The 72,089-nt window shown below is 39.8% G+C and overlaps 2 protein-coding genes across 6 annotated transcripts; one reads left to right on the top strand and one right to left on the bottom strand.

The window, feature by feature from the left end:
- Nucleotides 1–12,842: 12,842 nt before the first annotated feature.
- On the bottom strand, nt 12,843–67,565 carry LOC119651230 (calcium uptake protein 1 homolog, mitochondrial). Of its 4 annotated transcripts, none has more exons than XM_038054709.1 (10): nt 67,331–67,564; nt 67,000–67,266; nt 58,478–58,670; nt 58,177–58,339; nt 57,386–57,423; nt 53,721–53,732; nt 52,854–52,968; nt 13,893–14,053; nt 13,356–13,815; nt 12,843–13,292 (listed from the first exon to the last, which is right to left on the bottom strand). In XM_038054709.1, the coding sequence occupies exons 2-10, from the start codon at nt 67,257–67,259 to the stop codon at nt 13,138–13,140; spliced, it is 1,557 nt and encodes a 518-aa protein (XP_037910637.1). In that variant the 5' UTR covers nt 67,260–67,266; nt 67,331–67,564; the 3' UTR covers nt 12,843–13,137. The 4 variants fall into 4 exon arrangements, with proteins under 4 accessions (XP_037910637.1, XP_037910634.1, XP_037910653.1 ...); XM_038054706.1 differs by lacking the exon at nt 58,177–58,339 and adding an exon at nt 57,561–57,726; XM_038054725.1 differs by lacking the exon at nt 53,721–53,732 and having other exon boundaries at nt 67,331–67,563.
- On the top strand, nt 30,596–40,740 carry LOC119651251 (carbohydrate sulfotransferase 11). Of its 2 annotated transcripts, none has more exons than XM_038054739.1 (5): nt 30,596–31,509; nt 37,146–37,571; nt 38,084–38,411; nt 38,487–39,024; nt 39,101–40,740. In XM_038054739.1, exons 2-5 carry the CDS (start codon nt 37,353–37,355, stop codon nt 39,312–39,314), a joined length of 1,299 nt encoding a protein of 432 aa, XP_037910667.1. In that variant the 5' UTR covers nt 30,596–31,509; nt 37,146–37,352; the 3' UTR covers nt 39,315–40,740. The 2 variants fall into 2 exon arrangements, with proteins under 2 accessions (XP_037910667.1, XP_037910675.1); XM_038054747.1 differs by having other exon boundaries at nt 30,678–30,748.
- Nucleotides 67,566–72,089: the final 4,524 nt, after the last annotated feature.

Here is a 72,089-nt window from a genome sequence, read left to right as displayed (position 1 = left end):
AGCTTCCTGTTCTGTCAATCATTTAATTCTAGGAGAAATGGATTTGGTATTATATATACGTTATAATGGGAAATTCTTAAAAATATGGGTTTTTAGTAGATTTCACATGTTTTATCAGGGAAAAGTTGCTTTGATTTTAAAATCCCCCAATCGCTTACCTTGGCGATATTTTTGCATATTGTGGAGCTCTTTCCAGCTCATTTTATAATTTCGGAACTAAAATCTGCTTGAGAAGGTAATAATTGACACCTTTCACTTGACCCCCTTTTGTATGTATGAGGAGCACCACATGGTAATAGTGAACAATATGCACTTCACAGTTGTTAACCTAAAACAGACACAAACAAGTCGGAATACCGGAAGCTCGCGCTTCGCGTATAAAGGTTTTGTGTTCATCTTATATAAGAAATTTCAACGCACATTTTTCTATTCGCATATAGCTAGAAATCCAACATAATCCTTCATATTTTTCCAAACTACGAGCCATACGTACATATTACAACCATAGATATTATGCTCACCCTAAACAAACAAACTGCCTATTTCCGAATACTGTACACATATATGCACGTATATAAATTGATCGTACCCATATTTTCGAGTTACTTCTTTTATCTATTTGAATTAGACACTACCCGCAAAGTTCATTAGCACGCATATATTATATACCTACATACATACATGTCTGGTTGACAAATAACTAAAAAACTAAAACAAAATAATTCTTTGCGACCCCATCCATAAGAACTCAGTTCGTTGTGCTATTGACGACTTGATATGTGATGATGACGTCATCCAGGTTGTAGAATCACGAAATTCACAAAAAATGGTAAAGTTTCACCCCCTATAACTTTGTTAATAATAATTGGATTTTCTTCAAACTTCACCAAATTATGTACTATGCTCTTCATTACACCCATGCCAAATTATGTACTTTTGGGATGAACATAAGGGAGGGAGGGAGGTGGTCAAAGGGTAGTATAGGACCCAGGGCGAAACGTGGATTGGTACCCACAATGGAGCATAAAACCTGGGAAATGCCTGCTGAACCAACACCAACAGCTCTACTACCAAACCCTATCTCCACCTCCACGTGGTGACCGCTGCGAGCTCTTTCTTAACGAAAAGCTGCAGACGGAGAAGGATGAAGGCGAGTCTCCCGCGCCAAAAAACGGGACAAATTGTGCCAACTGGTCCTCCAGGTTGGGGGTTGGGTAGGGCTGACAACCCTACACGGAAAACAACTTGTTACGAAGCCACAACAGGAGCCTCGGACAGGACGGATTTTAAAACGACGGACCCGGCAACGAACACGGAATAACGATTTGCGCATTTTCTCATGGAACGTGCACTCCCTGTACAGAGATGAAGCTGATGAGCAGCTAGCCGATACCCTGTCCCAATATAGGGCTGATATAACAGCGTTGCAAGAGATGCAATGGACAGGGACCGGTTTCTTGGAGAAGAGCCACTACACAATATATTATAGCGGTCATCCAGTAAACCATGTGCTCGGAGTAGGTTTCTTAGTCAGCCAAAAAATGAAACCTGCTGTTATCGGCTTTGAAAACATAAGTGAACGGCTATGCACTCTGTGCTTGCGAGGCAAGTTTAGAAATATAAGCCTCATCAACGTTCACGCCCCTACAGAGGAGACTGCAGAGTCGGAGAAGGATACCTTCTACGAGGCAGTAGAACGAACCCTCGAAGCCTGTTCCAGATATGATATCAAAATCATACTTGCGGATTTTAACAGCCAAGTAGGGAAGGAGCCCGTATTCAGGCGATACGTTGGCTCCCATAGCTTACACGAAAATACAAATGATAACGGACTGCGGATTATTCAATTAGCAGGGTCACACGAAATGGTTGTTGGAAGTACCTGGTTTGCGCGGAAAGCGGTCCACAAACATACGTGGGCCTCTCCAGACGGGACCACTTTCAACCAAATTGACCACGTGTTGATCGAACGCCGCCACCTCTCAGCCTTGATGAATGTCAGAACATATAGGAGGGCCAATATAGACTCGGATCATTATCTCGTTGGCATGGTGCCCCAAGCTCGAATTACGACACCCTCTGACAATCAGGTGAGAGTGAATACTGAAGACATTCACAACACAGTCTTCCGCGACACCTATAAGAGAGAAATTAATACCGCAATAACCGCAGTCAACAGAGGTCCTGGAGATGAAGCATCAACAAATGATCTTCACAACCACCTGAAGAACGTTATCATTGATACGGCCACAAACATACTTGGCCCCAGCCGCCAAAAAAGTCGAAACGGCTGGTTTGACGATGAATGTAAGCTAGCAACGGAACGGAAGAATGCCGCATACCGAGTAATGTTGCATTCTCAAAGAACGCGGGCACGCGCAGAGACTTATCACGAACTCCGTCGAGCGGAGAAGCGACACAGCCGGAAAAAGGAAGCCTGGGAGAACCAACAAGTCTGTGAACTAGAAAAGTACAGGGAGCAACCGCACCAGGCGCGGAAGTTTTACCAACAAGTCAGCAGGATGAAACCTTATACACCTCGATGCTCATCCTGCCGAGACAAAGAGGGAAATCTGATTTCCGACAGAATGGGCATATTAGAGCGATGGGTTGAGTACTTTGATGAGCTACTGAACAACCAGAACATCGGCGAGTTGGAGGTCCCACCAACTGAAGACGTCGGACAAATGCTGCCACCACCAAGTTTAGGAGAAACAGTCCGTGCAATTCATCGACTAAAAAATCATAAGTCGCCAGGAGCCGATGGAATTACAGCCGAATTAGTTAAATATGGAGGCGACCAGTTACACCAAGTGGTTCATCAACTTGTGCTCAAGGTATAGGACAGCGAATCAATGCCTGACGATTGGCAACGAGGCATTATCTGTCTCATACATAAAAAGGGAGATATAACACAGTGCAGCAATTATAGAGCAATCACGTTGCAGAGTACCATCTATAAGATATTCTCGGCTATCTTGCTAGGCCGGATAGCCCCATACGCCCAGAACATCATTGACCCATACCAAAGAGACTTCACTCCAGGCAAATCAGCAACGGATCAGATTTTCTCTCTGCGGCAAGCGATGGAAAAACTGTTGGAATATGGACAACAGAGAATTCGGTATCCCGACGAAATTAATAAGACTGACTAGGCTGACCCTGACCAATGTGCGAGGCCAGATAAAAGCAGCAGGATCACTCTCAAGACCATTCGACATCAACAACGGTCTACGACAAGGGGATGCCCTATCATGCGTCCTCTTTAATCTGGCCCTCGAGAAAGTGATCCGTGATGCTGAGGTAAATGCAAGAGGTACGATCCTTTTTAAGTCCACCCAACTACTGGCCTATGCTGCCGATATCGACATAATGGGAAGAAACACCCGAAACGTATAAACTGCCTTCATCCAGATCGAGCAGGCGGCTATCAGGGCGAGATCTTGGGCTGCACATCAATGAAAGCACAGAGTATATGGTGGCAACGTCAGCACCGAAAACCAACCAATCAACAACATCAAACCACACTGGTCAAACGGGAAGAATAAGGATAAGAGAATACAACTTTGAGACCGTTGATAATTTCTCTTATCTAGGGTCGAAAATCACAACCGATAACAGTTACGATGATGAAATCCGCGCACGGTTGTTGTCAGCCAACAGAGCCTATTTCAACTTACAAAAACTGTTCCGCTCGAAACGTTTCACTATAGGGTCAAAGCTCTTACTGTACAAGACTATGATCTTGCCAGTCCTCATGTATTCCTTGGAGACTTGGGTTCTTAGCAGAAAAAATTACGAACTCTTGGCCGCGTTCGAGAGAAGAATCCTCAGAAGAATTTTTGGCCCTCTACATGAGGATGGACGATTCGGTAGCCTACACAATGACGAAATCTATGAGCGATACCATGACCGTCCGGTTGTGGATAAAATCCGGCTCAATAGGTTACGGTGGGCTGGTCACTTAATCCGTATGAGGATGATCCCACCCGGAAAGTCTATAAGGGCAATATCTATGGTAGAAAAAGAAGACGAGGCAGACCCTGTCTAAGATGGAGCGATGGCGTGGGTCAGGACGCCAGGCAGCTTTTAGGGATATCGAATTGGTGGACCTCGGCGCAAAACCGAAATGTCTGGAGTTCCTTATTAAGGCAGGCCTAGACCGGATACCGGTTGTTGCGCCGTTGATGGTGATGATAAGGGAGGGTGCCGGGTAAATTTCTAAAATGTGGAAATATACTATTATTAACTTTATTTGTGCAGATATCGGAACCGGATATATTTTGAGGCCTAGATTTCGTAGAAATGCAGCACTGTGATTTTTTTCAGATTTTTCGGTTGGATAGGTTCTGAGAACGAGACCTGTCACACTTTTTGGGGGTCATATTTGGAGCCCTCACTCCCCTATGTTTCACCCAATATCGAATATTGAACTAGTTTCGAAAAGTACTAATTGAGACCTTGCATTTGATATCTCACATGGCTACATTCTGTGAAAAAAAATTTGCACCTTCCATTCGTATGGGGAGCCCCCTCCTTAAACTTAATACAAGATGTCGCCACTTACTGCATGTAAAGGGAACACCAGCAATTTTCGTGACAATCGGTCCAGCCGTTTCCGAATAAATCAGGTGTGACAGACAGGCAGACAGGCGGACAGACAGACACCGTCTGGATTATAATAAGGTTTTGTTTCACACAAAACCTTAAAAAGGGCTGGAGAGTAGAACATTCTTCATGAATGGAGTTTGTGTATTTGAGTCGAATGTCAATTATTTTCGTTAATTATGACGTCAGCATCTTATTTGCATGGCTTTGGAAGCAGTTAATTCGCGCGAAGTTGTTAACTTTGGCGTTAATGGCTAGATTTCCATGCACACATATACGAAATATTGTCCTCTATGCAGGTACAAAATTCGGAAGTCCTAGGATGAATTTAAGGGTAGTTTTTCAGTAAATTTCTAAAAGTTGGTAATATACTATTAATAAGTTTATTTGACCAGATATCATAATGGGACATATTTGGAGGCCTAGATTTCATCGACTATATCCGGCGAAAAAATTTTTTGAATCCCCCCTTTGCCTGTATGGGGAGCCCCCTTTAAACTCCACCTAAATTTATTCCACTCGCTGTATGCGTGGGATTTCACAGTTCCCATCTGTCCACTGAATTTCGTTCGGATCGGTTTAGCCGTTTTGGAGAAAGGTGCGTGTGACAGACAAACAGACAGACATTGAATCAATTTTAATAAGGTTTTGTTTTACACAAAAAATAAACTCTCATTTTTGCTTCAGTTCCTTCGCTGGATCCTTTAACGCATTTTGCAGTGAAAATAATTCGGATAAATGCAACAGAATTGAACCCATATGTTTACATTTGTATCGATTCGAAAAGTTGCCTGCAGGATATGCCGACCTCAGTTGCTGAAATCAGTCGTACATGAATATTAGAGGTTCCCTTTTTAATATGTGAATGGTTATATTCTTTATAGTTTTAATACAAAAATTGCTGCGGCTAGACGGAAACGTAACAAATAAAGCCCTTACAAAACTGTTATTTCTGTTGAAGAAGCGGTAGCTAAATGAATTTCATATTTAAAACACTTACATATACACTTCCAGTTTTGGAAAATAATTGAGAACGCTAGGTGGGGCGGTACTAAATGAAGAAAATTACCACTTTCACGGCCGTTGATAACTCACTAGTGCCAAATTCTTTAATGATCCTCAGACTATTTGCTATTTTGCTATGTTGTTTCTTAAAAAATTTCGGTATTTTTAACTTGAATTTTTTCCGATTATTATCGGTTGAAAAGTTTTCGCGCTATCGTGCACCCCGATTTTGAAAATGTTGTTTTGAGACAACGCGGTTAAAATTTGGACTGACTGACTTCTACAGTGCACAATAGTTTATATTGGAAAGACACTTTGCAAGATTGAATTTTTCTTTTTTTTGCCTAATGTTTGTTTCAAAAGAGCCCCGAACTTAATCCAAAAGTTGAAGGGCCATGTTTACAGAACTGTAACATTAAGAATTTTTTCAATTTCACTTCGAAAATTCGTTGAAGTATTCTTTAAGTATAATACAGTACCGATTGGTTTGTATTCGCCTAAGCGAATGGTTCGGCCTGCCAATTGCCCTCGCCTGTGCTCGGATCGGGCTTTTGCACTGTTGCTAAGTTTACGAACATCGTTATTCACTTGTTTAACCGTGTTTTGTTTAACGGTAAAACAGTGCCATTTAGAGATTTAATACATGTAACTTCTTGATAACAAAGTGAAAACGGTACAAGCTTCGCGCCGCGAGTGAGGAACTCATCCTTACTCGAGGGACACTAAACCACAGCGTGCAAAGGACGCGAACCAGCTTACACTATCGTCGCCCATGGACTGGGCAACTCCTGCATTCGGCTGACAAGACTGTTACGGCCGAAGAAATGATTAGCGATGACTGCCGTGCCATAATCATCGACGACGACCAGAGCTTCCCTCCTGGGGACCTATTCCACTAAGCGAAAACAAACGGATTCGGGCATCTCGGACACCGAGGTCTCTGCAAACAGCCGCTTCCATCTTCTCTCTGACAACGAGCATCGCCTCGAAGCGACGCACACACGACCCGGAACCTCGAAATCTGCTGACACAGCCTACCCAACCTTAGTTAAAGATAAGAATAGAATTAGCTTTCTCCCTCCAATATTTCTGTATGGATTGACTATCAGGGCACTAGGCCTTGTTATCAAGGACTTTGACAAAAATGCCAAATTTAAAATTACCAACCTACCGGCCAACAGGCTCAAACTTGACTCGTTTGCCCCAATATCCGCAAGAAACTACTCCACCTGATCAAGATCACCAAACTAGAAGGTCATTCCTTCACGCTGAAGGAGGAGACGAAGCCAACCGTCAACCTTAGAGGAATCTCCTCTCACGAATTCATTCTCGAAGGTCTGGCTTTGGAAATCCAGGGACTGCCCCCGTTCGAATGTAAAAGACAACGCCGAGAAGGAGTCGGCGACGACCCTCAAATGTGCAAACTGTGGCCAACTTCTCCAAATGCCCCCGCAGGATGGAATCAATCGAGCGCAAAGAGAGAGCCAAAAGCATCCCGCATTCCAGATCTGCTCCGTTCTTTGCCAACCTTGACAGACCTTCGTCTGTTCGTGTCTCTCAGCCTAGCCCTCTGCCTCATGCCAACTGGACCACCCCTCCCTCACTGACCCCGTTTTTCGCTGCAGTGGCCAGGGGCGGGTAAGACCCGAAACCCTTAGCTCCTCATCGTCCCCACATTCTTCATGGAAGCCATGTTCCTATTCAATATGTCATTCTCCTCTCTGTGGAACACAATCTCTGACTTCTACCACAACTATCTCTGTCTTTCCCCTGAAGACAAACCCGAAGTGTACTTAGAATTCCTCTTCAAATTGCTACACAACCAAAATGAAGATGCTCCTACTCAACAATAATTCGCTCGTTTATAACGACAAACGTTTCGCTCTTCACAAGCTCCTCGACGGTTCCGATCCTAACCTCGCTCTCTTAAATGAAACCAGACTGGCCGAAGCCCCAACGTAAAACTATTATATTTGCTCCCGACTACATTGCTTTTCGCAACGACGTGCGCAGAGGCGCAGCCATACTAGTCAGCGGAACTTAGGACAAATAGAATCCCATCGGCTGCACTGGTATCAAACTGCCTCTTAGCAGTAGTTAGACTTCCTGTTAGGGATGGAGGCGTTATCACCTCACTTCCATTCTGTCCGAACTCTGGAAAATCGCGACGAGTTTCGATGCCTTCATCCTCGGCGGTGACCTCAACGTGAGGCACGTACCTTAGGGCGACTCAGTTAAAAACGCAAACGACAAAGTGCTTTTGGATTGGTTTCAGTCAGACCCACTCCTTAGCGCGGACATCATTAACGCTGGACCTCGTGAGTCCTGTTTCGTAGACGGTTTTATAATCTCGTCCAATCTCTCAGCATGTGTCACCAGCTGCTCCTCTTTGGCAGCCCACTCCGACCGTCATGCCTTCATTCTCTCTCTCTCTCTGCATCTACAGAAAATTCTCCCTTCACTCCACCATCCGCATAAATGCTGATCCTTCAATCTGACAAACTGGGACGATTTCCAACACGACTTGTCCAGTGCACTGGATCCTCAACTGGCCAAATCGCGCATCCACTCTAATGTTTAGCTAGATACATTCATCTGGAAAGTCAACTCTGCATTCGAAACTACAATTAACAAACACCCTTAAGTTAAAGAACCTGGTTACTATAAATCAACTACTACCCGATAAAAATAGGTAACCTCCAGTTTCACTCCCCTGAGAAAAAAATATCCGTTTGCGTAGACTACTCCAGCCACTTATTCAGAGCCAAATCGGCAGCAGACCCCATCTGGAACTCGGTGGTGCCACTACTGTCAACGATAAAAGGTTGAGCTTAGAAGGGTCTTAACTTTGCCCCTTTTCACCCAGCTGCCCGGCTGATTTAGTTAGAATAGGTTCGTTCAGTTCCTTCTTTACCTCTCTAGAAGAAGTCGAACTTGCAACCACCCGATCCAACATAAAAAAATCATCGGGCCCAACGGCATCTCTAACTTTGTCCTACGGAAGTGTGCGTCTATCATCAGCGAACGTCTCGCTATCCTCTTCAACAACTGCCTGAACAACGAACACTTTCCGGTATCATGGAAATCAGCTCTCCTTGTACCTAACCCTAAGAAGGGGTGATCGGGCAATCTCAAAGATATGACGCCTATCTCTCTTCTTTCCAATATTGGAAAAATGTTCGAACGTGTCCTACTAAGTCACCTCAATAGACACTACTCCCCAATCATTTGAGGTTATTTGAGTTAGAAACCCCAGCGGGAAGTGCTACTGGCGCACAGTGCCAGAACGTAAGAACCTCCATTTATGCATTGCCAACCACACGCTCAAGCCAAAACCAAACATTAAATATCTAGGAATCTCTCTCAACAACAAACTTAAATACAATTTTCACGTCAGATCTGCTATTGCCAAAGGCCTCAGCTGCCTTAAGAGACCCCTCCATCTCGGGCCCTATTCCCTGCCACCAAAATCCTTTTATACAAAACTCTTATTACATCAAATACAGAAGCCAAAACTAAAATTTCACAAAAATTCTCTCCTGTACGACCTCTTTGGAGTTTGCCCCATAATTCTGCATATGATCAAACTCACAGTTAGATACAAGACAGTCCCCCCACTCCCCCTTGCCCCTTAAGGGGGGAAATCAGTGCGAGTACACACGATTTCAAATTGTTTTGCCCTTGAGCATGAGCGAGATGTACCGAAAACCCGATCAGCTGTGTTTGACATAGCGCCCGGACTTGCCAATGTATTGGTGAGATTGGCAAGTTTTTGCTTATGTATAAGTGAATACGTGAAACTACTTTTTGCTATATGGGTGAGCACGCCGTAATATCAGAATAGCAAAAGCTCACCGATCTCTCTCTTACCAATACGATTTGACGAAGATTATGCCTTTTCCTTGTTTAGCGTCTCTGATGTGTACAGATAAGCTTCTGCAAGCACATTTGCAAGTGGGGTCATTTTTGTAAGGGTACTGCCTATAGTAGATCTACTGTGATCAAACTGTCCCGTGTCAGACTGAAGAAGTGACTGTCCCACCTCAACCCACTGATACGTGTCAGGGGTAATTCTCCTCTCAACCATCACGCCACCCCTCCCAATGTTCCGGTAGTCAATCCCCGCGCAAGTAGATCACCTTTCGTTATTTTTCTTTACCTAGTCTAGATAAAGTCAATCAGCATTAATTAGCCTGTACAATATGTGATATCTGTAAATAGAACTCCGTGACATTTCAGAAGAATTATTAATTGCTGCAGAATTTCGTGATTCTAGGATAAACTAAAGGGGGTTTCCCTGCCGATTACTAAAAATTATAGTAACGCACTATTATTAACTTTATTTGAACAGACATCGGTATAGTAGCAGCGTCTTGATTTTTTTCAGATTTTTCGGTTGTGTAGTTTCTGAGAATGGTTCTGTTAAAGAAATGGTCTCGACAATTTCTTTAATAAGAATTAGTGTAAAAAGAAGAGCCGGCCGCCATTTTGTGTGTGTCTGATGTGAAATAGTATGTAGGAGTAGGTACTTTTATTTGACTGTCATGCAGACTATATAATAATAATAATCGTTGGCGCAACAATCCATATTGGATCAGGGCCTTGAAGTGTGTTAGAGCACTTCATTCAAGACCGTAACGGTACACCACAGTACACTGTGGGAGGCAATGTGGTCAGCATTGCGCTCGCCCGAGATTATTACCCTGATTTGACTCAGGTACTCATTCACAGCTGAGTCGACTGGTGTCCGACATCCAATCACGATAACAAATTCCTCTGCCCCCAGCGAGATTTGAACCGCGACCTTCCGCTACGACAGCCCAGCGCTCTAACCACTTGAGCCATCCGGACACTATGCAGACTATGATTGACATATATTCTGTACATATATGTAGATGTTGATAACTGTTGCATTATACAATATAGGAAATATATTACTACATATTTGGCGAGTATGTACATAAGTAGTATTCCTGTATTTCTGTATTCGATATTCCCATTGCATATACGCGATTATATATGGGCTTTTGAAATTGCAAATACGTATATCATTTCATAGACATTTTCTTTCTGTATTCCAATTGACGTTCATTTTAAATATGACGACGAAAAATAGTTGGAAGCAATTCAACAATTCAATTCTATACAGTAGCGCGATTAATTCTTAATGGGAACTTTTATTGGACTTTCATACTTGACATTTTCAAATTGCCGTATTTCTTTAACGATTTTGGCTTCAGAGCCAGACAAGAAGGCGTTAAGTAATGCCTGATGGTGAGCGATTTTGGACAGGAAACGGCGATAGAAGTTTACCATCCCCAAAAAGCTTCCAAGGCCTTTGACCGTCTTTGGCAGCGGAAAGCTTGTCTGCACCTGGCCTGGGTCGAGTTATAAATCGTCAGGAGTGATGGAATGGTCTCGAAATTCCACCCGCTGTTGGAGAAATCTGCACTTTCAACGTTACGAATTAGGCCGTTTTGAAGGAGACGTCGAATAATGCACTCGATATGTACCAAATGTTTGGACTCGGTGGAAGATGGGACAAGAATTTTATCCAAGTAGACGAAACAGAAGTCCAAATTTCGTGGTACAGAGTAAATGAATCTCTGGAAGGTTTGCACCGCATTGCGCAGTACAAAAGTCATCCGTGTGAAGTCCCAAAGTTTTCCAAATTGCTATCTTTGGAACATCTTCGGGAACTACAGAGATAGTACGCCTTGGCCAGATCCAAGGTCGAGAAAACACGACAGTTTGCTAAATAATTCGCAAAGTCTATATTCATATAAGTGAATATTTCCGTATTCACAAAAGTAAATATGAATACGGTTGTATTCTCATCTTAGCTTTATTCGAATTTTCGTGTGTTCATGTGAGCAAGTGCGAATACGAATTCTGTTGTATTTGCCGCAGGTAAAGACGAAGAAGTATGTACATATAAACTTATATATTTATAGATGCGTATGTCGTAAGTGGCTTATAGGTAACTCAGGCTCAGACACTTGTCTGATACAGAAACAGGCATTGTCTGAAACAAACAGTTGTCCGAAGCAGACATTTGTCTAGCTGATGTCTGATACAGACACAGACATTTGCATGGCAGAGGCACAGAAGAAGGTGTCTTTGTTTTCAAGTGACTTGAAAATACCTTATTTATTTGAACGTGCATGGCAATTTATGTCGTACCAGACCATGCTGGTCTGGTCAAGAAACAAACCACGTTGGGTACCAAATTTTTAAATATTCATGCCTGACTAGGATCGGGTGTTGTCTAAGTTTATGAATAAAAGTTGGGTCGATCACCTTGATCTGGGAGATGGTTTGGAGGTGATCATCACCGACGCATCGAATTTTCATACTTTGAGCTCTTCCGGGAGGATTACGGTTCCGAGAAGAAGCCATAATAAATAAATTGTGGGACAATTAAGGAAAAACGGTCAGACCACCTGAAAGCTGCGGTTCTCTTTCTCTCAAGGAGAACACATCTTACTAACCTACTTCAAATGTCAGCACAAACTAGATAAAGTAAGGAGTGCAATCGATAGGTCAACGAACGCCTTCAAGTTTATTCACCCTGTTGCCTTCTATGGTTCCGAGTACTTGATAATCACCAAAGAGGATTTGCTTTCAATAAGAGATCGGTGCTCAATGGTGCAGCCATTTGCGTAAAGAAGACAATTTCACGTATGCAGTTGCCGTGGATAGTTGAAACCTAACAAATTTTTTATATTGACAGTATAGAGGGATCAAAAGCGATAACTTGAGTGTCATGAATTCTCCTGCAATCTTCAGCGCGAGTTTTTTTAAAACAGGTCGCGATCACCAGAAAGATGTGTTGGCCATTCCAATAAGCTTTATATTATCAAATACGAAAATATATTATAGTTCTGGCATATTGGCCTCAAGGACTCGAAGCGTTTAAGGCGAAGGCAAAACTCATACCTGCGTTGAATCGCACTTTTACCGACTCCCCCCCTTAACTGACAATGAGTTTCGTCGATTGTGTTATCACTTTGAAAAGTTTACCATAAAAAAATCGTGGAACCAATAGAATTTTAAAATCGTAGGCAGGAAACTAAACACTGGACTAGTAGTATATAAATCATTGATAGAAGTTTCACAGGAAACTTGACCTGAATTAACTGGGTTTCATTTACCAAATAGGGTAAACGGATTTTGCCGATTTTTGTGTGAATTAATGAAGAAAATTGGTAAGTAGATATAAGGCAAAAAACAATTTCAAAATGTATATATTTATGTAACTTAAAATATGTATTCAAACACGTTATTCAGTTGAGGTTGACAATTAGTTAGAGCATTATGAAAACATAACAAAAACATCTCACCATCAAGTAGAAATCGTAAGGCATATATGAAAGTAAACCCCAATCAATGAATAGAGACAAATAAATAACAAGTAACAGTACACTATAATCTCTGGAGTATCTTTCCTTGAATCTGGCTAAGCGGTATATTGCAGGGATAGGTTGTGATATTCCTTAGTAAGCTATTGTGTAGTACACGCAATTATATATCAAGTAAAACTGGTTTAGTCTCTTTGGCGCATTTCAAGATTGAATGAATTAATTTAATAAATCCTGTATCCTTTGGCTTTTCCAAGCCCCTTAGCAGTCGGTTTTTCATTACAGCTACGAATTCCCTATTGCTCAGCTGACCATCCACTGAAAAATAATCAATGTTAATATAAAATCGATTTAAATCGAATAAAAACCTTGTCTACTTACTATTCTCATCAAAAATCGTGAAAACTACGTCGATAACATGGTCCGACAAATTCACATGAGCAACAGTTTTCGCTACATGCTTCAACGTTGCCTGGTCAATGGATGCACCAGCAATATGATAAAATGTAAGTGCCGTGTCCACATCATTGATATTGTTCAAGAAATGAAAGAAATCCAAGTAATCATCTCTTGAAATACCAGTGCCATGATCACGGAACTTCCGTTTCACACGTTTCAACTTCTTGGCCTTTTTCTTTTCAGTGTAGCCAGCATAGGCCAATAAAAGTTCAGCGAAATCCGCTTCCGTTATGAATCCATTTTCATCGGGTTTCTTACGTTTGAATTCCAATGATAAAATTTCACGTTGCAATTGATGTTGGAATTCAAGAAACTTTTCAATGGTAAGTTTATTTTTGAGATCTTTGCCGAAGAAGTAGGTTGTTAAGGCTGAATTGACGCCCTGTAAGGGAATATAAGAAATGGGAGAGTAACTGCATCAAGTATGCCCTCAAATGACAGTATCAAGAAATAAATTACTTTAAATGTATTGCCCGTATTAGCATGGTCTCGATGACGACTACCAATGCTCGTTTGCTGACGAATGAGCGTTGCTACCATTTCAAATTCTTCACAGTCCACATCTCCATCCCCGTTTAGATCAAACATTTGAAAAGCAATCTCAAAATGACGTCGAGAAGCTTGAAAAGTAAAAGATATTTAACTTTTAATGAAGCTACAAAATATTCGCAAATTTTATCTTCAATAAATTACTTCAGATCTTTTTACATTAAATCGATATAAACTAGAAACTAAATCGAATTCTGGATTATTATGTTAACTGGAAACTTATGCTAGCTAGTACCTATCTATGTCATTAGACTGTCATCAGGATTTTCTGTGAAATTTATTTATTTCCTTTAATTCGGCTATAGACGGTCCAAAGCTCATTTGAGAGAGATGGAAATCGGATTGACTAACCTAGGCGTTTCAGGGAGTAAATGCAATGAACTGTACGCGGGCTGAAAGTATTTACCATTGAGCCAGTCAGATGGACACCACACCGCTCATATAGTGACTCGCCAGTGTACTGGGGTTTACAATTCAATGAAGGCAAGACAAAATATATGGTGGCAACGTCAGCACGAAGACGAACCAACCAACAACATCAAACCGCACTGGTCAAACAGGAAGAATAAAGTTAGGAGAATACAACTTTGAGACCGTTGACAATTTCTCCTATCTAGGGTCGAAAATCACAACCGATAACAGCTACGATGATTAAATCCGCGCATGGTTGCCTTCAGCCAACAGAGCATATTTCAGCTTACAAAAACTGTTTCGCTCGAAATGTCTCACCATAGGGTCAAAGCTCTTACCGTACAAGACTATGATCTTGCCAGTCCTCATGTATTCCTCGGAAACTTGTGTTCTTAGCAAGAAAAATTGCGAACTCTTGGCCGCGTTCGAGAGAAGAATCCTCCGAAGAATTTTTGACCCCCTACATGAGGATGGACGATTCCGTAGCCTACACAATGACGAAATCTATGAGCGATATCATGACCGTCCGGTTGTGGATAAAATCCAGCTCAATAGGTTACGGTGGGCGGGTCACTTAATCCGTATGGATGAGCATGATCCCACCCGGAAAGCAATATCTATGGTAGAAAAAGAAGACAAAGCAGACCCTGCCTAAGATGGAGCGATGGCGTAGGCCAGGACGCCAGATCGAATTGGTGGACCTCGGCGCAAATCGGGATGTCTGGAGTTCCTTATTAAGGCTAGGGATATCGAATTGGTGGACCCCGGTGCAAAATCGGGATGTCTGGAGTTCCTTAGTAAGGCAGGCCTAGACCGGATACCGGTTGTTGCGCCGTTGATGATGATGATAATTCGGTGCAGGATTAAAGTTGACTGACTTAGGGATCGTTGTGGGTAATCTGACTGCCAAAATGGGCTCTGATAATACGTTGCTCATACATATAAAGAGGTTTCTCTGTTTTTTGGGACCGTAACGACAATGGTGGCCTTCTGCAACTTCCATGCCTCGTCATTGGCGGCACACTGTTCGAGTACAGAGCTTGCCGCAAGGTCAGTTGGATTCTAACTGAATAGTAACGTAGACAATATAGATCAGTTCGGATCTTCGTCAGTGGTAGACTTCAAGAGTTATTTTCTATCTCTTCTGACGCAACAAGTAATGGTCGCTGGCCCAATGGTTGTAAATTTGGAGAAAGAGGCAAGTAGAATTGAACTGATATCAACAAAACCAGTCTGACTGGCACTCTTCGTATATACATTAATGGGCAGAGCACTGAAGGCGTCGATCAATTTGTTTATCGCGGAAGTATTGTTTTTGCTAATGTTGGTGATATCGAACTCGATGCCAGATCTGCCTTCATGGTTTTGTCTAAAATCTGGAAATGCTGATACCTCAACGCCAACACTAAATTGTGATTCTTTCGCGTTAACATTCTCTCGGTAATGCTATATACGATTAGAACATGAAAAAACATCGCGGCAAGCCTTCGTAAATACCTTTCTCCGTTATCTGGTCCTACACAATTTCGAATGAAGAATTAAGTCGGTAGACTAGTAGACGTATTGATTAGAAGTAGAAAATGGTAATGAATAAGTCACACTGTGAGAGAGAGCGATGGCTTCTATGTTTGCTATTCCATGCAATGAAATCCACTATTCTAGAGTGGCTGATCAGTGTGCCTCCTTAGAAACATGTCACATAGAGCAATAGAGGAGTAAAAGCTTCTCGGGGAGACCTAAGGCACATTTCGCTGAATTGACAGGGATGGCGTATAGGTATGGTTGACTCACCATGCATGGGGATAGAGTAGAGTATGATGACAATCTTGCTGCCACATATCGTGTAGTAGGGAAAGAAAAAAGAGGTTCTTTGTCAAGTTGGCTTTCGAGTTGGAGCGGTGATTATCCGTAGTTTGCGCGACCCCAACTTAATAATCGTTGGCGCAACAATCCATATTGGATCAGGGTCTTGAAGTGTGTTAGAGCACTTCATTCAAGACAGTAACGGTACACTACAGTAGTACACTGTAGAAGACAATGTGGTCAGCATTGTGCTCGCCCGAGATTATTACCCTGACTTAACTCAGGTACTCATTCAAAGCTGAGTCGACTGGCACCCGACGTCAAATCACGATACAAATCTCACTGCCACCAATAAGATTTGAACCGCGACCTTCCGTACGACAGCTTTGCGCCGAGGTCCACCAATTCAATATCCTTAAAGGCTGTCTGGCGTCCTGGCCTACGCCATCATTCCATCTTAGGCAGGGTCCGCCTCGTATTCTTTTTCTACCATAGATATTGCTCTTATAGACTTTCCGGGTGGGATCATCCTCATCCATACGGATTAAGTGATCCGTCCACCGTAACCTATTGAGCTGGATTTTATCCACAACCTGACGGTCATGATATCGCTCATAGATTTCGTCGTTATGTAGGCTACGGAATCGTTTGTCCTCATGTAGGGGGCCGAAAATTCTTCGGAGAATTCTTCTCTCGAACGCGACCTAGAGTTCGCAATTCTTCTTGCTAAGAACCTAAGTCTCCGAGGAATACATGAGGACTGGTAAGATCATTGTCTTGTACAGTAAGAGCTTTGACCCTATCGAGCGGAACGGTTTTTGTAAGCTGAAATAGGCTCTGTTGGCTGACAACAACCGTGCGCGGATTTCATCGTCGTAGCTGTTATCGGTTGTGATTTTCGACCCTAGGTAGGAGAAATTATCAACGGTCTCAAAGTTGTATTTTTCTATCTTTATTCTTCCCGTTTGACCAGTGCGGTTTGATATTGTTGGTTGGCTGGTTTTCGGTGCTGATGTTGCCACCATATACTTTGTCTTGCCTTGATTGGTGTGCATCCCAAGATCTCGCGCCGCCTGCTCGATTTCGATAAAGGTAGTTTGTACGTCTCGGGTCATTCTTCCCATGATGTCGATTTCGTCGGCATAGACCAGTAGTTGGGTGGACTTAAAGAGGATCGTACCTCTCGCATTTACCTCACAGCCAAGTACACATACACACACACCGATGACGGACCCCAGGAGTACGTTGTCTCCGCAGGTGTCCCACAGGGTGGTGGCCTACGTCGACGATATAGCGCTGGTTGTTGTCGCAAAGCACAAGATGCTGAGTTATACTCATGCGAAGCGATCAGTGCTGTTAAGAGTTGGCTAGAGAGTTCTGGTCTGACACTTGCGGAGGAAAAAACGGAAGCACTCCTCATTACCAAGCGCCGTAAAAGAAATTTTGGCCGTATTTGGAATCATATCACTATCATTATCAATCAATCACTTATTGGGAATCATATGATCACTTCTAAACCTGCCATCAAATACTTGGGAGTGGTAATAGACGGGAAGCTTAGCTATAAGCAACATATGCAGTATGTTTATGATAAAGAATCCACTGCGAGTGTGGCCCTGACAAGGATGATGCCGGGGGTGGTTTTAGTGGGTAAGAATCCCACACGCTGGCGTGTTCAGGCCAGTGTCTTTTGAAGAAGACAGGCATCTGCCTGTCACACACAAAACCTTAAAAACAATCTCTTAGAATGGGCTCGATGAGCTTGTGGCGCAGCAGGATAAATAAATTTTGAATGTTGTTGATACGAGCGGATGGATGACGCCGCCGCCGCTCTCCGCGACTTTTCTAGAACTCGTCACGAGAGTGCAGAGCCAGCGGTGAGGGAGTCCCGTTGTTTGGAGACAGAGGGACCGCAACTCTCTTCTGCTCCAACCGCCGGCGTAATCACACGCACTCTCGCGTAGTAAAGTTTATATGAAGTGAATTTGCGAAGGTAGTCGCCTCTGCTTTATGAATCAAGAATTTTCAATTTTTTTACTTTTCTTATGTTGGAAAATATTTTAAATAATAACGAATAAACAAACTGTATTTTGCCCTTCTTGATAATTTTTGGTATCTTTGTAAATAAATATAAATAAATAAATAAAGTGCACACTGAAACCAACTTTTCAAAAGGAAAACCTTCAAGCAATTCTGAGCATATTAAATTCGGCATTTCTTACTTTTTAGAGGAATTTCATACATTTTGTTCCCATGCAAAGAAAAATAAGAATCGTTGACCCAAAAATATTGTGCCGTTATCAGCCTATAGCAAAGGTAGATAATTTACCCAGAAAAGAGAATTTACTCTAAAAGCTCGAGGCTACCTCAAAGAATAGCTGCCGTAATAACAGCTAGTGGTGGATCAACAAAATAAAAATAATATTGTATGAATTATATAATTTTAAATGGGTAAAATACATACGTAGATTAACTGTAAACGCTAGACAAGAGAAAGCCTAATACCTTTGGTTAAAGTTGTATACTGTTGTAATATCTAGTAAGCCTGCTGGGAATGACAATATCAGTAAGGTTTGACTTCAGGCATAAGAATTATTGTCAGGTAGAATATTGATCGCAAGACTTCGGTGAAGGGAATCACATAGTACATTACTACGCGCCAGAATAAACTTTAGATACAGAGGAAAAGGATGCCCTTCATCAATACTCAATCCAGTCCTGGAAAAGCCTTCCGAAAAATCACGTTTTGACCATAATAGAAAATTTTCAGTTCGAGGTACTTTAACAGTCTTGTTTTCATCGTTCAAACCACGATTATAATTTTAGTTTACTAAACATTAAAATGGCGGAGTGGTAAAGATAAATTTTCGAAAATCGCTATTTTTCATTGAAAATCCTGAGCGAAAATAGAAAATATTAACGAAAATATATAATCGTGGTTCGGACCAGAACTACAGATGTGTAGAATAATGTCCAAAAATTTCAGCCTAATTCAGTCAAACAGAATTTTAGATGTGCTTCCCACCAGTTCAAAAAATTTGGTTTCGAGAAAAAAGCGTTTAAATTTTCATTTTGTATGCACGCCAGTATGCTGCGTGCTCTTCTATTTCCTGTAACTTGGTAAGTATTTTGAATTTCGATCCGAAATTTCTTTAATATGCTAACAACATATTCCGCGCTATATATAAAACAAAAATCGATTTTTGGAAACCGTCACATAATAAACCCCATTAACAAACTTTTATTTTTCATATCAAAAAGAAAAAGATATTTCTTTATCCACAATCTCACTTTTTTTTTAAATGAGTGGTTGACACCTTCTGCATGTATATTTCTTACACTCCTAATTGCTCCATTACCTGCCCTACGTGGTACTTTTTTCCCTTTTTGAAAAGGAAAATATTTTATATGAGATTGTTGCCTTGTCTGTTGTTCTTTGATGAGGTTGTTTACATTTAGCTGGTGCTCAGATTCATTTGAAATGGCTCCGGCCACGAAGCCTCAGAGGTTATCTGGTATCATAGGAACCGGTATAATCCTCCGAGTTCATATTCCTCAGGAGGATTCCTGAGGGATGTGTTCTCGGCCCACTTATTTGCGGTTGACCCATTTATGGGAGTTTCATAGGGTTGTCGTTGTCCCAATATCGCGGTAGACCTCCTTGTTGGCCCAGGCATGGGGTTGCGCTTTACAATTCGGGTGCTGTACTTCACTGTGGTCTAGAGGGAAATTAGAAGTGGGTTCAATTACTCCCTTGCCGGGACCGGAAGCAGCAATTGAAGTGTCAGCAGCATCGGCTAATGCTGCTATCAAGAACTGGTAACAAGCTTCCTATAAGGCCAAATGGCGGAACCTAGGCACACCAAAGATATCAGGATGAAACGAACGTACTGCAAAATTTATCCTGTCGAAAAACAGGAAGTATCGTGGGCATTCCGCCTGGCTATAATTTACTATTATATACTTCGTGCAATAACTCATTGATTTTTGGACATCCTTACAATTAGATATAAATCAAAATATATAAACCAACCAATATTATAAATTGATAAATTAAAAAAATTAATATTATATATTTGAATTGGTGTTACTGGGAAGGGCATAGAAGAATTTCAAATTACGTTGTAAAATTAGTTTTAGAACTTATCAACTCAATGATCTGCAGTAAAATGCAAGAACCGAATACAAAAAAATTATTTCTCTATTTTTGTTACAACTGAAGTCGCCCAATACTAATACAACTTAAAATTGAAATGATGTTGGCAAATCTGGAAATGTTGTAAAATTGTCAAGGTGCGTGGTAGAAATTACGGCACAATTATTTTAAAACTTTCAGAAATTGTTGTGGAGATAAAGGATGCTAACCATGTAGAGCTCAGCTGTAAAATGGGGGTTATGGAAACATAATTTGAATGACCGACCAGCTTAGAGAAACAACTTCTTGTAGCGAAAATGAGCTCTGATCGACTAAATTGGTGCAAAGTAGAAGAAAAGTTGGTCAGCACATGATGGTACTAATGTGACGAAAGCAGAATAAACTGAATTGGTCTAGATTCGGGAGTCATGGTGGGGTGTAGAAGTGATGGACGATACAATGATAAGTCTGCACAAAGTATTGTCGAGCATTGGTGGTGTTGGAGAATTATATTTATGAAAGGCACTGTAAACTCGTTAGCCAATGTACATATATAAAACTGATAAAAAAGGGTCTTTTGCCTACTGTTGAGGCTTTAACTGAGTGCATTGAAAAAGTAATTTTTAAGATGATTCTGCATCGTGACATCGATCGAAATTGGTGAGAATAGCTTTAGGGTCAGTAACAAGACATGTTTGTCTCTTCTGAGAAAAAGGAATCATTTTTTATTGTGTACGTTGGCGGCATTTTGTTTGCAGAGAATAGTTAAGGCGAGATAAATTGTGTGTGAGACGCACTTAACGACAATGACGAGCACAGGGGAAATTACATACATACGTTTGAGCCGATTGAACTATTTTAAAAATTTAAGGATACCAATTGCCGGAATAATAGATTATATTCACTATTTCAATCCTCACCGAGAAATCTTGAACGAATTGCCGACGAAGACAACGACAAAACACAGCTTAAAATCTTTGAAAAGTCTTCCATTCATCTACTTTCGAAATGGGAGCACGAGTTGCTCAATTACGTTTTAATTAAAGTAAAACGGTGGAGATCAGAGAACGACAAGTAAGCAGTTGGGAAACCGGAAGCTGGACGCTTCAGGTATGAAAGGTTTAAGGGAATAATGCGGTCATGAAAGAGCGGCACGCAAAATCAACAGTGGGTCTGTCGCCCAGTAAGATTTTCAGCATAATTGCGCTATTGGATATGAAGACCCATTAACCCCCCTGCAGTATCAGCCATTATAAACGACTACAGTGTGGTAGTTTTATTAGAAGCGGAAATAATTGACTTGCAGAGATATGCCAGCAACTTACGAAATGACAGGAGAAAACTGCGAAGAGGCCAGAAGGAAGCGTTCACGAAGCCACCAGAGAACACGCTAAATCATTGAGAAAAAATATTCATGAAGTCGCAATATGACAGAAAGCATGGTAGAGATCCTTATGGAAGATATTATGTAATTTGTATAGCAGAATTTACAATAGTATAGAAGGAAATTTGAAGAGGTTTGAAGGAGAGTACTTGGGCATTCAGTTTCCAGAGTTGGGAATCTATGGATAGCAAATTATCTCAAATAAACAAAGAATTCCAGATGAAAAGATTAACATTCAAATAGATCTGCTTTGACGGCGGGAAAAAAACAAAAACAAACTGCTAGCTAAGATATGGTATGTGGTATATGGTATAACATGGTTTGCAGTTAATAAGCTTCCTTTGGATGTTGATAAAACCGTCTATATGATATTTGGAAATTACTCTACTAGCCTACTTACTGGTATTGAAATAAAAAACAAATCACTAAACAACGTTGGAAGTTGTAAATACCTACAAATTATTATTGATTCCAATTGAAAGTGGAATAAACTATCTAATGGAAAAACAAAACTCTTATGGTAATTTATTATGCTATTTTTCAAAATATTATAAGTTATGGAATAATTGCTTGGGGGACAGCGCATTCAAATCATCTACATTTGTCACAGCTTCAGAATAAATTGTTAAGAATTGTCAACAAATATATTTTTTTTAAAAAGAGGGTATTCAATCTGGAACAATTCTTTTGTTTAGAAGCAATTGTATATCACTATAGTGAACATAAAATAAGTTATGACGTATCAACTAGTAAAACAAAAAATATCAAAAATTTGTAAAACTATTAGCAATAAAAGGAATTCTATTGTTGCAATATAAATATACAACATAACATAAAATATTAAAGGAACAATTGAACAACAAATATATAAAGAGTAAAATGAAATCCTAGATTGTAGAAATTTTGATTTTTGGAAATAGTCTATTAATAAATGAAATGTTCGAATTTTTTAGTTTATAAGTAATACTTTAGCTTGTTAAACACCTGGTTCTACGCACAGGTATTAATATACTATATCTCTGTAAGAATTATTTTGATATTCTTAATACACATGTAATAATTAAATGGTAAGTAAATAAATAAAAGTATTCCGTGACTGAGACCTCGACATCTGGATATATTACTACGTTCGATACTGACGATTCACCGGTGTGAGGAGTTTGATAACACAGAAAAACTGTGCTGACCATACACTAGTACGTATGTTGTTTATTTTCAGCTTTACATTTAAAGTTACATTTAAATTTAAAAATTTAGAAAAAGGAATTTTGCAATATAATTCGACAACATTTTTTGGTTTGGGAAAACCGCAGTTCATGCAGAACGTTTAATTCATCATTATTAAGTCACCCACTATGGAAGAGTCCCAAACAGGGTATCCATTCGAAGTATGGAACAAGTTGGGAAACCGGAAGCTTCAATGAAAATATCCACTTTTAAGTGATATTGACATTCAAAGTCTTCAATTTACAAAGAAGCAACCGATTTGACATATTATAACTATAGTGCGATTTCTACTAAACTTTGTAGGATCATCCTCTATATTATAGCCTACATTAATGCTATATTTCGTGGTACTAGAATGACCATAAAGGCGTTCTGCAGCCAATTACTAAAAATTATAGTAATATGCTATTATTAACTTCAATTTAACAGATATCGGTATGGAGGGTATTTCGGAACCTAGATACTATATAGTGGCAGCCTCTCGAATTTTGTCAGATTTCTGGGTTGGGTAGTTTTTGAGAATGGGTCCGTTAAAGAAATGAATGATCACTTTCAACTCCCCCGCGCTCCCCACTTTTCCAACAAATGGGTTCGGAAAATACTAATCGAAACCTTTCATTTGATATCCCACATGACTATATTTGGTGAAAAAAAAAATTTACACGTTCACAGTTCCCACCCTTCCGCTAAATGTGTTGTCAATCGCTATAACCGTCTCCGAGAAAAATGCCCGTGAAAGACAGACAGTAAACCGATTTTAAAAAGTGGTGGTAAGGAAAATTACGATAGTTTTAATGTTTATCCATCCATATTTAAATCATCCACTTTGTGGCGTGCTCAGCCGGTCAAGATTCGATTGCTTACTAATATGCAAATCCGAGCGGAGACCAAGACAACTATTTCCAAGCTAATAGTGAGCAGCAATTCAACTTATGGAGTTTGATTAATTTAATATTAATTTACAGCCTTTTGTACATATGGCTCTACGTTGGCCTACTTGTTTTATTAGAAACTATTAGATTTGTGACTATGTACTCGCTGATATAACATATTTGCTTCCGTTCAATTTTATCTTTAATTTTATATCCGCCACATGAACACACATTTTGAAATTCAGGTTACTTTGTTAAGCAACCTTCTACTTTTCTATTTCAGCAAATGTGAATCATTCGATATAATCAGATCAGACTATAATCAGATTCGGAAGCTCATGGGATATTATCCTGAAGTTTTAATTCAACGAAAAACCACCAACGCAGTGAAAGATTGACCTACGTATTGGTTGCCAATCCTTTGGTGACAGACTCTGGTTTTTTTATTCAGCAATTTAAAACATCCATATAATTTGTAGTGTATTCACTGTTCAAAGCCTCCTAATGGAGCCTAACACTTAGGTATCTTTTTCAAAGAATTTTTATTGAGATTCGGAAGTAAATTCATTAGCAAGTTCTTTATTGATCAATCTTCCATGTTCAAATATATTTCAGAAATGTTCCAATTTTTCAGCCGATAGTCCCTGAAATCGTCAATCAATATGCGAGTCGTAACATGCTCATTATATAGATCATAACATCAGAACCATGCAAACAGAAAGGACGTTACAAATCTCCTTAATTAATGCTGCGCTTCCTTCGTACTCGCAGTACAAAAACATGTGTGATTAACGGTAATTCAAGTACTCATAACACATGTTCCTTCCCTTTTCAAAGCGTTTTCCAACCATCAATCACCTTCACATTATTACACTACTCAACCTGTTCAACCATTCTCCCATAAGCAAGTGTACACTTGTAAAATTTCTAGAAATTTTCAAAAGTATAAATTGCACCCTCCAACCTCCATGTCTTAAAGTTCAAGCTTCATCTCGTGTAATAATGATCTCAGACCGCGTCTCTCCCATCTCATCAACCCCTCCCGCGTGTGCTTGAGAAATGGAACTAAAAGCAAAGTAAAAATAAACCATCAAAGCAAAAACGAGCCCTCATATAGAAACGAACGGTTACTACTCCCGAGAAAGGAGCACATCCTAATGGCGCCAACGAACGCGAGCAAGCATCCATTCCTTCGAGCTCTTTGGATGACTGATGTGTCTTTACGAGATCTATTTACATTTTACAGAGAAAAAGAAAACCAAGATAACCTTTCGTTTGCACTATGAACTACATATCATTCCTTTCTTTCATAAAAGTCATCCATCCCCAAAGTCAGAAAGCAGAGCGCCCTTACTACTGCTACCCTGATGATACCAAAGATACGAAAGTATGTACGAAATGTATGTATCAAATGTAAGCTGCAGGAATACTATTCCTTCCCGGTGAGATTCTTGGATATTTCATGGCTTGCATAGCGACTTGTAAAATTGTCGGAAACATACAAGAGATTTCGCCATTAACAATGTTTTTCACTTGGCAAATGAGAAATTGGCATTGGGGAAATATTATTGCAAAAAGCTTCTCTACTAGGGGCACGCATGGCAAACTGAAATTTAGTTTTCCTGAGGAGAATGTACTGAAATTGTTTTGGAAATGGTATTGCAAAATTGTCGCCGTACCGCCCATAACATAAGTTATATCGCGGAATGTTGAAGAGTTGAGATCAAATAGACTCATTTCCCAGGTAAGGGTTGGATGATGTATCAGCAATACACCCCCGTAAAGCAAACTGTTTCTAAAGCAGACAGTGAGAATGAAAAGGATTAAAATGGTAACGACTTCGACTAAGAAGTGAGCGTATCCCGATGATACGTCACAGACAGGTATTCACGAAGGCTTGGAGCTTTTAAACAATTATGGGGGTCAGTTTCCATATGCTAGTTCTATATAGCAACAAAGAAAGAAAATTAGTACAGAATAATCTCAAATTGATCTTGGTGTTGAGGTAACTGCATTTCCAGATTTTAGACAAGGCAGCGAAGACTGATCTAGCGCTGTTAATCCGTCGAGCGACACCCAACTCGGAACCACCGTCTGAAGAAACCATGCTTCCTAGATATACAAATTGATCAACGCCTTCACTGATCTGTCCATTATTGCAGGTAAGGAGAGTGCAATAAACCGTCGGACTGAGAACCCTCTTTTTGTTGGTGTTTATTTTCAGTCCTACTCTAGATGCCTCTCTTTCCGATTCCGGAGCTAAAGTACATGACCCAATAAGAGAGAACAGAGAACAGATTTTTGAGGAAATTTGTCATCATCTATTGAACTCCCCATGTCCTCGGGACAATACAGCACCAAGAACGTCACCGATAGCAAGATTTTTTTTACAACTTTTTAATAATAATCAAATCTTCCTTAACGTTTCAAATTTCTGATTATTGAAATTTTAGCTACTCTAAGCTATAATATCCTTTAGCTACTCTAAGCTAAAGGATATTTTAATTTCTGGCAAAAATATTTGGGTGATCTTCCAGTTTTTCTGGATATTTACTAGTTTCAATGGTATTTTGACATCTACCAAGGACCCACTCTCAGAAACTACGCAACCAAAAAATCTGAAAAAATCCCGGTGGTGCAGGCGCATTTAGGTCGGTATATAGGCCTCGAAATAGCCTCCATCTGCTCAAATAAAGTTAATAATAACATATTTTTATGTGGAAGGTGATGGAAGTCAAGATATATGACATTGTCAGTTTGTGGAATATTGATTCAATTTAACGAAATCAGTTTTAAAGTCAAACAATGGAAAATTAATTCCCAAAAACATTAGAACTAGATATGGTAGTGAATTGCCCAATATTCCTAAATTTTCCATAATTGACCCCATCTTGTTACACGGCATTTGAAAACTAACATAATGAGACAACTTTTATCAACTTTGCAGTACCGTTACAATAATGCATACTGATATTTAGATAAAAACCGATTTTGAAATTTCCTTAAAAATTAAACAGTTATATCTTTGAAGTGATTATGTCCTTTGCAATTGAAAAAATTTATATTTATGTATTGTTTCCAAAAATATCAAATCTGGGATTAAATTATTGACGAAGTGGGAAATTGTGATTTTTTTGGGAATGTCAAGCCTTTTGACACTATTCACGAAAAACGCTATAACTCTGGAAAAGTAAAAGATAGAGCGCCCGTGGAAGAATTGAAATTGAACCACTGAAATTTTTACAATCATAAACGGGACATCCTGTATAATGGCGGTTGGTTCGGCGCTAAAGTTAACTTCTTTTACTCGATAACATTATTATTTTAACTTTACAATATTTTCAAAATTTAAGCATACGAAAAAAAATAGCCGACATCCGGTGGAATTTGCACTAAAGCATCACTGATAGGCTACCACAGAACCAGCGAAGATTGTCCGTAACTTCCTTCTCGTGGCGTATTCCAATCAAGGTGAAATAATATTTTATATGAACAACGATGATTTCCACTCTTTACAATTTCACTAACACAGTTGTTGTAGTTTTTTTTAGTTGATGAGATTTAAATTTGCCCTGCCTTTCTTTGAAATCTTAATGATCATCTCCTTCTTCAATTCTCTAGGAAAGGTCTCGGATTCTCAGGATTTCCGTACGAGTGAAAGTAGTAGATTTGAAGAAACTGCAAGTGCAGCAATGAACAACTCTACAAAGAGACCAAGTTCAGCAGAATAGCTTTACTCCATTTGAATTCATTGATGGCCGAGATGATTTCTCTTCTACTGGGAGGAGCAGTCCGTATCCGCATGTTATTTTATGTAAAAGAGGCGGAATTTCACTGGGTGTGATATGGTGTAGAACCATAGTAAAGTGTTCCTTTCAAGCTCCTCAGCTGCCCGTCATCATGGATGAGGAGTCGACCATTAACGTCTCTGACAGGACCATCAAAAGGTTTGTGACCCACATGCAGGTTTTTTCGTAATGGGATATACAGTTCTGAAACCATTGCGATCTGCGGCAGCTTCTGTTTTCCTAACTAGCACAATAACGATTTTTCGGAGTAAGGAGGCCGTGTCACGCTCACCCACACTCGCAGCGATCAATAGAGCCTTCAATCTCTCATGTTCATCGATCCGCTTCCGTGATTCCGCAATCAGTCACATCTTGTGACGCCCCCTGAGTTGCGCCCGAGAAAAGAACATATATAATCGTTGGCGCAACAATCCATATTGAATCAGGGCCTCGAAGTGTGTTAGAGCACTTCATTCAGGATCGTAACGGTACACTACAGAATAGCCTGCAGAAGGCAATGTGGTCAGCATTGCGCTCGACCGAGATTATTACCCTGATTTGATTGAGGTACACATTCACAGCTGAGTCGACTGGTATCCGACGGCAAATCACGATACAAATTCCACTGCCACCAGTGAGATTTGAACCGCGACCTTCCGTACGATAGCCTTGTGCTCTAACCACTCAGCTATCCACTCAGCTAGATAATAAAGAAAAATTTAGCACATGAATTGAATATTTTTTTTTATTTATTTATGAAAATTCTAACTCAATCACGAAGAAGGTAAAGAGTCGACTACTTTGTTGACTCATTGTATATATTTCTATAAGTTTTTTTGAGGAAATATCGCTATGGGGAGGATTTGACTTCTTTTAGAAGCACCGTTATGATTTTTTTTTCAGAATTTTTGATTTTGTAGTTTTTAAGAAAGGGCACTTTCTAGATATCTGATAGCCAACGATAACCATCGTAAAGTACTAATCGAGTTTCGATGGTTAGGTTTGGAGTAAAAAATACGTCCTCCCTTTGCATCTAAGGAGCCCTTCTTCCCCCTTTTACTTCAAAGTAAAATGATCCCGTTCTCTGCATGCACGGAAGTTTACAATTACAACCGTTTCCAAAAATAATTGACGAGGAATGAGGAATGGAAAAATAAATTAGTAGTAAACCGACTTTAAAAAAGCTTTATTTTACACAAAACCTCAAAAAATTATCCACTAAAGAAGAGTGAGCCCATGAAACCGCATACGAAAGTTAGTAATATATTTACGAAAATTCCGATATTGGGAGTAATAAAAAAGGCTCCAATTCGTGATTAAAGCCAAAATATCCAAAAAATAAAATTTTATATCGAAAACTTAAACAGCTTAAAATAATAAAACATATCTAAATTAATTTCAGAATAAACAGCGAATTTACCCAGCGATCTTTTCCGCCGATCAAATAATGTCTAGCGCATCAAATTTAGCTAAAACGCAGAATTTGCAAATCGTGAATGGAAAAAGATCCAATTCCGAAATTCAAGTTGTTTCATTCGAGACGCCAGGTGCAATACCTGCTATTTTATTTTGTTCGCTAAAACGTGATAACCTCATGCAAAAATTTCTCTGACGTCATTAATTACGTTTTCGACTTGCTAAAATGTCGCTCATATGTAATATTAAGTCTCGAATCTACAAATATTCAAGTTATGTCCTTGTACACATTTGTTCATACCACTTTATAATAGTTTTTACACAAAACTTTAAAATGATGGTTTCGGCATGTACAGTACAAGATTGTCATGTAAACATACCTGCCTACATACATACAATGTCAGCACCGAAAACCAACCTACCAACAACATCAAACCGCACTGGTCAAACGGGAAGAATAAAGATACGAGAATACAACTTTGAGACCGTTGATCATTTCTCCCATCAAGGATCGAAAATCACAAACGAAAACAGCTGATGAAATCCGCGCACGGTTGTTGGCAGCCAACAGAGTTTATTTCAGCTTACTAAAACTCTTTCGCTCGAAACGTTTCATCATAGACAATGATCTTGCCAGTCCTCATGTATTGCTCGGAGACTTGGGTTCTTTGCAAGAAAAATTGCGAACTCTTGGCCTCATTCGAGAGAAGAATCCTTCGAAGAATTGTTGGCCCCTTACATGAGGATGGACGATTCCGTAGTCTCTGTAACCATGGAATTTATGAGCGATACGACGACCGTGAAGTTGTGGATAAAATCCGGGTCAATAGGTTACGGTGGGCGGGTCACTTAATCCGTATGGATGAGGATGATGCAACCCGGAAAATCTATAAGGGCAATATCTATGGTAGAAAAAGAAGACGAGGGAGACCCTGTCTGAGATGGAGCGATGGTGTAGGTCAGGACGCCACAAAGCTTTTTAGGGATATCGAATTGGTGGACTTCGGCGCAAAACCGGGATATCTGGAGTTTCTTATTGAGGCAAGCCTAGACCGGATGCCGGTTGTTGCGCCGTTGATGATGATGAATCGAGTCGACTCGAATCTCGCTGAGTCTGATGTGCAGCGTGCTCATTTGCTGTCGAGATTGGTCGACCCTTCTGAGGCACAATTGAGTCGGCTCACTCACGGGTTGCTCATTTCTAGTTTTACTACCGGAAAACCAAGAAAAAAACACCTAATAAGTCTTCTCCATATTACCCTACCTATTGGACATCATGGTGAAGATGTTGAAGAGAGTGATATCGAATACGCTGGTCATAAGGGAGGCAATATGGTTTATCAGAGCGGAAATATGGAAGCTGGTGAGCATTAGACCAGACTTATCAGAATTGTCTTTTCAATTAACCAGTGTTTTGCTTATCAATGAGTTTACTTAAACATTCCTGAATTACTTCCGAGAGAATATTTAGTACCATATTCAGAATATGATTACAAAGAATTTTTCGCAACTTTAGTACAACGCAAATTCATCCCACATTGCCACAAAGGGAGGAAGCAGGACTTTCACTCAAACTGAGTAGGGGGAACAATGTACATCACCATCGACAAAATGTGTTTATAACGCGTCCGCCCTTCACCAACATATTCATTCTCAGAAGTTTCCTCTCGTAGTGCGGTTCGTTAGTTCGGTAAACGTGTGCAATTATCCTTTAAATCATTCTAGCCTAGGTAACACTCCCAAGTGTAATTCTTCTAGAAATTTTCTTTTTAAACATTTTCCACGAGTATTCTACACCGCATCCTCGAAACAATGACGAAAGTCGGAATAACGAGAAAAGTTTGAAGCTTTTGCTGAATGAATTAACCGGAAACTCTCCATTCTTACCCACTTCACTGCCACACTTTCTTTCTGCGAAACAACAAACAAGGATATGATCTACTCGTCTATGCAAATTGCAGGCAAATTATCATTCTTCCAGTAACATTAAATGCGTGCGAAAAAAACTGAAAATTGTCCCTTTGTGATTCCCGAATAAAGTTTTTATTGTTTTAATTGTTATATCCTTTGGAGAATGCAATATATTACCGTCATTTTCGTATACAAGTGTGTGCAAAAAGCTTGCCATCATACAGTGTGAAAGCAGCAAGAGAAAGAGAGAAAGTGCAATTTCACCAATTAGAAAGGAAAATGTTTTTGTGTGGAGCATTCAACAAGGTGTTGTTTTCGTGGCCGCTTTGTTATTAGCAGTTTATCTTTTGAACCTTTGCTTCCCCCTGCACCCACCCACTCAGCTGTACATATATCTCTCATACGCTCACGAACGAAACGTCTACCCCCTCAAATAACTAGCGTACATTCGTTGAGCATAGAGCGAAGGAAAGGAGCCGTTCATACATTTTTTCTATTCTCGAGAAGAAACGAGGAGCAAACAGGATAACGATGATAGCACGTTGTTTTCCAATGTTCCGAAGCTTCACTTTGGAAGCAGGTGAGTGGCGGAATTGACTCTCTGCTTCACCCAATATTTGCACTTTTTAGCTTTTATCCAGAAGTGCATCATAGCAGACAAATAGATTATCTTTTAGAATTGTAAAAATAGATTAATGTATCTTTAAGTTTGCACGGTCCTTAGAATCTAGTGTGAATGCTTGGCTGGTGTAGATATTTTGATTTGCCTTTCTGTTTTTAGCTCTGCTTCTACATGCAAACAATCGGGAAAATGAACTAAAAGGGGAGCTTAATCTAGCTTATCCCCTCATTTGCCACTTTGCTAGATGCTTGAATATTCTCCGTAAGCCTTGTCGAAGTTGATTCAAATGTGGACGAGAAAAATTCGTATCAGTGTAGTTTAATGATATATCTAATCTAGGACGATGGAAGAAAAATAAATGAGAAAAGTTTACATACAGTCCTGCAGTTCTACCTCAATAGTCGGACTTATCCCAAGCCGACACTTGTGGAAAATTTCTCTTGCTCAGATATTGGTTAATTTGGTCTCACTTTCTAGCATCCCCATTATCTCTGAGGCAAATGATGTCATCCCCATCGTCATCCTTCTCTCCCTCTTTGTTAATGTAAACAAACGGGAAGCGACAGCACATCATCATGAAATTGACGTCAAACTCTAGGTTTTTATTAGGCTATTTGCTTCCTCGTAATATGGTAAACTAGGGATTTGTATTTAGAATTGCTTTCGGTATATCAAATGACTAAGAAGATTGAAATATTCATTACTGTTCAGGGGAACGTGCAGGGGTAATATGATATTCTTAGAGGTTGGAAGATATTGCAGAAATTTATGTTTCGTAGTTATATTAAATTATTCATGCGACCCTGATGACTTATTGGATTTAGACTTGCTGCTAGTTGCTTGTTTCGTAAACTAATTGGGATTATGATGAAATAACTGAGAATGACATCAAATTAATGTGCTGTCTAATTTTCAGTGCATGTGCATACCAACGCACGTAATTAACAGAGGATATTCTGAGCTCTTATAGAACTTCCGCGTACAGGACTTCAACCTGAATTTATCCTTTTCCAATACCTGAATCTTACTGACCTGCTAGGTAGAAGTTCTGCCGCAACCAAAACTAGAAATTTGTCGGAGAGAAATTAGGGTTTATTCATCCCCGGCACATCATATAAAATAAAACAAGAGTGAAATTTCCGACAGTGCTTTTATAATCAATCTTTCTACATGCTACCACTTTGAAGAGGTCAAAGAATGTGATGCACCAACATGTCGTCCAGGATAAGCAGGGATTATCTTCTAGATAACAATCAGTATTTAATATTGCACGAATAAGCAATATAAGCAAAGTTGAATTAGACCTCAAAATCGAAATAATAAAACAAAATAAGAGTTTTATTCAAAAACGAGGGTTTTTTTTAAATTATAGCCAGACCGCAACAAACAACATTACGAAAGAATAGGAAATAAGTACGAAATAAAAACAAAAGACTGCTGGCAGGAGCCACTTGACGAGGTGGATGGGGAAGTGGTCACCCGCAGAGGGCCAGCGCAAACCCTGTTTACTCAATGCTAGGATTATTCCCTGCGAATGCTACACATCACCACACTAAAAAAATCTTTACGTGTGCTAGGCGCGAATAGCGTCTGCCTTTCGTTTTACTTCAGAGTCGACTGGTGATGGTCCCCGTCACCTGCAAAACCATCTACAAGCGCATGGAAGAGGATTCAAGAGAGGTGGATACTCGTGAAGAACAGCGTCATGCACTGAATTGGTGGCAATTCTCTTGCGAAAACGAGTTCAAAGGCCTTAGGTCGACGGTTGAATGAAAAACGTAGTGAGACTGATTAGTTCCTTAACCAGTTTCTAAGTGCAATGGAGTTTTTTGGGATAATGCTAAGAAATGGAGTCGGGTTGCACAACATTACGTCGACATTCTTCTTCTCGCGAAGACGATTGATGTTGACTGATGGGAACACTGGATGGAAAGGGGTATTTTGAACTAACAAATTCAAAAAACCTGACTACCTTAATATTCATTTAATTCATTTAAAATCGAAATTGACGCATCATAGATTGCACGGCGATTGCCGAACGAAGACAATCAAACCATTATTTATCGAAAAGCCACAAATTTGATCTCTAGCAATATGTCAATCATCTTTAGGTTAAAGAACTAAATAATAGAGTTTGTTGGAAGACACATTTTCTACCTGAACTGTGTAGCCACGCAACTGCCAAATAGTGTATCGCAAGGCAACACCTCGAGGAGAATTTTTAATAGACAAAATAGCGAAATGTAATTCTGTTGCATCTACTTCCACAGTAAATATATGCCGTTGCAGTTAGTAGTTAACATAGAACATAATAATCGCCAGAAGTGAAGAGAAAAAGGAGAAAAACGCAAGCAAAAAATTGCTTTATTAATCTTTATATATTCTGTGCTTCAGCGGAAACCGAAAGTGGCATTTACGCCATACGCCATTCGTCAGGTTCGACCATCATCAAATGCAACAATTAATTGCACCCTTTTTGTGTGAATGCGTTTGCATAAAAGGGACCCACCCATAAACCCCATTTAATACCTCAGAACATCTTTTAAAATTAGCAAATGCACAGCTGTCAAAATTATAAGGGATTGGGAAGCCAAATAACTGGTCCATTGATAGAAAACATAGAAACGGGTGGCAAATTAAAACAGCCGAAACCCCGGGACTGAATAAAATCAAAGTAACAACACTAACAGGTCCAATAATCAGTCACTGTCCGCTATGAAAGTATCTGTACATGATGGATATTACAATGAAAAGATGAAATGGCTTCCCATATCATAGAACATTGACAGGCACTGCTGTCCGATTGAGGCACTTACTGAAGAAGAATAAGCCTAGAAAAGGGCTGGATTAGATGCACCTAGATGAATATCTCCTGCGCCTAGTGAATTGGACGAGAATATCCACTGATGAGCTTCGGTAGAACATACACTAAGCCAATAGGCTGCAGCATGAACCCACAGAATCCTTAGAAAATCTAGTCTTTTAGCGAAGTGCTCACTTATTCCAAGAACCCATTCTCAGTAACTACTTGTTAGGCAGTTAGGAAGTACCATCAAAAGTGTAATTTATCATTATATGGGATTATTACTATTATATGGAGTCAATTGGGCAACATTTTACCAAAGAATAATGATTGTTGCATTTGCCTTATTGAACTTTACGAATTGACTCATCAATAAATAATCAATGACAGTTTACATTTATTTTTAGAACAAAGAGGAAGTAAAAATAAAACATCAGTAAATTGTAATTTTCCAATTTGTAGGTCTGAATTTAATTGTAAAACGAGTCTTTATGTATTTTCGGAGCGATTTTAAGGAAGAGGAAAGATCACAGGATACCTCAGTAGTTTTGTATTTGTACGGAAGGCGAAAATTGGGTGCTCAAAGGAGATGAAATCTACTTTGTCCCTCTAGCTATTGCTTTCCATATTAACTTTCTCCGGGACCATTACATTGATCTTTGCCGAATGATTAGAGTTATAATTGATAATTCTTTCCTTAAGAGTCGAATAAAGATCTGAGATCATCGAAAGAATCCTATAATCTAAAAAAAAAGAAATTTAAGTATCTTGAAATGAACAAGGATAATAGACAATGCGCCTCAGCAACAAAATTTCCTTTGTTGATATAATATTGAAATTTTGTGTTCATTTCCCAGTGGGCCGAGAGAGCTATAGTTGACGACGAGTCCCAATTGAGATGTATAATGCAACCGAGTGGCTGCACTCTGCAAGTTGCATTAAAGGATGCGGGTGACTTAATAAATTTTTCGATCCTTTTTTGTTGAACCGAATGCGTGAGTTTAGGAGAAATCTTAGCAGAGGATAATACTTCAATTAAGTCTTTTATATTTGGAGGTACATTTGCGGAGGATGGACCTTTTGAATCTAATGAGGGATATTTACTCAGGGCAGGTTATCTCGCTTTAGATGAAAGGATCTCAATTAGGCTTTCATATGTGGATTGGATTTTTTTGAACAGTGTTTCTAGATATTTTAAGCTTTCTTACATTTATTGTCAGGTTAGAAATGTAGAATTGTAGTAGTAATTTTACGGACAGTATAGTGATAACTAGGATAGACGGAAGAAAGAGGTTGGGGGGGATAGAGAGCCTTCACCAAAATTTGATTGTACAATTACACGAGGGCAGGGCGCACAATTTTCATCCTGGCGCTGAAATTTCTATCTACATCTCTGGTGAATACATTTCCCGTTGACTTTCCTAAACCAAATGATATTAGAAGCTCATTGGTGGGCTATGCTAATGAAGTGTGGGCGAGGATGATTCAATTCGTTGAAAGTTGGAAGGTTTACAGAAAATTTTATAAATTGAGCAAGTGTACACTTTTCGTCGATGAAATGATTCAACATATACATCAGGAAAGGAAGACGGGCCTGCTTTAATAAGATCCGGGGACCAATGTAAAACCATTCGAGTAAGCTTTGCCGAATGCGTGCATGTAAACATTAATATCGTTCTCGAAAATTTGATTGGATGGGCCCTTTTTTCCCAACACTCCAATTCGATTCAAAAAGGGTCAGTGTCCTCCATCAATTGCGGAAGATGTACGGCCCACTGTCAGTTGTAGTATTCGACGAACTTTCATTTTTTCAGTTCCATTTCACATATTGGTGAAGAAGGGGGGGGGGGGTGTTTGCATCCTTTCTATTATATGCTGAATTACTTGCACTAATGGGGATTAGCCGAAGTTGAACAGTTGCCGCCTTTGGGGACGAAGATGATAAAATCGCAAATTTCATTTCAAACTAGATTAGTAGTGCATCCAAACCACGCTCACCATGAGTATCAAATCTCAGTTTTACTAAAATATCCCGCAAAATAATGTGGTTAAAGCATCAAAGCGAATGCGGGCTAACACAGTGAACCTTTTAACTTGGCGGTCGCGATTAGATTCCTGCCCACAGGGATATTCATGATTATTTTCAAGATGATCTAAGTGGTTCCCGGATCGGGAATCGATGGTTAAGAGGTAAAGTGTCAGCCTCTCAATCTCGTTGCGCTGGCTTCGAACCCCAGCGGTCATGAATATCTGTATTTGCCTCACTGCTGTAAGCTTATCACTTGCATAGCATTAAGTACGATGATAATGAAACTGGAGCACAATCTAATCAGGGACTCTGTTCTATATTCCACCAAGAACTGAAACGAAAACATTAATTTAAGTGGATTCATCAATAATTATGATGCACAATACAAGGTCTTCATTTTCAATGTCAATTTTACAAAAAATGTTGATATTGAATTTCACCTCTTCGACTTTGCATTCTACATTTTGGTAGTTCACTTTACGGTTAGTCGTATATTACTGAGTAAAATCTGTCAACCCCTATGATTATTCCAACCAAGAGAAGATCTACTATATATACGATTTGAACACCATCTTGCTTTGTCGTAAAAAGATATAAAATCAAATCTGAAGCAATAACAAAACCTCTGCACTAACCATGAACTTGGTTCTTTCATGTTTATTTTCCAAATGTATGCGTTAATCGTTATGAGTACTATGTATAATTGTGAAAATTGTAATCGTATTAATATAATTGTTTCCATCAATGCATTTTCTTTTGTAGTGATCCTCACAATGTTTCAAAGAACTCAGCAATTAAAAAAAATCATCAGCAATTAGGCTCGACGACCAAAAACAAAAAATTCACTAATCTTCGATAATGAGAAAGCGCAGGAAGAAATATATCGTCATCGTTTAATAAGTAGCGTTTTCCAAGTTTTTTTGAAGATTATATACACATACATACGTACAGGCAATTTACAAGTAGTAGATGAGAAAAAGTGTATGTAACAAAGCAAGCAGCACAGTCAGAGAAACCGAACAAAGCCATAAAATGCTTAAAATATTATGTTCAATTCGACGCCCTAGCATTTATCTTAAATATTTTGGTGCTATATCATTAGTTATTTTCTATTTTACATTTCTATTCCGAGAGTCATTACATGCATACGAAATAAATAAGGGTGGGAGCAATTTGTATAAAGAGGAGGTAAGTAATAATAATAGTAATAATTACAGTAAGAAAAAAATGATTCAAATTCAGGTATTTAGTGTAAGGAAAGAAATTTTACACATTTCACTTTTGATTCAAAACTTTTTGATATTCGTTTGATTTCTAGATATTAGATTGCAAATATGTAATATAATTGGCTTTCATAGTTGAAACACACATGCAATATATAGTCCGTGATATATGCAGGTTTGAAGTTTAAATACCCCAAAAAGCCTCAATTCTAAAGAAAAAATAATTTTCGAACAATGAGGTTTGCAATCCTGAAACTGATTTCAGCTATCAGACCATTGCATAATCTGTTACTATGTCACGGACAATTTGGCAAAATTACAATTAGTGTTTTTCAAAATTAGCAAACTAGATCTTTCTATGGTTCATAAGATAAAATAGATTTCCAACCAAAATAGACAAAGTTAAGACAGTAACCAACCTTCATATCATTTATCAATCCTGTTTAACAAATTCGTAATCGCTTTTTAATTATCCAGAATCGGCCCAAATCTATACCAAAAAGATCTCGTCTAGCCTTGGGAAGAAGATACCCTGAAGTTAACAACAATCCAAGAGTTATAACCACCCGTACATTGACCACGGTGAATCCAATTTATGAATATTCAGAAGAATTGCACAGCGCCATTGAAAATGAATTATTAGCACGTAAATCACATCTATGGGATGTTTGTATTAGAGAGAATATTATTGGAATTTACCCACCGAATGCATGGGAATTTTTCCTGTCGCCGGGGCACAATTTAGTATGGTGCAATGTATTCAAAGCGGCAAGCAGTACCTGGATGTATTATTTTAATATTTTAGGTGAATAAGATAATGCCTCTTCCTGCCTCTGAAGTTTTCAATCATCTCAAATTAATCTTAATCCTGTTTTTCCAGGCGGTTATGATATTAAATATTTACAAAGAACTAAAACATCACCACTAGAATTAGCCCGTAAACGTTTTCCGAGGCCAAAGTCATCAGAATTAATTGATTCACTTTATAATTCTGTATCATTTTTAATTGTACGTGAACCTTTTGAAAGACTACTATCGGCATACAGGGATAAATTGGAAGGATGCCGCAATAAATATTATAAAGTATTAGGCAAACAAATAGTTAGGCAATTTCGTAACGATAGCGAATTAAAACGACACAATACCGGACCAACATTTAAAGAATTTCTTCTATTTTTAATACAAAGCTACAAAACAAGTAAACCATTCGATGAGCATTGGACACCCGTTTATAAATTTTGTACACCATGCAGTATTAATTATACGCTAATTGCTAAAGTTGAAACATTACAACGTGATACAGATTACATAATACGACAAGCGGGATTGGAGGCACTACTGTTGGGCAAATTGCCAAAGAGTCGTATGAGAAAGATATCGAACCGGGCGGCACATAATACAAGAGGGTTGATAGAAAAGTGAGTCTTGTTAACAGATTTCATATCAGTCAATAACTTCAACTTGAGTAAGTATTACAAATCGTTTCTTTTTCAGATATTTCTCTCAAGTCGATCGCAAAACTTTGGATGAAATCATAAACATCTATCGTCTGGATTTTGAATTGTTCAATTATAACTTAACTAAATATTATGATATCGTTCAACCAATACCGACAACAACGCCTGCAGTAAGAACAACCAGTAGTACAACCCCGTATTCAAGTTCAAGTAGTAGCTCAATAGCATCTAGTACACGAGATGTTTCGTAAACTATGATTGAAATATTTAACAATTACAACAATGATATAAAACAGGTAAAAATATCAAACAATATTTGAAGGCGGTCTAGATTACTCAAGGAATTATCTTGGATGAAAACATGATCGAATTGAGCTTTTTCAATAAAGTATTTAAAGCAAATTAACCATGTAATAGAAATATATGATATAAGGCCCTCATTTGCAGACAAAACAGAAATGTGCTAATTTAAGAACATTTAAACTAATTCGTTGTTGGAGAGTAAAGAAATCCATAAATAATTCTTGCCCTCTGTCTACATTTACATTTAGCATTATGCTTATAAGTTCATTCTCATTTCACTGCGAACTTCAGACTTGCACGAAATAACATGCTCTTATTATTACTGGACATGTCGCAAATAATATAATCCAACGAGAAATGCTCAATTTTCAAGTCAGCATGTTTTGCTTAGAAGTGCCAAAAAAATTCACGAATTCTGATAAATTTTTAAAATTAGATTTCAAGTCAGTTTAAATTCTGAACCAATCTTCCAAAAAAGTTTTTATAATTTAAGAAACAACATTCCATTTCTCACAAAAATAATTTGTTCTCATTTTTAAAACAACTGCACAAATATCTTCGTCTTCACTTAGTTCATAGAGAACAACTCGAATGTGTTTCCGCCGTGAACATCAATATTCAAATGTGGTTCATTATCGTAAACAACTACATAGTTAATTATCGAGAATTATAAATAATATATAATAAATAATCACACATTTATCATATAAAATATTATAATTGTATAAATCATTTTTCGTTACTATGTTCAAACCAAATATTGCACACAGTTCATGTCTAGTGAATTTACAGGATACTTTTAATATATTTACTGTTCGTTGTGTAACAAGAAATGTGATCTTAATAAAAAATAAAAAACCAAAACTTCTATAACTTAAGATTAACATTAACATGGCGAGTAAAAAAGCAACAAAAAATAGCCTTTTTGATAAAGTATTCAAAAGAAAAAATGTGTACCTATATATATCTTTATATAAATATTTTATTGTAAGAAAAATGAATGTATCTATGTATGCGTAAACAATTATACTTTCCATAAATATTTACATGTTTATTGAGGAAAAAGTGAAACAAAATTTGATATAAAAAATAAACTAAAAGGAACAATTAACAATTTGAATTGAAACTATAAATTGTCATGTGATTAATTTTTGGCATGAATATTTCAGGACAATCTGTTTTTTAAAAACATGGTACTATTAGTTAAAATTGTATGAAGAGTAAAATAAAATTGAAAAAGCAGTTGTTTCAACAAACAACAAATATAAATTTCGATGCAATATTTTATGCACTTTTCAAAGGAAAGGGAAAATAATTACTTTTATCAGACTCTATAAAAAATATTAACTTAAATAAATATTACATTTAATATTCGATTGTTGATGTTTTTGTTTTTATAAAAAAGTAATTTTAAATGTGGTAAGACATTTTTCAAATGATTCATGTATGGTTTCGCGCTAAACGCATCTACGCGCTATCGTTCACCGTCTACCGGTTTCAGCTCTCTGAGAAGTTTACACTCGTAAAATATCCAGAGCCAAGACACAATGTACAAGTAAACAGATTCCATGAGCGCAGTTGAGAAGTTCGAGCAAAGATGTCACAGTCCATTGAAGCATTCAACACCCTCTGACCAAAGCAGCGTGAGCAAGGTCGCTAATAACGAGAAGAAATAATATCGACGACAGAATGCAGCCCTGCCGGACTCTGCTTTAGACTTTAAATTCGTCTGAAATTTTACATCTATCCTGCACATGACATTTTAGTCGTCATATACCACTCTACTAATAGCTACTAATTTCCCGGTAATACCCCTCCCGGGAACACTCCACTCCCTGTTGACGCTGTCGGAAGCCTTCTCGAAGCAGAAACCAACCTACTCTTTGCCCATCGATAGGTTCCGAGATCATTTTAGCCGTTATCCTTGCAACAGCAAGCAGCACGGTCGCACTCAAGACGCATGTTTTTCGGAATCTTAACAATCAGCTTCTTTTTTCACGCCCTGAGAAAAAATTCAGATTTACATCCTGATAAGGATAACGATAAGGGAGAAAAGGGGCTCTGTAGAAACTACAGCGATTGCGATAAATAATACCCCAGGAAAACCGTTAACCCTCGGCAACATAATTCAGCAAAGATTAGCTTCCTATTCAAATAATAATAATCATTGGCGCAACAACCCAATTGGGTCTGGAGCCTGAAGAGTGAAGAACAATTCATTCAAGACCGGAAGCAATGTGGTCAGCACTGCGCTCGCCCGTAATTTTTACCTAGAAACTCATTCACAGCTAAGTCGACTAGTATCCGACATCCAATCGCAATACTTGTTTTGTACTGATAAAGGGGTAAGTTGCGCCCAAAATACATATCTACACTGAAAAATAAAAACTGTAGTTTGGAGTAAGCTACTGGTCTATCAATTTTAGGCCAGACTACAAATAGAAGACAATATCTAACCTCATCGAGATAAATCAATCACCAGTGAGATTTGAACCGCAACCTTCCGCTCCGACAACATAGTGTTCTGCTTACTAAGCCATTCGCACATTTTAAAGAACTCCTTAATCCCACACAAAGCTCGATGCAATCCAAATTTCAATATACTTGGAAAATGGGGAATTTAATATTTATCATCAATCCTCATCAATATGCTATCATGCTCGCTCAAATCCTCAGAAAAAGTCCTCATAAATTTGAACTAGGAAGCAAAGCCGATAGGGCTACAAATCAACCAAACGGCAAGTCAAGAAACCGGAAGCTGGACGCTTCAAGTATGTAGCGTTGTATCTTCTTATGTATATTGAATGCACGACGGTTCCATTTGTGCATAATTGAAAAATCAATTGCGCTCTATTTTTCAAGACCTTCTTACACAACAAATTCGTTCTGGAAAATGTTCTATCGATAATAGTTCATATGCATTAAAACTAAGTATTTTGTCCAATGGTTTTCGTCTTTTTTGACAGCTTTATGTGTTTGTGTCCGGTTCAAATCTCACTGGTGGCAGAGGGATTTATTATCGTGACTAGATGTCGGATACCAGTCGACTCAGCCTCCTACAGTGTACTGTAGTGTACCGTTACGGTCTTGAATGAAGTGCTCTAACCCACTTCAAGGCCCTGATACAATATGGATTGTTGCGCCAACGATTATTATTATTATTTATGTAGTTTGGCATTGAAGTGTATAATTTGGAAATTCTCGGAGAAACATTTAGCTTTTCCTCCTTCACAAAAGCTTCCAATCCAATGTCTTTCAATGCTCTTTGAATTGTCTAATGGGACTGTTTGCAAGAGCAGAAGCTCCTTTAGTATTTTTTAGCCTACCAGAAGCGAAAAGCCGCCCAAAAATACGCTAGCTGATGCGTCAAATATCGAGCGTCATTTGACGTTGCCTTTTATGAACTCCTCTTTTTGGCATGGGAATTTAGGACTGTTTAGTCAGATTTATTATTAATTTTCATTACAGATTTTTTACCAATCCGCAATAATTTTGCATAGTCTTGGCTTGATCGACCTCTCTTGGCGCCAAAAATAACTCCGATTTTTTCTGCGATGCTAAGGGCTTTCATTTTAAATAAATAATATTGCATATTTAAGCACGTGTTCAAATAATGACTATAAAAAATTATTTTCCCATTACAATAGTGAATGTTATAAGAACACTTTTTGGCTTGGTGGGAAAGGGGACAGGAAGAAAAAGAGGCCTAATTTTAAACCGAATAGATTACTCCCGCATTATAGAATATGATAATAAATATTTGTTTCTGCTAACTTTAACTTATACGCGATAATGAGAGGATCTTTACACTTTCAAACAGCGCTGACTCATTTTTGTACCATAGTGTATCTGTCTTTAACTTGTAGATATATCTTGGAGTTGGAAAATGTATATATGAAGAAATGTTTTGAATTCTTAGCTATGTACGAATTGAAAAATTTGCATAGGAAGTTCCACACATAAAATGAACACAACATTTTTATACCTGAAGCGCCCAGCTTCCATATATTTCGGACATTGGGATAGCTTAACGCGGTTGGTCATTCTGGTCATCCTTTACTTCAACAGGCGGTTAGTTATTATTTGAGCAGAATTAGGAAGGGGGGATATTTTCAGTATTTTATTATTTTAAGGACTAGATATTATTGTTATATTTATTGGCTGGGTATCTGAAATAATCCTTGAATTTAAGCGACCCCTTGCAAACCTCACCTTTCCCTACTCTCTGGAGCCAATGTGAAAACTAAAAACTGCTTCAAAAGGTTAATACCTTTTGAAGCACTTTTTATTTGATCTACCTATGATTATATTCGATGCAAAAAGTTGTACCCCCCCTTTTGCATGTTCACAGTTCCAATCTCCATATTTCCATATCTCAAATGAATAGGTTTTAAAGCATCTGAAAAAGCTGCGTGGAGTTTTACTCTTCTTCGCTAATGCACCAGTGCACACCACGGCCATTAAAACTGTCTGTCATTTATTTATTCGGAAACGGCTGGACCGATTGTCACGAAAATTCGTGAGAGCATGTGACCTGTTGCTCCCTTTACATACACCATACATACATACAGCAGTGCCACTTTGTGATAAGTTTAAGGGGGGATTCCCCATACATGTAAATGGAGGGTGAGCATTTTTTTTCATAAAATTTGGCCATGTGGGGTATCAAATGAAAGGGCTCAATTAGTACTTTTCAAAACTGGTTCCATATTAGATATCAGGTGAAACGTAGGGAAGTGGGGGCTCAAAATATGGCCCCCAAAAAGTGTAACAGGTCTCGTTCTCAGAACCTATCCAACGGAAAAATCTAAAAAATCTAAAAAACATCCGGTTACGATTCGTATGAATGGAGTCGCAAAGAATTACTTTATTTTATCTGAGTGTAATTATGCGGTGTTTCCAACGATTAATTATCTGAAATAATAAAAAACTTGTTGTTTCTTTTTCGTTGGTGTGGATATTTATTCTTGCAAATACCGATATTTCGGGAAGCACTTGTTCCCTTCATCAGTGCTAACAAGTTGAAACTTGTTAGCACTGATGAAGGGAAAAATAACAAGTTTTTTATTATTTCAGATACTTTATTTTAGTTTTTTAGTTATTTGTTTATGAATATCAATTACCACAAACAGGCGTGTGTGTATGTAAGTATATGAAGTTTGCGGGTAGTGTCTAATTCAGATAAATATATTATATTTGTACATTAAACCAGCTATATTTAATATACGTGCTATATATGTACATATGTATGCTCTTGTGCACGAAGTAAATCGGAAATATGGGTACGATCAATTCATATAAGTGCATATATATGTACAGTATTCGAGAATAGGCAGTTTGTTTGTTTAGGTTGAGGATAATATCTTTGACTGTAATATGTACGTATGTTGGATTTGTAGCTATATAGGGATAGCAAAATGTGCGTTGAAGTTTCTTACATTTTTTTTTTTTTTTTGTGCGTACACGGAGGTGGAAAATCTTAGAAAGACACGTCCGCCGCAGCTCCGCCGCCCGAACGGCGAAACCACAGCGGGCGCGTGTGGGATTCACACCCACTAAAAACCACACCCGGTCTCTCCAGCCCCAGCCCCGCGGGACCACCATTGAGGTATTACTTCGCGGGGTAGGTTTGCCCTTAGGCACTCATCCTTCTCCTATTTGCAGCTTTCCTCCTTCTTTGTTCTTTCAGCAACTCCTCCTGCATTTGGATGATTGCGGAGCTAACCGCAAGCCACTTCTCCTCGGACTCCAGCATCTCAGTAACCAAGCTCTCCGGGGTCACGCTCCTGCCCAGCACCTGGTTTAAGCTCCTTCTCTCCATCGCAAATCGTGGGCAGTGAAACATCACATGCTTTGGATCCTCCGGTATGCCATCGCATCTGGGACAGTTCGGAAAGTCATCCAACCCAAAGCGGTGCAGATACTGCCTGTAGCAACCACCGTGTCCCGTGAGGAACTGGGTAATGTGGTAGTTGGTATCCCCATGTTTTCGCTCAAGTCACACCCTAATGTTGGGAATGAGCCTGTGCGTCCACCGACCTTTCGCAGACTCGTCCCATCTGCGTTGCCAGAGATCAAGCGACTCTGACCTTACCGCATTTCTACGCTGTGCATGCCCCTCCATATGTCTTGCATTGTATAGGACACTCATTTCTTTGGCCAGAATGTCAACCGGGATCATGCCTGCCACCACCAATACTGCCTCATCTGATGTGGTTCTAAAAGCACTGCAAACCCTCAAAGCCATCCGCCGGTAAACCGAGTTCACCTGCTTCCGTCTCTGAGAGTTTGCAAGCGCCTCTGCCCACACAGGCGACAAGTAGAGCAGGATGGAGCGCACCACTCCGGCTAGCACCAACCTCCGGCAATGTTTCGGCCCACCAATATTTGGCAACATTTTCTTACATAAAATGACCACGAAACCTTTATTCCCAAAGCGCCAGCTTCCGGTATTCCGACTTGTTTATTTACCGCCCCCTAATCTTTTTCTTCTTTTTCTTCAGCCTTTGTCCCGTTCATTTGTTGTTAGCAAAACCAGCCTTGGCAACAAATTTCCTCACCCGATAAAATATGTAGCTTGTAATTAACCGTCTCTCTAGCGTTCACCGCAAGCCCATTTCAAAAGATCACCTGTCCGCCAATTTCTTCTTTTTCTTCAGCGTTTGTCCTGTTCACAAGCCGGGTCGGCTCGTCATGATCGACTTCGCCACTTGGCTCCATTGAATGCCTGCAATCTCGAGGCTAGATGGGGCTAGCGTATCAAGCCATCGTTGTCTAGGTCTGCCTTTTGTTTGTTTACCATCGACTTCGATGTTCAGACCAATCTTGGCAAGGAATTCTCGTTGCACGAATTGCGTGACCATACCATCATAGACGCCTCTCTCGCAACTTTTCCACGATCGGTGCAACCCCATAACGATCGCGGATATCCTCATTTCGGATGTGATCTAAACGTGTGGCGCCACTAGTCCAACTTCGTCTCCATTACCCCAAGGCGCCGTTCATTGTCTTTTATAGTCGGCCAACACTCAGAACCATAGAGAGCGACAGGACGAACGACAATGCGGTAAATTTTAAATTTGAGATGTTCGTTGATACGTCGATCACAAAGAACACCAGTTGTGGAACGCCACTTCATCCAGCTTGCGTTAATACGTGAAGCAATTTCATAACGCAGTTCTCCATTGGCTGATAGTGTTGACCCGAGGTATTTAAATCGCTTAGTTCTGGGCAAATCACTGCCGCTGACAGTGATTGTGCCTGTTTCATGAGGATCGGTCGTCAAAAATTCAGTTTTGTTTAAATTCAATTTGAGACCGTGTTGCATGAGGCGATCATTCCATTTTTGAACAAATTGCTCGAGATCATTTTGCTATCAGATGCTAGGAAAACATCATCTGCATAAAGTAGTGTGTAGGGTGCTGGACGTTGGATATCCCGTGTGACGGTGTCCATAATAAGAACAATAATATTAAACAATAAAAGCTTCAAGTGAAATAAGGAGACAAAAACCGAAAAAGACATTTCAAAATATGAATAGCTATTACTGAGTGCAAGTTATATTCAAAATACAGAATACCTATGGTAACCCATTTTAGATGTTTAGATATTTATACTCTAGCCTTAAATTGATAGACAAGTAGTTTCTTCCATTTTTCAATGTCCAATTTTTAGTTTTCAATGTATATATATAAAATAAATATGTATATATATAAAATAAATATGTTTATACATAAATATATATTCGGGAGCAACCTCCTCAGCACAAAGCTAGCCAGTCTTATTAATTTTCAGGGACAGTTACCTGAATCTGTGTTTAATAACCGCGTCTCGTCTTCTCTCAAAATTTCTAAACTTTCCCAAGGGCCCAAAGTTGTCGTTCGGTTTGTATGACGTAAGAGCTCAAGATTTTCCTGTTGAATGGTATGAGGTTTTTCGACTATGTGCGCTGCCACTGATGATCTTATGCACGACTTTTGTTTCCGAACACTACTTCGACGCGGTTATTAAACACAGATTCAGATAAGGGCCACTCAAAATTAATAGGACTCGCCGCGGTAATTAACAGGTAATTAGGTTGATAGTTTAAAAAATATTTAAAAGTAATTTAAGTAATTAGTGAATAAGTATAAAAGAACCGTATAATCGCAATTGTTTTTAGTAGTTTTGTACTGAGGAAGGGGGTAAGTTGCTCCCGAAATATATATCTACATTATAATAATATAATTATCGTTGGCACAATAATCCATATTGGATCAGGGCCTTGAAGTGTGTTACAGCATTTCATTCAAGACCGTAACGGTACAGTACAGAACACTGTAGGAGGCAATGTGGTCAGCATTACGCTCGCCCGAGATTATTACCCTGATTTGACTCAGGTACTAATTCACAGCTGAGTCGACTGGTATCCGACGTCAAATCACGATACAAATCCCACTGCCGCCAGCGAGATTTGAACCGCAACCTTCCGTACGACAGCCTAGTGCTCTAACCACTCAGCTATCCGGACACCGGACACCATCCAGGTATCATTGCTGAGCCTAAAAAGAAGCTATATATCTACATTGAAAACTAAAAATTGTAGTTTGGAGGAAGCTACCCCGTGTCTATCAATTTTAGGCTAGACTAGAAGAAGCTGCTTGTCTATCCATTTTAGATAGTTTAGAACGATCTGCTTTGCATGCTCAAGGAACATTCCAAAATTTTGGAAAATTTTGTTTGTTTGTTAGGTGTATAACCATTGTGAGATAAAGTATGAAATGACTTAGACATCGACACCATCAGTGTGCACCATTAGAAAGGCAATTTTAAGTACTGTCAGTAGCGCGTTGAGCACCTTCCTTTGCAATGGTTTTTAAAAGTTGAGTTTTCAAATCTTTTGCACCAGTTTTTGTCCGAGGTTGAAACGTTCTTAAAAAGTCGTGGTTTAGTGGTCACGGCCTTTCTTCTTTTGGATAACGTCCAGTGTCATTTTCCTGTGAGTGACTTGCGAATGAAAAGTGATGGTAATTAAGTAATGATTCTGCGACTAAACGTGACAGCTTTGATCCAACCTATAAACCAAATTGCAACTACGGTAAATTTATTCCACACTATCGATCCAAAAGAAATAAGACTTATTTCTCATACAGCTTTTTAATTTCTTCATACTATATTTTTATGAATCATATACAGGCTAAGTACAGCAAAAAGACCCTGCCACCGTGGTGGAACGAAGATCTCTCTAGTCTCAGGAAGTTGACCAGAGAAATCTTCAACATCTGCTACAGGCAAAAATACTGGCAGCCATACAAGGACTGCCTAAAGAAGTACAAGTCGGCCATCAGGACCGCCAAGAGGCGGTCTTGGCTAGACTATTGTCAGAACATTGAAAGCACTAGTGAATCCGCGAGGCTCAATAAGATTCTGTCCAAGGAACATAAGAGTCCATCCTTCCTTAAAAAGTCGGAAGGCTCCTGGACGGAATCTTTCAGTGAAACCTTGGAGCTGCTGGTGCAAACGCACTTTCCCTCCAGCGAGGAGGACTGTGAGTCAGAACCTCGCTTGGAGGGTTTGCGGCAACCCCAGCTGTGCGAGACTATCAAATCGGTAATTACCGGGGATAGGATCGGCTGGGCTATAAACAGCTTCTCCGCATACAAATCTCCGGGCCCAGATGGCATAATGCCAGTCATGCTACAGAAGCAGCAGGAAAGGGTTGTGCCGTGGCTTGTTGAGATTTACCGGAGCTGCATCACTTTAGGATACGTACCGCAGTCCTGGAGGCGCGCACGGGTGGTTTTCATACCGAAAGTGGGCAGGCGCGGTCATGAGTCCGCGAAGGACTTTCGACCAATCAGCCTGACCTCTTTCGTGCTGAAGACCCTAGAACGCGTCCTGGACATTCACTTAAGGACGATTATGGAGAGAACGCCTTTCTCTAAGTCCCAGCATGCCTACCTCAAAGGAAAATCCACAGAAACCGCCCTCCACGAGGTAATTGGCACGGTTGAGCGGTCGCTGCAGTACAAGCAGTATACCCTTGCTGCCTTCTTGGATATAGAAGGAGCCTTCAACAACGTCAGTACCAACGCCATCAAGGAAGCCTTGACCGGTATTGGATTGGAGGGGTATCTCACCCATTGGATTATATCCATGCTGAGTACCAGAATAATCCAATCCGATCTGGGAGGCAACCACTTGACCAGAGCTGTGAACAGAGGCACGCCCCAGGGTGGTGTTATCTCACCGGTGCTCTGGTTAATAGTAATGGACAAAATTTTACGTACTTTAGACAGCAGCGGGGTGAAGGTGGTGGCGTATGCCGACGACTTGGTGATACTAGTATCTGGGATGTTTCTGTCCATTATGAGCGACATCATGGAAGGAGCGTTGCGAAAGGTGTGCCTGTGGGCCGCAAGATGCGGACTCAGCATAAACCCAACCAAAACGCAACTGATGCTATTCACCACCAAGACAAGGATACCTGAATTCCATCTACCACGGCTGAATTAACAAAGATTGGTTCTTTCCTCTAATGTGAAGTATTTGGGTGTAATCCTGCATCCTAAGCTAAATTGGAGGTTGAACATAGAACTGAGGGTTAAGAAGGCCTGTATAGCCTTCTATGCCTGTAAGAGAACCTTTGCCAAGAAATGGGGTCTCCAGACGAGGATGGTTCTCTGGATGTACACCGCTGTAGTGCGTCCGATCCTGACGTACCGATCTATTGTATGGTGGCAGGCTTTGAAGAAGAAATACAATAGAACGAAGCTTAATAGGATTCAAAGAACCGCGTGTGCAGGTGCTACGGGGGCTCTGCAGTCTTGCCCGGCAGATGCTCTCAATGTACTCCTGCATCTCCTCCCCCTTGACCTCCACATCAAATATGTTGCAGCGTGCAGTGCCGTAAGACTGCGTGAGTCCGGATGCTGGGCAGCGAAGTCCTACGGCCACAGCAACATTCTAGATGAAATACCTCGAGAAATCTGGGCATCCCCCACGGACTATGTCACACGCAAGCTGAACTTCACGAGAAACTTTGCTGTGGACCTTCCAACCAGGGCAAAGTGGAAGACCGGCGGCGTGTTGCAAGACTATGACACGGTATTCTTTACGGACGGATCAAAGATGGCCTATGAAGTCGGCGCGGGGGTTTTCTCGAATACACACGGTGTATCCAAGTCGTATGGTCTCCCAGGTTTCGCCAGTGTATTCCAGGCGGAAGTACTGGCGATATTGGAAGTCTGTCGATGGCTGGAGCGTGATTCGAGTCCCAAGCGTAACATAGCCATTCTGACCGACAGCCAAGCGGCCATCAAGGCTTTGTACTCAACGACGACATCTTCCCGGTTGGTGGGGCAGTGCAGAGACATGCTCAACCATCTGGGCGGCACGCTCAAGATCACTCTCCTCTGGGTTCCCGGGCATAGGAACATAGAAGGGAATGAGCGGGCTGACGGATTGGCCAGGCAAGGCTCTGCTCTTGGCAGTCCCTCGGGGAACACAGTCGGTGTTCCGCTGGCGGCTGTCGGGAGCCGAGTCTACTCGCACTACCTAGCAGCCGCGGGCCTGAGATGGCGAAGGCTTACAAGCTGTGCCAAATCAAGGAGAATTTGGCCCGCTTATAACATAGCCCGATCACGAGAGCTCCTGTGCCAGACGCGTGCAAATACATTCAAGATTACGGCGGTCTGCACGGGGCACTGGCCCATAGGGGACCATGCCGCTAGGCTCGGCTTACCCTACAACTCGCATTGCCGAAGCTGCGGAGAAGGAAGGGAAACCCTCATGCACTTTCTCTGCGATTGCCCGGCTCTGGCTCGAGTCAGGCTGCGGACACTGGGTAAACCATTCTTTGGGGACCTCAGTGAGATTTCTAGTTACAGGGTCGGAGAGCTGCTTTCCTTCGTGAATGCTACGGGCTGGCTCTGAAGATCCGAGCCAGCTGGACTCCGCTTCCCTGTTCCTATAACAACAGTTACGGTCTTAGGAGTTTGTGGCATCAAAACGGCGCACCAAAGCGCTAATTGGGCTCCTCGGAGCGGCCACTGATACCTACCTACCTACCTACCCCATATACAGGCTTGAAAATTGAAAGAAGCAAAAGTCCCAAATATTATCGAATAAAACATAATTGCAGCTCATACAAAGAAACATCGAAGACTCGTTAGAAAATATCAACTACTGGAGCAATTTCTACTTTCAGCAAAGCACTAGATACTAGAAGTGAAATCAAGCAACTTCAAAACTCTTTGAAATTTACGGCCTAAAGCTATAATTTTATAATCTCGAAAACCTTTTTTCAAACGAAACTAATTTCCACAATTCTGACCTACTTGGAAAAGTACTGATCTAAATTTTTCATTTGATATGCTACGTTATCATAATCGATGGGAAAATCTTACACTGCCTCTTTGCTTGAATGGAGAGCCCCCTTAAAGTCACACAAACTAATCTTATTAATTGCTTGCATAGGTGTCCATAGTGTCATTACTCCTAACAAACTTAGCATATCAAATTTTAGGTTGTTGTAAAATAAAATTTGAATATTTATTAGAGGCAGTGTAGTAGAGAACTGATCATGATGTTACTGTTCTCAGTATTATATTGGAACCTTTGGCGTTTTTGTTTTTTCTTCTTATTCATTCATACGTACTTGACGATGTCGTTCATTTTACATTTCGAATGTAGTGAATGCAGGATAAAAATCACTCTAGTGACAAACAGTATTTGATAATGTCGTCTGCCGAGGGCAATATTGGTATTATAGCATCATATGTACGATTAGGGTAATAAGAAGTGATGTTTGTGTTATTACTTTGTTTGCCTACGAAGGCGATGCTGTGTTATAAAAAGGTTAACGTAAATTAAATTAATATTGTTTCCAGTGATTCAAGCCTTTGATATCGTTCTTCTACTCAGGTCGCCAGATGCACGAGACTATAAGGACTACCCAGTTGCATATCCTAGTATTGAATTAGCTTCATTTTAGGTTCAGCAATGATATCTGAGTGGTTTCCGGATGGCCGGTTAGAGCAGGCTGTCGTACGGAAGGTCGCGGTTCAAATCTCACTGGTGGCGGTGGGATTTACATCGTGATTTGACCATAATACCAGTCGAATCAGCTGTGAATGAGTACCTGAGTCAAATCAGGGCAATTATCTCGGGCGAGCGCAATGCCGACCACATTACCTCCTACAGTGTTTCTGTACTGGACCGCTACGGTCTTAAATGAAGTGCTCTAACACACTTCCAGACCCTAATCCAATATGGATTGTTGCGCCAACGATTATTATTATTAATGTTATCTAGTTGAGGTTGTAGAAAAAAGCTTTTGTAACGATATAAAACCAGTTCATTCGAATATTTCAAAAGAATTGAGCTTGACAAATTATTGAGTTTAATTTAGAAGATAAGTTCTTATTCTATAAACGTGGTATCACACTCTATTATTCAGCTTCGTCTTGCCTTAATTCAAAAATTAATAATATGTATTGTGTACTCACTTGAAAGCACCGTCAATAAAAATATATAATCCGAAAAAGAGATAAGCCCGTAAGATCCCAATTTGTAAAAAATGCTATCCTTTTCCAAATGTAGATCAAGTCTTTCGGTAACAGTCTGCGGAAAAAAAATAACAAAGCTCAGTCATTCGAAAAAAATTTTTAAATACAATCAATTTTGTAGTTTATCAGCGTTTCGACTTGTGCGCTTTTGAAAAATGTAATGAGAGTGTATGTGTTTGTAATCTACACTAACGTGTACTCGCAAATGTTCAAAACTCGCGTAAAGGCACAGCGATGCTTGTAATTTTCTGTAATTGCAGAGCGTTTTGAATCCATGCTAAGTGCGCGCAAGTCAAAAACATTAAACCATTTTTACATAAAATACTTGGATAATCATTGAATAGAAAAATGTTTAAATACACAAGAAACTCGAGTTGTTTAATAGTCAAAGTAGTCAATTATTATTATTATACTATTAACTGAAACACAACATGCGGAATTTAAGATCAGTAAACAAAAAAGAAGTAGCAAGTGCTCTTATTCTACATGCTTTGTGTGTTACGTAATGGATATATTAGTATTTCGGTCTACATTTAATAGAAAGACATCTTTGAAGGTAAACAGAAACAAACTCAATCTGCATATATAATTTTTATATTATTCTTGGCAATATCTTAAAGAGTAGCAGTTCAACAAAACTTATATGTTAGAAATCATGCTGGAAAATTGTAACGAAACAAAAAAACTGCTAAAACGAGTGCTACATTATGCTAATTTATATATATATATATATATGTATAAACGATTAATATGAGGAGAGAGCCAAGTATTCTAAGAAGTCAAAAAAATTGGGGAAATGGTAAATACCTCTCCCAGGGTCTGCAGAAGATATCAATTTTGGAAGAAAATGGCCACAGTTAGATAGTCAGTAAACGACATTCATAATTTAAGAAAAAGGGATGATAAGTTATCAGTAATGAAAACCATGTGTATATCTGTTTATGTCTGAGAAATTACAATTACAATATACATCCAACATTTAGAAACAAAACTTATTTACAGTTCGCAACTGAAAAGCCGTTGTTTAGGTCCAATCAGAACAGCATTTTTTTACTTTGTTAAATATGTTAACTAGTTGTAGTGTGATGTACAACCTAATAGAAGATATGCTTCTGTAGGTATCCTGCTAAAAACATATTTCGCGTATTACAATAGGTGACCATCGAATTAGAAACTATAAATAAATCGTCAAATCTTGTTTTCCACAACGAAAGTCACTTCGAGGAAGATTTATTATACTAAATGTTTCGAGACTTGGAGCATTCTCTAACAGGTAAATGTAAAGAATGTTAATTAAAATTGGCCCAGTAAAAGTGCACAGTTCTTGCTATATTATTATGCAAAGCATTTCAGCGGCACAAACATTTTTTTTTGTCGCCATTAGTTTTATAGAGATTCATTTTTGAATTAAACGTCGGAATAGCTTAGTGCTTAGAGCACCAGGCTGTTGCAACAGAAAGTTACGATTCAAATCTCACTGGTGGCACAGGGGTTTGTATCGTGACTGGGTACCGTAATCCCGTGGTGTAATGTTAAGGTCTTGGTTTAACGTTAAGGTCTTGAATTGACAATCGGCTTGTTGTGCCAACGATTATTAGTAATCTCGCATTAGTGAAAAGTCCATTCGCCGCTGTCGGGGCTTCCAAAAAGAAGTTTTCATTTTTAATATGAAGTGTGAACGAAGGGAACATTCTTTTCAACATATTCAAGGTTGCAGGAAGAATTTCATATTTGGAATAAAAGATAGGAAGTTTTTAAATTATAGTAAATTTTTTACCATTTGTAGATTTCACAAGTTTATTACTAAGAAACATTAACAGCGCATGACCCCCTCCTTTTTGCGCTCGTGAATCCGATGTGGGACTGATGTTAACAACTTCCGCAGCAAGCTCTCTCGTGACCTGGGCGGCAGTTTCTGATAGGATCTTGGTTACGATACTCCGGCCCAGAATGGAAAATATTTCAATAGTATGGTGCTACATACCAACATAGACGATACAGAGGAAGAGGCTTTCTAGAACCACTTCAGGACACAGCAGAGGTGGTGATATTGTGATCATTGTGCGTAATCTGAATGACAAGATTGGATCTGACAACTTTTTCGGACATGTAATGTAACAGTGTCGCTTGCAGATTCAATATCAGTCGCCCCCGCGGTTTGGTTGTCGGCCAGCAGTTCACAGGCGACAAAAACTGACAGTTGAGACAGTTGTTTTTCCAGATTTACTTAGCACTGTTATTGCGTTGAGCAATATTAATATTACCAACTTCAACAAAAAAAAATCGTAGCTAGATATCAAATTTTTTCAACGCTTTCGATATTCCGTTATTTGTCAGAGCGCAAAACCTTGTTTTGTTGGTATTTATTTATTTTCAATCCGACTCTCCGAGCTTCTTTCAAATTCTATATATTCTATAAATAAACTATGCAAGTAAAACAGTTAGGCTGAAAAGTTCGTAGACAAACACACAGATGGCGCCGCCAGCATTAAACCCACATGATTTTCAGCTAACTCTAGCCTTCAAAAGACACGTACATAAATTTGACAGCGGTCGGACTATTGTTTGTGGGATTGAAGCAACTTTTGTTAGTTTGAAAATACTCTTGACGCTAAGGCTTAGCTTGATAAACATTGTTCGGACACCAGGAAAATCAATCGTTGAGAAGTTATTTACTAAGTTTGAACGAGTCGAAATTAGCACCGAGGACGATGCACGCAGTGGACGCCCCAAAGAGACTATAACCGACGAAAACATTAACAAACTCCACAAAATAATTGTGAATGAATGAATGAATGTTTGGGTATGCGAGAGTTCTGTTCAAAGTGGGTGCTAGACGTACCCACAATCGACCTAAAACAACGAGTTGACGATTCTGAGCAGTATTTTAGGCTCTACCTCCACGAAAAACCCGAATTTATGCGTCGATATATGACAATGGACGAAACATGGCTCCATCATTTCACACCAGAATCGAAACAATCGTAATCTGAGTTGACTGCACGTCCAAAGCGTGCAAAGACGTAACATGAGGCTGTAAATTCTATGGCATCAATATTTACGGATGCACAGTTGAACTAAATAAAAAGTGATCAAACTCTTAAAATTTTAAATTTAATAATCTTCGACCTTTGTTCGAAGAATTACTCCCTATGGTGAATAAGGATATTCTTTTTTTCGGGTCGGAGAAATTAGCCTCACACCCCACATTCGCGGAAGGACCCAGTAACAGTTCCCAAAGTGTTTTTGACTCTAAGGCAGTGCAAAAAAAACAAGAAATGACCGTTTGGCCGTACGTCACATATGGTCATCTGGTATGCTTTACGGCAAAACCTATTGACAGAGAAACTAAATTGCTCTCCTGCGATCCGAAAAATAAAGCTCGAAGTACATATAAGAAGTATATCAAAACCATTTCGAGTCTCTGTCGGTGTTCATCAAGGAAGCGCCATTCCGCCACTCCTCTTTTCTGTTGTTGTGGGCACTATTGCACTGTCCTAACGTTTCATAACAAATCTAATCTCGAGTAACTTGTCCAAAAGTGGAATGATCGCCTCATGGAACTTTGATGGATTGGCATTCTTTATGAATCAATGTCTAAAATTAAAAATTGACGGCAGTATTGTCCGCCCTGATGCCCTCTGTGATCCTAAGCACTGGTCGGCTATCACAGACAAGGAAATACGCCTTGTGGTAATAGAGAGATGTAGCTTTCGAGCAGTGGCGTAACACCCCAAGATCACATCCGAACTGAGCACATCGCGACCTATCTATTTGCACCGATCGAAAATTACAAAAGTCGCCTTCGACCGTATTGTCATGTAATTTACGTTGATGCCAAATCCTTTCCTAAGATCGGTTTGCCCATCGAGGTCGATAAGAATCGATCAAAAGGCTGACAGAAACAATGATGAATTGAGAGCCTCGACTCCAGCCAGATCAGGCGTATGACCGACAAAAAACTATAGATAATTGGTCACATTATAAAAAATTATAATATGTGCAGCCCGCCATCAAGTAGATGGTGGGCTCAGGACAACTCATCCCAAACAAAAATTTTCATTTTCAATATTATAACTTCTTTTTAAATATCATGATTCCGATTAAATGTGTTGGTTTAAATAATTATGTATAATTATACATTCATTAGATTCCCATTTTTCCCAATCCTAATTCTTAACTTGATATACACAAATATTTTTGAGTGTATACTTCTTTTTCCAATGATTTTTTTTTAATTTATAAAAATTCAGAAAATTTTGTAAATCGATGCCCTCCTAGTGTAATTTGCAATGAATTAAGGGCAAACTAAATTTCAATTTCATATTTGAAAATCTCTCTTAGCCCAGTGCAAGATAGGGTCACCAGACGTGAATACATAGAACTGGATTACTATATATTCTCATTTTCAAAATAAATGGCCATCTTTTCAGTTGCGAATAAATGATCCCCACTTTCCAAATGCTACCTACCTTTGGGTCATAACGCCTGTATTGATCCAGTCCCAGACCTGGCAAAACATAAAACATGAACATTAAATACTGATGTCAACAATGAACTACAGTCATTTCTTTTATATAATCGTGCGTGCATTATGTACTAAGTGTAAGTGTGAAATCCATATAAGAAGGTTAGTCAAGTAAATACCCTCAGGTTGCTTCATTCCAGGTGTCATGCTTGTTAGAAAGTCGACTGGTGTCATAAAGACTTCGTAATGATCCCCAGATGGTGATGGGACTTGAATTGTAGCAAAATATCGAAACACCTTATCTGGTGTAGAATATTGACGTATACGATTTTCATATTCAATGATCTGTTAAAATGTAAAGCATTAGCACAGAAACAGAAGCAGTAATGATTATGAAATTTTTTAAATTTAAGTTTTATCTGCTCGGCATCTGTTGTCTTACACAATATCCTGCAAGTAATTAATATACAATTGTAGAATTGAGCCTATTGTATATTTTCGAAAGTCAATCTACCCAAACCTTCTACTAAAATGCCTTGACCTTTGTGTTACATCTGAAGTAAGTCCCCTAGCAAAGAATTTGAAAAATTCCCAACAAACTTTAGAGACTAGCTATTAGCAAGTATCGAATATGAAACTCTCCACGAATTAGGAGTATTATGTCGGAAAGTTAATATATGAGTTAAGGGATTAAAATTTATCTCTAGCGACTCTACTAACAATGTTATTTGTTCATTATTGTCTAGCACGCGCATCAGTTGCATCCATTTTTAACATTTCTCATTATTCTATTACCATCAGGCTGTCTCATGCCGGGCGTGATTGCCGTCAGAAAATCATCAGGGGTCATGAAAACATCACTTCCATTATGACCGTGAATTATCCGAATAGTTGCGAAATATCGAAAGATTTTATCAGGTGTAGAAAATGCCCTTAAACGATTTTCATATTCGATAATCTAAACAAAATAAAATGAAACCGGAAAATCAAAGTCAAAGTAATATTGAAATTAAAATCGAAATGTATACTATTTTATTCAAATTTGACTACAATCCGAATATCAATCTAAAGAGTTCACTAACTATGAACTGTGTACCTTTCGTTCGCGGAAACCAACTTTTTCTTTCTTATTACGTTTTTTGGAAACCTCGGCATCTAAACTGATACTTTCTGAATCCGACTCGGAGTCCGAAATGTCTCCTTCTTTCTCGTTGCTATCGTGTCTTTCGGTACTTTTGGGTTCTTGACCCACGTCCGCTTTGACTGGTGGAAACAATTTTTTCTTTAGGCTGAAAGGAAAAAGATATAGATGAGAAACATAATTTTTCGAAAACTTGTTTTTTTAAATTAGCGATTGGAAAATACCGTACACAAAGTAACTGCTCGTATTGTACTTCTACTTTTACATAGCTACTACATTGCAGTGTGAAAGGATCATTGACTTCCACTTTCGAAAATTATTTGCAACCATTTTCGCTTACCTACTCGCATTCTTAGAAAGCATTCTAGTTTCTAGGGAAGTAATTATGAGTGTGCATGTATGCCTAAAATCAAGGCATCTCAAAATGTGGCCATACGCAATTATTATTTATTTGTCAACTTGAAAAGTCCGTTTCGGTCTGTTGAAAATCTTAAACGTGCTATATGGTACCAACACCTAAAAAGTTACTGTCAATTTTATTCGGAAGCTTCAGACTTTCATTAATACCTGTCGCCTCCGACAGGACCTGAAAAGGTTCAATTATGATGTTATATGCTGGCTTACACACCGTCGAGTCTTTGGAGTTTGATCGAGAGGCTCGGGCGATTCGGAGAAAAAGGCAAGCAGAGTCAAAAGATAAATACCAAACCAAAAACAAAGTTCTCAGTCTTGCGGATGATTGCACCCATATCTTGTCTACCTTGCTCCCGCTGTTAGTGGCGCCCAACTCGATGTGTGGAGTGAAAATCTGAAACACTGCCTGTTCAATCCAATAAAAAAACCGAAATAACAGATACATTTTAGAGCAAGAGTGGAAGAAATACGACCAACTGGAGCAGAAGATCATTGCAACATGCATAAAAGTCCAAAGGCAACGTTCACAACTTTCTACAAAAATAATAAAACATTGAAAGGATCGATCTACGTGACCACGCTCGATGAGCTTATCAATAGCCTGAAAATCCTTAGTGAGAAGATTTCATCATTTATGATAATAACTAAGGTGATACTAATCTTGTCAAGCAGAATGCAACACTTCGCCAGCGCATGAAAATCGATGATACAGTCGATAGAAAGTGTGAGAACCTTATTTGCATTAGGAGCCCCGGAAACAGCCTTTTACGCAGCCCAAGAAATCGACGCAAGGAGGTTGCATACGAACCCCGCTACTACCGCAAGAGCATGGCTACAAATAAAACGCGTGTGGCAGAGTAAAAAGTCCTCATCAGTGTAGTTTTTCCAAGAGTCCACGGACACTAACGCTTGAGAGACGGATACGGTCACTCTAAATGGTTTCGCATTTAGAAGTAGTTCACACCACCTATGCAAATCAGCGATATATTCATGTATACCCCCGAAATTGTGGTTCATAATGGAGAACAGTGGATCAGCGGATTCCGCAATTACGTCCTTTTCGTACTGAACTAAATGGAAATCTTTCTGCCTTAGTGTTGACCTTAGGGGTTAACGAAAAGCCCAGACAATCCGATATCCAAGCTGATGAAGGAATAGGAGACCACCGCAATCGGAGAAAACTCTACCGGATAAGGCAGTCATTCCAGCGACGAAATAGCATCAATTAAATGCAATCATCTTGTCTAAAACCGCATCAAAATAAAAATGCTTCCCTTACCGATAAGCAAGTTCACATGAGAATGATATGGGTAAATTATTCACTCCGCTTTATGCGCCCCTATGCAAAAGTAATCGTTAAGAGGAGCACTCTTGATCCTCGTGCTAAAAACACACTTTAGCCATCGAATAAAAGAATATTTCTTCAGAAACAAGAGTATGACTAATCAGTCCACCGAGTATTGCCTCCAAAAGGCGTCCAAGCAGCTTCTGGGCCACTTCCGTGTATTCTAGCCATCTCAACGAATGAAGCGAACGTGTAAAAATAAGGTCATTGTCGAAACAGGTCATTGTTAGTCAGCGCCTGCTTAAAATATGGACCGAGGAGCGAACTACACCATTCATAAAACAGTTTCAAAACCTTTAGAAATGAAGATTTTACAACAATGACCTCATCATAGCCGAGATATAATCAACTAATCTCAAATAATGCTAAACTATTTCTAAGGCTGCCGATAAATCTCTTAAAAGACGATTAGATCTTCGTGCACCAAAAAGCTTACATTTGACCAATTCTAAGCTGAAGATTGAAGAGGTAAACACAATACCTTACCAACCCAGGCGAACGCCTCAACGCTCAAGTGCACACAGGAGGAAACAGAGAAATTCTGGACCTGCCAACATATTAGCATCCTAACGTACATCTCACTCACAATACGACCCGACATACGATTTAAACCAGTCCAGCCAGTGCGTGGAAAATCCTTTTAAAGTGCATTGGAGTTATATTCTAAGGTACTCTAAGGATTCTCAAATAACACACATAGATCACGTCGATGGGCTTTCTCATATACAACGGCAATTGGCAGCCTGCGATATAAAGGAACTGAGCGAAGTGAAATGACTCGCCGATTAATTCAGCCTGGCAGAGGAACTCAAAATCAACCTAAGAATCGACAATCAGCTGAAAAAAGCTGAAAATATTAAAGGGACAATTGTTGTAAATGTATCTTATAAATAATTGTAAAACAGTGTGCGGTGCTTAAATCATCGTTTCATCTGACTTTCAGCGACTTCGTGGAAGCTTTTAAACATCGAAAGCGAAAGTATCTGGAGTGTTCTTTTGCAGAAGAGGCAGTCTTGAGAGACTAATAGCTGAATAACAGATACTGTACGAAACCGTCGTATTTTTTTCTAATCTTAATTCGTTATATGGAGTCCAAAAGTCAAAAAGTCGGGAGTAGTCTACTTCCAAACGAGACGATACCAAACGAATCCTCAATTTAAAGCTTTTATCAAAGAGACATATGCCGAAACAAAATGTCATGTGCTGCATTAAAGTTTAAAGTCAAAGTTTCAAATCCAGAGTGGTCCCATATGACTGCATTTCTTCTCCGATACTACTCTCTCCAATTATATATGATGCACAGCATGGAGCTTCAACCAATCATCATATCACATCAAACATTTCGACTACATTGATGCTCTGTCAACGGATTGTGGACCAAAATCTGGAAATACAGATACCTCAACCCTAACACGATATATGCGAACAGCATATGGGAAGTAATTGCCAATGTTACTCGCAAGATCCATGCCTTTGTAAACACACCCCCCCCCCCTGCGTCGAGTTTGGCACCAGAAGACATGTTGATCAGAACGCGGGAGTGGCAGTGGAGAAGAGTATTTTAGTATTTTGCAAAACTGGTCTCAGTTTTGACGTTTAATTCATAAGGGGGAGGGCGGCGGCTGGAAAGTGGTCATTTATTTTACGAGCCCATTCTCAGAACCTATCCAACCGAAAAATCTGAAAAAATCAAATATGGTGCCGAAATGAACCCCAGATACAGATACTGTTCCAATAAAGTTAATAATAGATTATATATTAGTAAAACTTTTAGCATTTGACTGAAGAAACCTCCTAATGTTCATCCTACGATCATAAAAGCAATATAGGCTGCGGATGTGCTAGATACTAATGGGACAAACGTCCAAAACCTTTCATACCTGAAGCGCCCAGCTCCCAACGTCAGTGACAAAATTCAACCCTGGCGAACTGCAGGAGTTGGACGCGCACATGGACTCTATAAACTTTTATTTCCTATGCCAGAATTTGGAGGTTGAAAGCTTGAACCAGCCTGCTCTTTGTCGATCAAGCTTTCGAGGTACTGCGCCCGAGATTTACAATTGAGTGGTAGTAGCAACTTTGCAAAGACTGGAGGTGTAGGGATCGTTTCGCAGGGAGATCGTCAGAGCCAACCGAACTACTCCATTTGAGCGCATTTATGGTAGAGATGATTTCGCTTCTATTTGACGAAGCAGTCCATATCTGAATGTATCGGTGACAAGACATTTTATCGACAAGAAATGGAAATTCACTGGCTGTTATGCGATTAAGTATCGTGATGAACTGTCCCTTCCACCTCATAAGGTTTCCAACAACACAGACGAAAGTATTCATACTATTCAGCAGATAGGGTGTCCAGCACTGAACGTGTCAGACACGAACGAATTTTTCCATACATTTACTCTGTAAGTATTTATACTATTCAGCAGTTTAGTTTGCAGTCTTCTTCCCATTGTATTCCTCTGTTACCTATAGCTGATTTCACATCACCCTCCTGTATAGAACTCTTCATTAACCAGGTTCTAAGAGTGAACTGGCAGTCTGAGATATTGAAATTGGAGAAGGCAGTGTGGATTCGGTTGACTATGTTTACAGCCCATTCATTCATTCGCATTTAGGGAGTTAGTGATGATAACTACTTTTTTATAATTCTTCTTGAGTCCATTCTAGCGAACTATGATACCTCTCACTGGCTTTGGTATGGAATCTTGTTCGAAATTGTTAAATATGAGGACAAACTTTTTGCACCAGGGTTATTTTGAACGTCTGTCAAGTTATTGAACCATGTTTTTGACTTTGGTTATTTCTTCATAACAATAATAACAATTTTCCTAGGTTATCAGGGGTTTCATTTGTCCGGAGGTGAGCAGCCGCGAAGGAAGTTACTTTTGTGGAAAGGTAAATGCAGTCAAATACAGCGAAAAAAGCCGAGTACTCAAGGATGGATCTGATCAGACTCCAATAGGACTTGTTTGTGGTATTGTATCCATTTGAAGCCAATTATCAATCTAATTGGCTTTTACAAGGGCTATATCCATTTGATTTTTCACGAGGCAGGTCGTTTCGACGCTACAGTTGCGCAGTTGCGCGGGACAAATTCAAAGAACCTTTTAAGTAGAGTTTTTGGCAGACATCCAGGCAGTTGTTCGTCTTCGCCACTTCAAATGATCTCTAAACCCAATGGCGAATGGAGACCTTACGGCAACTACAGACGCCAAAATATTCAGACGATTCCAAACCGACATCCCATTCCACTCACCCACGATTCTATCGCAACTGCCATATTTTCTCGACCTTGCAATCAAGGCCTACTATCGAATCCCTGTAGGACCCGAAGATATTTCGAATACACCAATATGCACACTTTTCAGACTCTTCGAGTTCACTATGATGATTTATAGGCAGTGCAATACGGCGCAAACCTTTCAGAGTTCCATCCGCTCTGTGCTGCAAAACCTCCACTTTTGTTTCGTATGTTTGGATGATGTTCTGGTCACGTCTTCATCTGAGTCCGAGCATTTAGAGCATCTCGAATGCATTTCTCAACGTCGTCTTGAGGACGGTCTAGTACTTAACTTTAAGAAATGCAACTTCCTACAATCACAGATGAGATTCCTCCGCCACCTGATAACTCCTGAAGGCATTCAACCGAACCTAGTCAAGCGATTTCCAGTCCCCGCTTCCACAAACAGTTAAGAACCTGAGAAGATTCTTGGGCATGTTAAACTTCTATCGTCATTTTTTGCCCGAGACCGTCCACCATCAGTCGATCCTTGACACCTTCCTGTCCTTACGGAAGACCAAAGACTCCCGCCTGATTGTATTGTGCAGTGGCTGCACAGGCGTTTAAGACCAAAAACAAAAGCCAGCGGATGCCACACTTATGGCATTCCCTCAACAAGATGCAATCCTAGCCGTATTCGCCGATACCTCAAATGTTGCTGTGAATCAGAACTGACAGCCGTTGAGCTATTAGCCGATACTTCCGTTATTCCCTTGAAGGCAGACCGTTTACAGTGTTCACGGACCATAGGCCACTCACCTCCACTTTAAAATAAAAGCCGGGCAAAGCGTCTACTCGCTAATTTCCACACGTAAACTTTATCAGCCAGTTCACTTCCGACATTCAACACGTGTCTGGAAAAAATATCGTTGCTGACGCTTTGTTACGTATTACAGAGGTCAAGAACTTCGCCACCATCAATTTTCTGCTGATTGTCGAGCCGCAGAACGAGCCTGAAGCCTGACTCCAATACACATATAGGGAGTTTCCAATCAGCGGATTAACATCCAATATACACCGCTGGCACACCTTCGTTAATATTTAGTATGCTGCTCCTTATATAATATCGAAGTTACATATTCAAGCAGTATAAACCATTCAAAAATTCCTCACTCTCTGTTTTCATTTGTTTTATAAAAAACAATAACGACGATAACGATGTGTGCTCACTTTTTTTTGCCTGGCATTTTAGCTAGCACAGCCTGCTGTTTGTGAAAATTTTGCCTAGTGTAAATGTTTTAAAAGTATTTTGTTTTTATCAAAAGTTAGGATAACATAATCTTAACTGAAAAATCATTCAAAAGAATCAAAATGAGAGCCAAGAAGGATTCTATCGAGGAAGAAAAACGTATGGAATATTTATACCCGCGAAAAAAAATATTAGCAAAATTACTGGATTCATAGGTAATTTTCGCGGAAAAATTCGCGATTAAACACTGCCAGGACAATAAAAGCTTTGTCAATGCAAGTCGTTGTAGGCCAACACAACTTAAAGAAACGGAAGGTTACTTAATTGTTCGACAATCATTATACAACCTTCTCGCTATTTCCGCATAAATAAGAGCCATCATGCAAAAAAATTATGGTGTAAATATTTCTGGCAGAACCATGAGACCAATTTCTGAAGAACAATCTCAGAGGATGTCAAAGTTTGAAACCAAAAAAAGACAAACAAACGTGATACATTGACTCTCCTTTTGGGATTCCGTGATTTGGAGCGACAAATTAACCTATGCGCGACATCACCCCAATACGTAATTAGATCCTAGGTACACCAGGAAGCCTGTGGAATTTGGTGGCGGATTATTTCATTATTTCAGCAAACATGGAGCCGGACATTGTCCAAATCGAGGCGAAACTTGATAGTTTAGCTTACCGGAATTTGCTCTGAGAGCACCTTCTAACATTCGTGCAAATTTTGCCGTTGTCTATTCCAGCAAGACAACACACCATGTCATAAGTCACAATGTGTGCAAAAATGGTTCGAGGACGGGGCCATTTCAACCATGGATTGGCCTGCACAAAGCTCGGATTCAAATCCAATAGAAAATTTACGGGCAATAAATAAGCGGCGAGTTATGGCACGAAAACCAAACACTGTGAAAAGGTTGTGGATCGTCATCATGCCGAAATGGAAGTAAATCCCGAAAGATGTATGCAAAAAACTTGTGGCTCCTATGCAACAACGATGTTTAGCTGTAATTTCACAAAAAGGATATCCAGCCAAATATTAAGTATAATAGTTATAACTTAAAATTTTCATATTTACATGATTTTTAAAAAATTATCATTTATTTTTCGAAAAACAATTTAGAGAGTGAGCATTTTTTGTTGTGGATGCTGGGAGGCCTGGGTCCGCGATACGGACTCCCAGCATCCTCAACAAAAAATTTACTTCAGCCTGGTTTAGGTCTCACGACGGATTTCATTTCAATATAATTCGCACTTGTAGGTAAATGAAGCGATTACCACATGTCGCTACTTTTGGTCACGATGCTCCCAAGGTAAAAATGAGGTAGCGTCTGATGAGTCGCCTCTGCCCTGTACAAAACCGACAGTCAACTTCAATATATTGCTCTTATTGTGTTTTCTCCAACACTGGGCATGATTGCGATTGTAATCAGGAAGTGGGCATGATTACATGATTGTAATCATAACCACACGTCATTACAATTACAATCATGTAATCGTGCAACCGTAATCACCGTAGTTATTAACATGCAACCATATGAAATCAGGAGCAGTGTCGTTTGTGCCTTACGAACCATGTTACTTATTATTAAACGAATTTCATGATTACATGCTGGTTATCATAATCAGCCCTTTGTGATTATGATTGTAATCACATGATTACATGATTATGATTTTGCCCAACTCTGACTAAGATACTTTGGTCGGATGAACAATCATTTATTTTAAGCAAAAAACAGGTTTAAAACCGAGTGTAGAAAAATAACCATTGATTATAATTGTCTAGAAGATCACAATCAAACAAATTTATTATTTAGACATACAACTATGTGGAAGTTCCAGAATCTATCTATTTCAATCAAGTTTTCTCTACAAAACCCCAATACACACAACCCATCATATTCCATACTTGGGCATATTTGTCGAGCTTTTAAGAAGGAATTAGAACTGGTTGTCAAAAGTGTTATTGAAAACGCTTTAAAATACCAATTCCTAAATTCCGATCAAGCAAATATTTAGACAACAACTAATATTCTTCTGAAATAATTCAGAAGTGCAATTACGTTCGTCGATAATTTGCAATGCAAAAATCACAAAATCCTAAACAGAGCTCAGAAACTGCCAACCCAAGTCGAATCCTTCCAAATGTTCCGAAAATGGAAAAGTTACAATATCAACAAATCTACTTGCAGTTTGCTGTTATATATAACCTGATACTATGCTAATATTAGATCAGGTACTTACTAAGGCCAGTCCAAGAGAGATAAGATGAAAAGCGATCCAACAACAAAATGAAAAATTTTCGTAATACGCGGTGTCTCCCGCGGCGTATGCCCAAATTTTTTATAACCTCGTCGATTGGGATCATTATCGAAGCGACTTCCACTCACTCCGTCGGCACTGCGCCCGACATACCAAGAAATCGATGGGACCAGCGAGATCTTCGGACGATGAAGTGCTGTCGCTTGCCTTGCTAAGACGCCGCACTGTCTCAGCACAGACATTTTCGCACTACAATAAAAAAAACTCCAATTAGCCGAAAGACGAAAACTCTTATCTGTCCAAATGAAAGTACTTTAACTATAACAGTAAACAATGCAATCCAGGGGCAAGCAAACTCGACAATGTTCCTCCGTAACGCTGCAATCAAATTTTCCCCACGTTCACTTTTACCTAGACAATGTCAGCGAACGTAACACTATTTGCCTTGCCTGGAATCGAATTTGACGGAACGAGGGCAGTCAACGATCAGCTGTTTTTGTTGCTACGGCTTTTTGTAATATTGTTATGACTACTGACAGGGGAAGGATAGAGTTGCGGGGGAACCAAGGTGCGAGGTGGGCAACTGTTTTCATTGCGGCTGAACTAAACTGTGCAATGCGACGTTAGTCGCACATATCGAATTGGAAAACAGACTGAGCAATACTCTACGTCGTTACTTTCCAGACATAACCAGAATCGATGATTCTGACTGGCTCCTGAAATATCGATATATGCTGTATGAAAAGCCCTAAATTACAATTGCGATTTTTATTTTCAAAGTAAGGCAAATGGGAACTTCGAAAAAACTACAGATTAACTATTATTAATTATGCTGGTTTATTAAGATATAAAATCGAGAAAAATGAAACAAAACGTCCCCAAGGGTATCCAATACAGATAAGTATTTCAACTCCTTTTTTAGACAAGACAAACCAAAAGATAAATTTATTACATATTTTAACCCTTTTCACCTTTGTTGAGTAAATAAGATAACAAGGATAAAAGAATATATTATAGGTGGTGACCATGTACTAATTTTATATTTATTCCACAGCTACTGGCAAATATAGGTTTTTTTTACACATTATGCACCGTTTCTTATATAAAAAAAAACGGAACAACAATTGAGTCGTCTTTTACTTAGCGCTCCTCTAAGTAATTTTCTTGGTTAAAGGAAAGCTAGGAAAACCTCTTCATAACTTCGATAATGCAAGCCGTCCTAATGCTATACACGTTTATATCGTCGTTCAGAATAACAATGTAACTCATAGAACTTGCGTTTATATCCCATTGACAGACCTGCAGTATCGCTAATACCTCCGTCTTAAATACATTGTCATATACTGGATGACCGTTCGACCCTTCTACTGTTCGTATCCGAAATTACTCCTACTCCACAGATAGTCTATGATCCGTGGGTAAAGAATACTGCGCCGTAACTCTCTCAAAACTCCGCTTGGGTGTGACATAGTCCATTGGGAATGCCTAGAGTTCCCAAGATACTTCGTTTAGGATGTCACCGTGGCTTCAAGACTTCATTGCATAGTATCCAGATTCACGTAGTCAGGCAACAGGAGGAAGAGATATAGGAGTACATTAAGAGTATTTGCTGGTCAAATGGTAGTATAGGTCCCAGGACGAAACGTGGGTTGGTGGCCACGATGGAGCATAAAACCTGAGAAACGCCTGCTGCACCAACACCAACAGCTCTACTACCAAACCCTATCTCCACCTCCACGTGGTGACCGCTGGCAGCTCTTTCTTAACGAAAAGCTGCAGACGGAGAAGGATGAAGGCGAGTCTCCCGCGCTTAAAAATCGGACAAATTGTACCAACTTGTCCTCCAGGTTGGAGTTGGGTAGGGCTGGCAACCCTACACAGAAAAGCAAAGCCACAATAGGAGCCATCTAAGCCACAATAGGAGCCTCGGACTGGACGGATAACACAACGACGAACCCAGCAACGACAACGGAATAACGATTTACGCATTTTCTCATGGAACGTGCGCTCCCTGTATAGAGATTCCAAGCAGCTAGCCCATACCCTGTCCAAATATAGGGTTGATGTAACAGCGTTGCAGGAGATGCGTTGGACAGGTTTCCTGGAGAAGAGACACTACACCATATATTATAGTGGGCATCCAGTAAACCATGTGCTCGGTATAGGTTTCTTAGTCAGCCAAAAAATGAAACCTGCTGTTATCGGCTTTGAAAATATAAGTCGAAAAAAAAACTAGGATTTTTTTCCCTTATCCTGTAGATATTTTTATTTTTTTCCCGCATACGATCGTTTCGTAGACCACGTGCCTCCTTCCTCAGTGCTAGTACCTAATTAGACTCTACGAAACGATCGTATGCGGGGAAAGAATAAAAATATTTACAGGATAAGGAAAAAAAAACTAGTCCTCTTTTTTCAACCTATATACCAATTGTAAAAAAAAAACATGGACACTAATTTCAACTTCGTCTTTGAAAACATAAGCGCACGGCTATGCACTCTACGCTTGCAAGGCAAATTTAGAAACATAACCCTCATTAACGTTCACCCCCCTACAGATGAGACTGCAGATGTAGCTGCAGAGTCGGAGAAGGATACCTTCTATGAGGCAGTTGAGCGGATCCCCAAAGCCTGTCCCAAATATGATATCAAAATCAGATTGGAGATTTCAACAGCTAACTAGGGGTGGAGTCTGTATTCAGAAGATACGTCGTCTCCCACAGCTGACACAAGGATACCAACGATAACGGACTGCGGATTAAACAGTTAGCAGTATCGCGAGTAAAAATTGCTGGAAGTACCTGGTTTGCGCGGAAAACGGTCCAAGCATACGTGGTCCTCTCTCGACGGGACCAGTTTCTACCAAATTGACCACGTGTTGATCGAACGCCGTTACCTCTCAGCCTTGATGAATGCCACAACATATACGGGGGCCAATATAGCCTCGGATCACTCTCTCGTAGGCATGGTGCTCTAGGTTCGAATAATAACACCACCTACAATCCCTTCTGACGGTCAGGTGAGAGTTAACACTGAAGCCATCCACAACACAGCCCTCCGAAACACCTATAGGGGGAAATGGATGCCGCAATAACCGCAGTCAACAGAGATCCTGGAGATGAAGCATCAACAAATGATCTTCACAATCACCTGAAGAACGTTATCATGGATACGGCCACAAACATACTTGGCCCCAACCGCAACAAGGGTCGGAACGGCTGGTTCGACAATGAATGTAAGCTAGCAACGGAACGGAAGAATGCCGCATACCGAGTAATGTTGCCTTCTCAAAAGACGTGGGCATGCGCCGAGAGTTATCACGAACTCCGGCGAGCGAAGAATCGACTTCACAGATGGAAAAAGGAAGCCTAGGAGAACCAAGAGATTTGTGAACTCGAAAAGTAGGAGGTCCCGCAAACTGAAGACGACGGACAAATACTGCCACCACCAAATATAGAAGAAACAGTCCGTGCAATTCATCGGCTTAAAAATCATAAGTCGCAGGAGCCGATGGAATTACAGCCGAATTGGTTAAATATGGAGTGGTTTATCAACTTGTGCTCAAGGTGTGGGACAGCGAATCAATGCCTGACGACTGGCAACGAGGCATTATCTCTCCCATACATAAAAAGAGAGATATCACACAGTGTAGCAATTATAGAGGTATCACATTGATGAGTACCATCTATAAGATATTCTCCGCTATCTTGCTAGGCCGGATAGTCCCATACACCCAAAACACCATTAGCCCATACCAAAGGGGCAAATCAGCGACAGGTCAGATTTTCCCCCTGCGGCAAGCGATGGAAAAACTGTTGGAATATGGACATCAGCTGTATCATATTTTCATCGACTTTAAAGCCGCCTATGATAACATAGCCAGGGTAAAACTGTACACGGCCATGAAAGAATTCGGTACGACGAAATTGATAAGACTGACTAGGCTGACCCTGACCAATGTGCGAGGCCAGATAAAAGCAGCAGGATCACTCTCATCATCATTTGACATCAACAACGGTCTACGACAAGGGGATGCAATATCATGCGATCCGTGATTCTGAGGTAAATGCAAGGGGTATTATCCTCTTTAAGTCCACCCAACTACTGGCCTATACTGACGATATTGACATCATGGAAAGAACGACCCGAGACGTACAAACTGCCAGATCGAGCAGGCGGCGCGAAATCTTAGGCTGCACATTAACGAAGGCAAGACAAAATATGTGGTGGCAACGTCAGCACCGAAAACTAACCAACCAACAACATCAAACCGCACTGGCCAAACGGGAAGAATAAAGGTAGGAGACTATAACTTTGAGACCGTTGATAATTTCTCCTACATAGTAGGAGCAGTACAGTAGCAGCTGCACATGGATGAACCGTGTATACGAAGAACAATCCTCGGCCGTAGACCTCATTATAATCAACATCTAATTCTGATGAAATACGGAATTAGAAATAGAAAAAGAGTTTATTCAATCCAACCAAATTGATTGCGTCCAATATACTGCCGTACTAGCGACAATGCCCGTTGCCTTGCCGCCGTTCCTTTTTCTATCGAAAAACCTGTACATGATACCAAACATTTTAGTTTAAGCACTATACGTGTGTGTATGGACACATTTGTTGACACAATAGTCCAACGGATGTGTTCAGGCGTCCTTAAATATTGCCAAGCAACTTTGACATTCCTAGGATAGGATGCTTATTTAATACTATGTGCATATGTTGACACACTTGTCCAATAGATGCTAAGCTCCTTCACCATTTCCTCGCCAAAGTCTTTTTGCAGGCCTAGGGAGCGGCGGGAGTCGTCTGACTTGGTGACTGGGTCGGGCTCCCGTCATGGACAGCACAGCGTCGAAACTGCTAGTCGTGGGGCGGTTCGACGTCTAGGCGCCACGACGACCAGGAGCACAACTCCGCCTGCTGCAGCTGTTTCACCACAATCTGTGGCGACCACTTCGGCAGGTTCGGGTAGGTAGCGGATGAAATGGACTGAAGAAATCAACCTCTTCATCATCCGCTCCTACTACGAAATAACGGCGGGGGGGGGGGGGAGGGTACACCATCTT

This window comes from Hermetia illucens, chromosome 1 (genome assembly GCF_905115235.1).
Source record: "Hermetia illucens chromosome 1, iHerIll2.2.curated.20191125, whole genome shotgun sequence".
Classification (NCBI taxonomy): Eukaryota; Metazoa; Arthropoda; class Insecta; order Diptera; family Stratiomyidae; genus Hermetia; species Hermetia illucens.
Note: the sequence above shows the minus strand (reverse complement) of the source record. Positions and strands in the feature narration are given on the sequence as shown.

What these genes read in the sequence shown, in the direction of transcription:
- LOC119651251 (XM_038054739.1), top strand. Translation starts at nt 37,353, where the DNA reads ATGAGAAAAAGTGTATGTAACAAAGCAAGCAGCACAGTCAGAGAAACC. An exon ending in GCAATTTGTATAAAGAGGAG is followed by an intron (nt 37,572 to 38,083) that starts GTAAGTAATAAT and finishes TTAATTATCCAG; the next exon opens with AATCGGCCCAAATCTATACC. An exon ending in ACAAGAGGGTTGATAGAAAA is followed by an intron (nt 39,025 to 39,100) that starts GTGAGTCTTGTT and finishes TTTCTTTTTCAG; the next exon opens with ATATTTCTCTCAAGTCGATC.
- LOC119651230 (XM_038054706.1), bottom strand. Translation starts at nt 67,259, where the DNA reads ATGTCTGTGCTGAGACAGTGCGGCGTCTTAGCAAGGCAAGCGACAGCA. An exon ending in TCTCTCTTGGACTGGCCTTA is followed by an intron (nt 58,671 to 66,999) that starts GTAAGTACCTGA and finishes TTTTCCTTTCAG; the next exon opens with CCTAAAGAAAAAATTGTTTC. An exon ending in TTGGTTTCCGCGAACGAAAG is followed by an intron (nt 57,727 to 58,477) that starts GTACACAGTTCA and finishes ACATTTTAACAG; the next exon opens with ATCATTGAATATGAAAATCG.